General features: G+C 35.6%; 2 protein-coding genes and 1 pseudogene across 3 annotated transcripts; 1 reads left to right on the top strand and 2 right to left on the bottom strand.

Moving 5' to 3' along the window:
• The first annotated feature begins 41,182 nt into the window (after nucleotides 1-41,182).
• Nucleotides 41,183-44,084, top strand: LOC116138288 (HVA22-like protein a). 2 transcript variants are annotated; one of them, XM_031424003.1, is made up of 7 exons: nucleotides 41,183-41,337; nucleotides 41,444-41,470; nucleotides 41,563-41,685; nucleotides 41,970-42,214; nucleotides 42,384-42,454; nucleotides 43,299-43,521; nucleotides 43,605-43,707. In XM_031424003.1, coding segments are annotated over exons 1-7 (822 nt in total). In that variant the 5' UTR covers nucleotides 41,183-41,206; the 3' UTR covers nucleotides 43,607-43,707. The 2 variants fall into 2 exon arrangements, with proteins under 2 accessions (XP_031279863.1, XP_031279862.1); XM_031424002.1 differs by having other exon boundaries at nucleotides 43,299-44,084.
• A 524-nt stretch (nucleotides 44,085-44,608) lies between these two features.
• On the bottom strand, nucleotides 44,609-64,702 carry LOC116138294 (annotated as a pseudogene).
• LOC116138295 lies at nucleotides 46,170-56,893 on the bottom strand. The gene is made up of 2 exons (XM_031424010.1): nucleotides 55,531-56,893; nucleotides 46,170-46,193 (listed from the first exon to the last, which is right to left on the bottom strand). The coding sequence occupies exon 1, from the start codon at nucleotides 56,674-56,676 to the stop codon at nucleotides 55,639-55,641; it is 1,038 nt and encodes a 345-aa protein (XP_031279870.1). The 5' UTR covers nucleotides 56,677-56,893; the 3' UTR covers nucleotides 46,170-46,193; nucleotides 55,531-55,638.
• Nucleotides 64,703-72,089: the final 7,387 nt, after the last annotated feature.

The following is a 72,089-nucleotide window of genomic DNA, read 5'->3' as shown; positions in this document are numbered from 1 at the left end:
TCGGGCAAACGGTTTGACAAGAATGAAGCTCAACTTCAGAAGTATGAAGTTTTGTTGCAAAATCAATCTGCTTCGATAAGAAATCTTGAAACTCAAATGGGGCAAATTCACAATATCTTAGCAGGAAGAGTTCAAGGAACATTGCCGAGTGATACCAAGAAGAATCCAAAGGAGCAACTCAATGCTGTCATGTTGAGAAGTGGCAAAGAGCTAAAAGAATCAAGAAAAGATGTAGAAACTGAGGAAAAAGTAAAGACGCGAAATTGGACAAAACCAACAATGCCTTAGCACAATGCCTAGGCACACAATCCAGAATGAAGAATGCCTTAACACAATACCTAGGTACATGAGAACAAAACCCAAGATGTGAAGAAAGATGAAGCCTCTCTTCCATATCCTCATAGACTACAAAAACAAAGATTGGACAAGCAATTTGGTAAGTTCATGGATATGTTTAGAAGCTTACACATAAATATTCCATTTGTAGATATGTTGGAGCAAATGCCGAAGTATGCCAAGTTCTTAAAGGAGATCCTTACACATAAAAGGAGGTTTGAAGAACATGAGACGGTCATGCTCACTGAGGAATGTAGCGCATTGCTTCAAAAGAAACTACCACTTAAATTAAGAGATCCAGGGAGTTTTAACATTCCTTGCACAATTGGTAGTTTTTATTTTGATAAAGCTTTATGTGATTTAGGAGCTAGCATTAACTTGATGCCATTTTCTATTTTCAAGAAACTTGGTTTAGGAGAGGTGAAGTCGACCACGATTCATATTCAATTGGCGGATAGATTCATAACATATCCTAGGGTAGTGGTGGAGGATGTCCTAATAAAGGTAGAAAAATTTATCTTTCCGGTAGATTTTGTAGTTCTTGATATGGAAGAAGACTGGAACATACCTTTAATATTAGGAAGGCCCTTTCTAGCTACTAGTAGGACTTTAATATAATGTACACCAAGGTAAACTAATCTTAAGGGTGGAAGACGAACAAGTGGAGTTAAATGTTTTTAACACGATGAAATGTCCTTTCGAGTTAGATACTTGCTTTGAGATTAGCGTCCTTGATGACAAAGTAGCGGAAATCTTAGAAGAAAACCACCCTAGCTCACCCCATAGAAAATTATTTAGTTAACTATAAGATTATGGAGGCTGAATTTGAGAGGGTAGATGAACAACAATTATTTAGTTAACTATAAGATAGAAGGGCTCGAATTTTCCTAGATGATCTAGATTGAAAGGGCTCGAATTTTCCTAGATGATCTAGATTGAAGGATTCGAAAAGTCGAGCTTACGACTCTAATAAAGCGCTTCTTGGGAGGCAACCCAAGCTCTTTACTTTAATTTTGATTTTTGTTTTGAATTTATTTTAGATATTCGTTTAATGTGTTAAGTTGTGATAACTTTGGTTTGGTTTGATATGTTAGTTGTTTATGTTTCACCCATAATTTCTTTTATGAACACTAAATTGGCCAAGAAAGGCACATAGTTTGTTTTTTTTTTTTTACTAGATTTCTGATGACTATTGGACACGGCAAACGTTATGCGTGCCTTCACATGATTATCTCCACATTCATCTTGAACACGAAGTATATTGTAGTTCTTTTCTTTGCACATTGAGGACAATGTTCATCTCTAACGTTGGGGGTAAGGAATTTTTTTTTTTTATATGGCCAAGTTTAGTTTCGTTCGATGGACATCTTGAATATCTTTTGTTTTTAATTATCGCTTTAAAAGTTTTTGGGTGGAATTTTTTTAGGTGTGTTGTAGGGTCAAAGAGTCAATATATTTTGTTTTGTTTTGGAACTCATACATAAGTCAATTATAAGACCATGACTGTAAATTTGTGACATTGAGATTTTATAAACTTTCGCGTAGTGTAAAGATGATAGTAGATGACAATTGCATTTAGTTATGACTCTCTTGGGAATGGGTTTGAGTGGTTGAGTAATTCGGAAACTTAGAGACGTTTTATGTGTATTTTTATGGGCAATAAATTTTTTTGTGAAAATTGTGCATAAACTTTAGAACTCATTTGATAATCACTTGAGGCGAAATCCTAGAATCAGCATTGCTTAGGATATGATTTAGGCAATTTTCCTTGGAACGATTGAGCCTTTCAAGCCAACCTATATTACTTTATCCCTAGTTAACCCTTTGAGCCTATGATTATACACTTGGTAAACCTTATTTTTTTTTTTTTTGTAAACTACTATATCTCACCTTGACGATGAAGCCTAGAACACTTTCCGACCCATCTTATTGTGAGAGACTTAATTTGGGGTGACCTTAGAAGAAAATCTCATGAAAAAAAAAAAATGTGTGGTGAAAAAAAATGTATCTTTTGGACCACAACCTAAGTGCGTGCAATGAGATAGGTTGGGGGTTGAGAAAAATAAATAAATAAATAAAATAATTGTAGAAGCAAGGTGGGGTAGACGATTGTGTTTATAAGTTACTATCTTCCTATGAAAAAAAAAGGGCAAAAGAAAAAAAAAGGAAAAAAAATTTGCAGAAACATAGGAAGAAGTAGTTGGTGAGAAGATCTTGAATTGAGGTTTACATTATATGAGGGTTTGTGCTAATGTTGGAAGGAAGACCTCAATCAATGTGAAAGAGTAGAGGGTGAATTAGAAGGGAAGCAAAGAGAAGATTGTTCATGGTCATTTACTGTAAAATATTAAGTCTCTTACATTTTGTTAAAATTCCTTTCTGTTCTTTCATAAACCATTACCCTAGCCTAACGTTACAACCAAGATAAAGACCCAATGATTCGAGGTAGTGATTGGATTCTACATTAGTGGAGAGTGGTTTGAAAAGTGAGCCTATGGAGTTTGATTGTACATTGTTTTTGTTTTTTGTTTTTCTTACCTTGCCTATGAAAGCTATGCATAAAATCATCCGGGTTTTTGGATGAATGGTTTGTGAATGATTATGAGAGAGTCAATAACAAAAGTGTAGTTGAAATTCACTTATTCTTTGCATTTGTGTGTTGTTAATTATTCGATTTGTTCACACTAACACAATTTTTGGGATGATTATTTGTATGGATCCTAAAATGTTTGTTGAGTCTTTAGTTTTGAGTCTAGGTGAGGTTAGGTTTGGATGTTTGTGGTTATCATCGCTAGAAACCCTAATGAGACTACAACTCATCCAACTAGAGCTGCCTAGGGGTTTAAAGGCTTGTTGCATGCGCTAAATGCAACCATGTCAATCTACGGAAGTGATTTAAGATAGTTTAGATATAGGTTTTATTTTGTTTTTAATTTTCAAGCTCAAAGACTTGTTTTGTCACTTAACTTGCTAAGGACTAGCAAGAAGCTGGTTGGGGGTTGTGATAAGAGCTTGAAATTACACATGTACTTAGTGGTTTATGAGAATTACTTATGGGAAATTAGGTTTAATTTATTCAATCCAACTTAATTATTTCATAAATGTCTTTTATGAGATCACTGGTATGTTTTGAGTGTTTTCAGGTTATAAGTTCTTAAAGATGACATTCAAATGAAGATTATATCGACGATGGAATGTGGGACAACAAGAATCAAACGGTTCGTAATTCGGAGCTGAAACGAAGAAGTTATGGTGATTTGGAGTTGAAGTGAAAATCCTGGAAAACTCTCCAGTTTTAAACACGTGTCAGTAATTTAACAATAACGTGAGCTGTAGATTTTGGATCGAGATGATGTTAGACCGTTGGAAAGATGATTCAAAGGGCTACAATTCATATCTTTACCACTTGGCCATATTTGAACTTTATCATGCTCAAAAATCACCATCTTTTCAAGATTGCAAGTTCTGGGGCAGAATCAACTATGCCTAGGCACAATGCTGTGGCACAACTGCGATTCTGGAATTTTCTACATTAAATTTATGACATTTATTTCCTGTTTTAAGAGTTCTAAAGTGATTAGGATAGTGGGACTCATAACCCTAAAATCCTAGGAGTATAAATATAAGTCTTTAGTTGATTTTTAGGGCAATTTTGAAAGGAGAGAAGTTTAGCCGCTCTTTGGAGATTGCAACTTCCTGCAATTTTGGGTCACCAATTAGAGAAGTTTTTCTATTCTTTCTTATACTCATGTTTATGAATACAATGATTGCTTTTATTATTGAAAGTATGAACTAATTTTATTTTTTAGGGCTAAGATGTAGCCCAATTTTATGAATATGCATTGAATTATTTGTTGCTAATTTTTATGAAGTTTTGTTCCAAGTTTTATTATTGTGCTTAAAGCTTTCAATTCTTAAGGGCCCTAGAGTTGAATGATTTTATGGGTTAGATTGAGATCGAGAGATAAAACCTAATTAATCTAAGGTAATAAAACCATAGATTGAGCGAACGCTAGAGATGGGTTATCGCGATCTGTGAGGCTCTGGTAAATTCCATAGAACTTAATGATCTCCAATTGCTTAAATCTGATTAGAGACAATTCATGTTAATAATTAGGAGTTAATTTGTTAATTGTTCGAGAGAAAGTTAGCCAAATATTAGGGAGTTTGGCCTTTAGAATAAGCTTAATTGGGTTAACGATAATGTCAATGCATAGGATTAAATTGGTGTGAAATCTATGCCCCAGGTTTAGTCATATTGATTTCCTACCAAAGTATTAATACAATTCTATTTTTGTTTTGTCTCTAGTTTGTTTTATTTTTCATTGAATCATTCTGAGAATCTGATAAATCAAATAGCAATAAGATAGGTTAGTGTGGTACTTGGTAGTAGTAATTCTCCTGGGATTCGACACTCGTTACTCGAACTTTATTATTTGCATGATTCTGTACACTTGCGGATTTCATAATAGTAGTCCAGTACATCACCATGTTGAGTGACGAGAAAACCATATCTCTCAGGCTCATGACATACTCTTCCATACCTATGTAGCTCCTATGTTACTTGAGATGGTTCACTTTGATCCAAAAACTGTGGAGTAACCTCCTCACGATGTTCAACCACTTCTTGTAGCACATCTTCCCATCCTTCATCTAATGTATTTTATGGCTCTAGAACTTCATCGAGTTTTACTTTTCTCTCACTAGTACTTCTTAGGAAAATTTCCTTTTCTAAGAAGACATTAGTATGAGCGAGAAAAATTTTGCGCTCTTCTGGGTGGTAGAAATAGTATCTTTTGGTCTCTTTAAGATACCCCACAAATATACATTTGTTAGATTTTGGGTCCAGCTTGTTTGAAGTCAATTTATTGACAAAAGCTTCACAACCCCAAATCCTTAGATAAGACAAGTTGGCCTTTCACCCACTCCATAGTTCATATCGAGTCTTATCTACAGACTTTGACAGTACATGGTTCCGTACGTCAGTCGCAGCCTCTAAGGCATAACCGTAGAATGATGCAGGTAGATCACTAAAACTCATCATGGACCTAACTATTTCAAGTAATGTCCCATTTCTCCTTTTAGACACACCATTATGCTGGGGTGTATACAGAGAGGTGAGTTTTGATACTGTCCCACATTCCTTCAGGTATGTTTAACTCAACTTGCCACACTTGGCATAATTGTTATTTTTGAGAATATCCTTATTGTCAATTTTAAGAACATATTATTATGAAACAGTTCCATAAAGAATATTATTTATACTAAAAAGACAAAAATCCATTAGGAAAACAATATTCTCACTTGTCCAAAGTGGACACAGAAATATTATTTCTAGAAACTGAAGGAAAATCATAATAATCCACAAGTTCCAAGTAACATTTATATTTTTTTTTTGTACAAATTAATACCCCATACAAGTTGAATTTTTATAATAGGATTGGATAATTTAAAATTAAATATTGAAGAAATAAATTAAAACAAATGATGTACTGAGCATGCAAGATTGTCTCATTCAATTTGTTTGATAAATTTGTGTGCCTAACATTTTTTTTTTTTTTTTACCAGGGGGTGTTAGTCCAGCTTGCACGCATCTTGACTAATATCTTAGAGCTCTAAAGTTAACAACTGCGAATACCTTTTAATGGTCAACTGATCCCTCGGAACTCTAAAGTTAACAATTAGGGATACCCTCCGATGATCACCCATATTACACAATTGAAGGGAATTCGTAACGCCCCATTTGAGTACGTAGCCATTGTTTATGGTATGGCCTAAAGGGTTACTAAATTACCCTTAAATGAGTTTGTACATTATTCATGTTGTTTGGTTAGCCCTTGGTTGAGTTTATGTTTTGGGTTTCGTTGAGTGTTTATCCTGGAATTGATCAAGACTTAGCGGATTTTGGAGTTGCAGTCTTCGCCGCGGCGATGTTTGCTATGTGTTTGGCGGTGTCGGTTCTGGAATGTTTCGCCGGGGCGACGGGAAGTTCTTCGCCGTGGCGATGAGACAGCAGAAAAGTTTCTTGAGGTTTCTAGAGACTTCTCCATAGGGGTAAAATGGCCTTTCTACCCCTAATTAGCAGGAAAAGTGGGGAGTAAAATATAAGGAAATTTCATGGAGAATAGTGTAAAATGGGGGTGAGTTTGTAAAGAATTAAAGGATAAAGGTGGAAATTTCAAGAAAGAGTAAGGGCAAAATGGGAAAGAGTGTATATTATATGAGCTAATAAGGGTTGAGTTCTCTAAACCCATTCATTTTGCTCATTTCCATCGCCTCTTCATCTCTCATTTTCTCTCAATTCCTCACTCAATCTTCCAAGGGATTTTTTAGAGTTTTGAGTTGGAAGTTGACAAAGGATTGATCCTAAACAAGAAGAGGTAAGAATCCCTACTCTAGATATGAGTTTTATTTATGTAAGGGTTAAGTTCTTACTAAGTTTATGCTTAGGAAATAAGGGACAGCTATGATCCAACAAGAGTAGAGAGTTTTAGTGGAGCCTACTCAAGTATGAGATAAGTAATTCAACTCAAGTTGAGATTTAAGGAATCTAATGAGTATAGATTTCTTTATGCATGTTTATGTTATGCTTGTGTAGAGATTGAGATGATATGAGTAGTTATTTATGTTGATTGTGAATATATTTGAGTTATGAGAAGTGTTGCATAATGATGAGTTGAGTTTGATTGAGATTGAAAGAGGTTGGAGTAGATGTTTGGGAGTGTGTTTTCTTGACAAGGAATGAGATCATGCAAGAGAATTTCCTCCCATTTTGGGATGGCCTAAGAGAGAAATAGAGTTCTCCAATAAAGTAGAGTTTTTGTATGCATATGAGTTGTTTGATGAAATGCCTAAGAGAAGCATGAGAATGAGTTATGAACCTTAATTCTTGCAACATTGCATGTTGGCATTTCTTGAGTGTATTAATGAGCATGAGCCATCCATATGCATTGGTTATGCATTGAGAAATAGCTTGAGAAAGAGTAGAGATCTTTGTGAATAGACTACTCTAAGAGTTAAGCTATATTGAGAAAGAGATGAGTATTAGCTTGAGCAAGAGTATTTTGAGTATAAGTTATACTATGAGTAATAGTTTGAGTAAGAAAGAGTAGAGAATGTTGAGAATAACAACTCTAAGAGTAAAGAAAATGAGAACACTCTAATAGTAAAGAGAAAGAGAGATTGAGCACTAACGAATAAAAGAAAGAAAAGTGTTACAGAAGAGAATAGAGTAGGTTGTGCGATGGGGAACGTGTGAGTGATGAGTAAAGTCACGAGAGTGGGTGCTTTGTGATCCCCAACCATACCTCTGGTCAGATTAGGTCGTGACTGTCACACAGAGTGGAACATGAGGTTCCAGCCGTGCCTTCGGTAAGAAGGGGTCGTGACATTTGAGAGATAGAGAGAAAGCGTGTACACTCACATGGCCAAAGGTTCCGAATCCATGCATGACTAAATCCGATCAGTAGAGAAATGAGCAGAAGTCACGTAGAGTGGTAGCGCCCAGCCGTGCCTCCGGTCAGATGAGGTCGTGGCATTCCAAAGAGTAAGAATGAGAAACAAAGGAATAGAAAGAACAGAAAGAACAGAAAGAGGATAGAGTAGGTTGTGTGATGGGGGAACCCGTGAGTAATGGGTAGAGTATTCCCGCATGTACGCCACAGTGAGAGAGCGGCACGAGTATGAGAAAGAAAAGTGGTGTAGCTCGTGAGAATGCATGCGGATGAGGGCTATACCCGAGAGTACCCGAGAGAGAGATTATACACTCACATGGCCAAGGGTTCCGAATCCATGCATAACCGAGTCAGATTGGCTGAGAATCAATAGAAAGTTAACAGCCGTGCCTTTGGTAAGATGAGGCCGTAACCTACAACAGAAAGTTAACAGAAAAGAATTATGAGAAAGAGAAGCAGAAATGAGAATGACATAGTAGAAAGAATTAAAGAATGAGAAAGCTTGAGAAAGCTTGATAAAGAATGAGATAGAAAGAGAAAGAGAGTATGAGAAAGGATGAGAAAGTTTGAGCTAGTAAGAATAGAGAGTAGAAGAGAGAAACATGCAGTTCGTTTGTATTAATTGCATGTATAGCTCATACAGACATGCACCATGATTTTCCTTCATGGTGAGTATGTGAGAATAAGAGCGAGAACCATGATTTTCCTTCATGGTGAGTATGATGAGAATAAGAAAGAACCATGATTGTCCTTCATGGTGAGTAAGAATAAGAGAAAAAGAATAGAGAATAAGAGCAGAGAGAAAGAAAGAATAAAAAGAGCAGAACAGAGTTAAAGGAGAATAAAAGTATTAGAAAGAAAGAGAAAAAAAGTGAGAAATAGAAATAGAAGTACGATAGAGTAAGGAAGAACCAAAAAAGTGAGTTCGGGGGGACAAGTAGTAGAGGATTTACTTACTGAGCATTGTTGTGCTCACCCCGTTGTTTTTCTCTGTTTTGCAGGAAATAGGAGCAACGGTCAGATGGACGTCGAGGAGCGGAGAGTATTGGCACCACTGTCCACCAGCTATGATATTTTGTATTAATTAGAAAGTTTTTAATACATACTATTTTGTATTTGTAAAGAATTATATTTTATGAGTAAAGAAAAATTTGAGCCCACTATCTTTCATACGCTATGTATATCTATAATTTACACAGTATGTATTATAAGAATAATAGTAAAGAGGAGGTGTTACAGAATTGAACTCAAGATTTCTTTAATAATACATCTAAGAGTCTCTATAACACCTAACATTACTCATGTGAAAATTTTTGGAATTAAATAAAATCTAAAATATATTTTTTAACACAAAGTAACAGGAAATGAAATTTTAAAATATTGTGTTTTTGGCATTTTAATTTATAAAAGGACAAATTTGGGCATTATGTAATAAAAACGTTTTGAATTACCCTTAATTGATGTGACATAGATTTTTAACTGTCAATTTGTGATACATAATCCTGATATTTATTTATGAGATAAATTTGATGAATGGTAACAAAATATTGGATTGCGACAACTAAACATAGTGAACCATAATATATACACCACACTTTTTAGATATAATCTTCAATTGATTCTTAATCTTTTTAAATTTTATTAAATCCAATTTTAGATGTCCAATTGATTTTTCAAATTTTACATAAAAATAAAAAATAAAAAATTTAAAGTGTTTTTCACTTGAAGAGGTTTTAAATACTTTTTCAAACAACAATTTTATGTTTTCTATTATTTAATTAAACATTATAGACCATATAACCAAAAAAAAAAAAAAATTGTTTGTTATACGCAAAAGGGTATTTTAGTCAAAGCACAAATTATTAATACCTAATTTTGGGGAGATTAATAATCATTAATCAGGCAGTTGTTTGCACGGACCAATTTGTTGAACCAGAGGAGCTCAAACGTTACCGTTTCACCCAACAATAATTTCTGAGTTAGTGACTTATTAGTTATCACATCAATCAATTATTTCACTTTTACTTCGACCACTTTAGAGTATCCTTATCGGATTATTACTCAGGGTTAGTTACGTAAATTTAAATTCCCAAAATAATAATTAAAAATGGATTTTTATTTAAAATCGAATTCTAAAAACCACGTGGTATATTTCTTCTCTCAGCATGTCAAAAATGTTCTTTTGGCCAGTATGGTTTAAGATCGTAACTGATGTAATTAGATTGTACTTTTAAGGGTATTTGAGTAATTAACTGTAGACAAATATGCCGGAAATCAAGCCCGGTAATTCTCTCCTATTATTACCGGTTTTTTGTTTTTGTTCTGTCTGGTCACAATGAACTTATGAAACCGCAGTCAGAGTGAGTAATAAGTACGTGAAAGTCATCACGTGATTTCCTATCACATGTTTTGTACTCACGTGCACGCATTAGCAAATGAGTGGACTACACGTGTACGACCAGAATCTTATCAACACCCCATTTGAGATTCTTCATTTGTTCAAAACTTCAATTAACTAATCTTAATTTGTTTATTAATTAAATGTTAAAACAGACAAATCAAAAACTCAATTAATTAATTAATTAGGCCAGCTGTTACCTACCATAATTTTCCCAATTTCAGAAACCAGAAAGTTCCAGACGCTATGCCCACACCCTTTACATCTCCTTATTTTTCTTATTTTATTGTATATCATAACATAACCAATTATTTGACTTGTAAAAATGAAATAATAATTGGAAGAATATTGTTTAATATTATAAGTTTATACTTAGATTTTTTCGTAATTAATTTGAGAAAATGCCTCAATTATTGAAGTTGTTTGGGAAATGGTTTGTAGTGATTTTGGTGGACTGAAAGTTGATTGATGAGGTGGATTGTTTTGTTTGCCACATATTATTTGATTTGACATTGAAATTAAAGGGTGGATAATAATTTAAATAATAGTGGAAAACTTTTTGTGTGCTTGATGACATCTCACTAAAGGGTGTCGCACCAAAACAATAAGACATAAATCATAAATTCATATAAGCTTTCTCAGAATGTGCATGCATTTGAAATTAAAATTAAGTGATATTATATGTAATAATTTTTAATCCAATCTTTATTTAAAGTGAGTTTGTTTGCAAAAAGATTTTTAAAAGAAATAAAAAAAAAAAACGATAAGATATTTGTTTTGATCGTTAATTGTGGAACCATTTGAAAAGAATGAGATGGTGGTGTACATTCGGCATAAAGGGATGAATATTTAGGTTGCAATCGAACATACTCTAGTGGATCTGGTCGTAATGTGAGCACAAATTCGTTCATGCTTTGTTTTTGTTTAACGATTGCAGGAATGCACTAACAAAAAAAGTACTGATAATGCTATCTAATTAGTGCAAGTTACATGTTACAATTTAATTTATAATGTTAAGGATGTTTGGTCAAACCCCAAAAAAATTTTGTGTAGGTTAGGTGTAATAGCTGCTTCATACTAGTATATTCATATAAATACATAAAGTAAAATACATTTTTATTAGCAAACGTAGATGGGCCCAAAAATTTCTTTTAATACATATAATCATTCTTCATACAAAATAAGGTATCATTTGTAAAAGTTATCAAAAACAGTGGACAGTGTAACTATTGATCCTCGCTTGTCGATGCCCATCCGACCGCGTCCTTGCCTAGATCCTACAAACACAAAGAGAAACAACGGGGTGAGCACAAAATAATGCTCAGTAAGTAAATCCTCTTCTCGTCTGTCCCCGTAACTCTTTCTCTTAATTCTTTCCTTACACACTTCTCGTCTCATTTATTTTCTCTTTCTGTTTCTCTTTTTCACACAGCTCATTTTTCTTGACTTTCTATTGTAAGTCACGGCCTCATCTTACCGGAGGCACAGCCGGGTGGAGTTCACAAGGCACCAACCCACTCTTCGTGACTTCTACTCATACTCTCTCTTTATTCTTTTTCACTTGAATGTCACAGCCTCATCTTACCGGAGGCACGGCTGGGAACTCATCCCACTCTTCGTGATTCTACTCATCTTCTCTTTCTGTTCTTTCTCTTTCTCTGTTTTCTCATTCTTGCTCATTTGAATGTCACGACCCCATTTTACCGGAGGCACGGCCGGGAACTCTCCCACTCTATGTGACTTCTACTCATTCTCTACCAATCGAATTCGGTTATGCATGGATTCGAAACCCTTGGCCATGTGAGTGTACAGTCCATTCACAAAGTTCCCTACTCTTTCTCAAGCTATACTCTTAGAGTATTTTTATTCACAAAGTTCTCCATTCTATCTCAAGCTAGTACTCATAATGTAGCTCATACTGAACATTCTCCACTCTTTCTCAAGCTACTTCTCAATGCACAATTAATTCATATGGATGGTTCATGCTCATTAGTACACTTATGAAATGCCAATATACAATGTTGCACCAAGATAGTCATTCTGCATAGGTCACACTCAATAAGGCATAACTTGAGTTATACAAATCAGATTACTACGATTTTCATCTCGTTTTAAAGCTTAGAGACAGGGCTATAATTTGATGTTTTGGTCACAACCCAATTCAGTCTGTACAATGCCCAAAAATCACTCAGAAAGTTACAGCTGTGACAGGGCAGTTTCCAAGTTTTCACTTAGGCATTTTATCAAACAACTAATGTGCATACAAGAACTCTACTTTAACTATAACTTTTCTTCTCTTCTTAACCATCCAAATTAGGAGGAAAACTCCCTGATATAGTCATAATTCCTGCCAAGGGAAACACTCCCAAAAATATTCATACAAAACTCTTCCAACTTCAACTCAATTTCAATCTCTCTTCACACATCAAACACTTCTCATAATTAAAGTATATCCAACAACTGTGACTAAGCACACATCTCATCTCAATTTATCAGTAAGTATAACATATATATACATAATTAAAATAAATCTCTACTCATTTACTTTTCTTGAATCTCAACTTGGTTGGATTTACTTACCTTGTGCTTAAGTAGTCTCTCCTATGCTCTCTACTCTTGTTGGATTCCAATCTTCTCTTAACCCTAATAAAAAACCTCATAAGAACTCAACTTTTACACAAATAAAACATAGATAAAGAGCATGAATTCTTACCTTTTGATGTCTTGAATCAAAACCCTATGAAAATCTACTCAAAAGCCCTCAAATTCCTTGGAGAAGTGAATGAAAATTTGAGAGAAAAAAGGGAGGAGGAATGTGGGGGGTGGAATGAATGAAAATAAGGGTTTCAAACCCTTAACACTTTAATTTATAACCACACTTTCCCATTTTGCCCTTGCTCTTTCTTAGAAATTCCATCTATGTCCCTGAGTCAATTACAATAATGCCCTCATTTTTATTGCATTCTCCACGAAATTCTATCTCTTTTCACTCCCCACAATTACAACTAATTTTGATTGAAAAGACCATTTTACCCCTAATGAAAGTTTAAGGGATTTTCTTCACATTTTTCTCAAAATAACTTTAACAAAACTTCAACTAAGGGCCAACCAACCAATATTAACAATATATCAACCCAAATAAAAGCAAAACAATAAACCTTCGAGCAATACACCATAACTTAGCTACGTACGTCAAGTGAGGCGTTACAATTCTCCTCCCTTAAAAGAATTTCATCCACGAAATTCACACAAACAACTCCGGGTAACAATTCTGCATGTCTTGCTCTACCTCCCATGTGGCCTCTTCTACCTTCTGATTTCTCCAAAGGACTTTTACTAATGGAATGCTCTTATTCCGGAGCTCTTTAATCCTTCGGTCCAAAATCTGTACTGGACGCTCTTCATATTTGTAGGGGGGAACTTTCAGAAACACTTTATCACCCACTTGGAATTCAACGTCTTTTCTCTTCAAGTCGGCATAACTCTTCTGACGATCTTGGGCTTGCTTCATTTTATTTCTGATTACTTTTACATCTTCTATCATTTTCTGAGTCACCTCTGGCCCAAGAGCAGCACTCAATTCATCCTTTTCGCCTATCTCATCCCAATGTAGTGGAGACCTACATCGTCTACCATACAAGGCCTCGTAAGGTGCTATCTTAATTGTAGACTGATAACTATTATTGTAGGCAAACTCCACTAAGGGTAACATCTCATGCCAAGATACTTTATAATCTATACAATATGCCCTCAACATATCCTCAAGCACCTGATTCGTTCTCTCTGTTTGGCCATTCGTTTGAAGATGATAAGCAGTGTTGAATGTCAAACGGGGACCCAAATTCCTCTGTAAACTCATCCAGAAAGCTGAAACAACCCTGGAATCTCTATCCGACACTATTGTTTTGGGCACACCATGTAACTTGACTATCTCCTTAATATAAATCTGAGCCAACTGATCTGTAGTAGTGCTCTTCTTTATTAGAAGGAAATGGGATGACTTGGTTAACCTATCCACAATCACCCATATAGCATTATACCCTCGCTGTACTCTAGGGAGACCTGTAATAAAATCCATCGAAATGCTCTCCTATTTCCACTCTGGAATACTAAGTGGCTGAAGTAACCCTGATGGCCGTTGGTGTTCTGCTTTCACCTGCTGACAAACCAGACACTTAGCTACAAATTCTGCAATATCCTTCTTCATACCTGGCCACCAGTAACCTTTCTTTATATCTTGATACATCTTGGTTGCTCCAGGATGAGCAGTGTACGATGTGTCATGAGCCTCTGTAAGTATTCTCTTCCTCAACTCATCATTTTGAGGGATACACAACCGATTCCTGGAATAGAGGACAGCATCTATTAAGTGGAACTCCGTTACCTTGCCCTCATGTACTTGCTGAACTATTCTTTGACACCACTCATCGGCTACTTGCTTATCTCTGACTTCCTCTAATAAAGTAGACTGAACCTCTAACCTGGCAATCCTTCTCGGAATTACTTCAATATGTTCTCTACACAATTCTTCTATCAACTCTTTCTGCTTAGTGAGCCGGAGCAGATAAGCTTTTCTACTCAAGGCATTGGCTACTACATTGGCTTTCCCTGGTTGATACTTGATCTCACACTCATAATCCTTAACCAGCTCTAACCACCTTCTCTGTCTCATATTCAGCTCCTTCTGAGTAAAGAAATACTTTAAACTCTTATGATCAGTGTAGATATTACTCTTGGCACCATAAAGGTAATGCCTCCAAATCTTTAATGCGAAGACCACGGCTACCAACTCTAAATCATGCGTAGAGTATCTCGTCTCATACTCTTTCAATTGCTGAGAGGCATATGCTATCACCCTACCTAGCTGCATTAATACGGCACCAAGTCCTTGCAGTGAGGCATCTGTATAAATGTCGTAATCTACACCCTCTTGTGGTAACACTAACACGGGAGCTGTCGTTAACCTCTTCTTCAACTCTTGGAAGCTCTCCTCACATGCTTTTGACCATACAAAAGGAGTTCTCTGTTTGGTAAGAGCTATCAACAGTTTAGCAAATTGGGTGAACCTTGCTAAAAATCATCAATAGTAACCTGCTAAGTCCAAGAAACTTCTGACCTCTTTTACTATTTTTGGCCTCTGCCATTCAAGGATTGACTTCACTTTACTCGGATCTATTGAAATCCCTTCTTTCGACACAGTATGGCCCAGAAATATCACTTGATCAAGCCAAAACTCACACTTAGAAAATTTAACATACAACTTCTTTTCTCTCAATCGTTGCAATACTATTCTCAAGTGTTCCTCATGTTCTTCCCTCGAATTAGACTAAATCAGGATATTGTCAATGAAAACCACTATAAACTGATTCAAATAATCGTGGAATATCTGGTTCATCAAGTCCATAAAAACTGCTGGGGCATTAGTCAAGCTAAACGCATCACTACAAACTCATAATGTCTATACCTTGTACGGAAAGCAGTCTTGGCTATATCTTGCTCGGCCACTCTTACCTGATGGTACCCTGACCTCAAATCAATTTTAGAGAACATTGCGGCTCCTTTCAACTGATCAAACAAATCATCAATATGAGGTAGAGGGTACTTATTCTTCACTGCCACTTTATTCAACTCTCTATAATCAATACACATCTGTAGTGACCCATCTTTCTTTTTCACAAACAAAATTGGAGCTCCCTAGGGAGAATGACTCGGTCAGATAAAGCCTTTATCCAAAAGCTCTTGGAGTTGCTTCTTTAATTCCTGAAGCTCTGTTGAGGCCATTCGATAAGGGGCTTTAGATATTGGTGTTGTTCCTAGTGCTAGTTCAATACTAAACTCAACCTCCATTTCTGGAGGCAAACCCGGTAACTCTTCCGGAAATACATCTAGGAATTCTCGAACTACCGGCACCCTCTGAATTTCTGGCTGCGGAACATCACCACTCTGCACTACATGGGCAATATATCCCGAACACCCCTTTCTCAACATCATTCTAGCCTTCACACTACTAATCAACATGCTCAACTGATGGCCTCTCCACAACTAAACTTGTCTCCACTATCGAGATTGAATCTCGCTTTCTTTTTCCAATAATCAATTTCTACTCCATACCTCCCTAGGAAATCCATGCCCAATATCACATCAAAGTCGAGCATATAAAAAACTATTAAATCAACTGCTAACTCTTGACCATGGATCACTACGGACTCTCCTAACAACATCTCCTAAGTCAGCATACTCATCCCATCAGGTAACTCTATCTTAATGGGTTGACTCGCTCTAGTAGGTTTCAAACTTAATCTCTCTATCATTCATGGGAAATAGTGCCGCCGTCTGCTCTGCGGACTTAAACCACTCTTCTGCTTCTAACGGGTCCCTAGTACCCCTAAACTCTGGCGGCTGGTGCTGGTTTGCAAGCCCCTGAATCGGATCAACTCGACTCTATACTATTTGAGGTACCGGCCCTTCTCTCTCTTGTCTTGCAGTCGGTACTCTACTAGGGGTTTTGGTTCTTTCCTGTACAGTTATTCCCTGACTCTCAGCTAACACCTGCTGTACAATAGCTCGAATCCTCGTTTCATCAAGAGTAGAGGGAGTTGGTTCTGGTGGGTTAGAGGATTCTCCCTCGTTCATCACACTCTTACCCTTCTTCCTGTTACTACGCCTCATCTATAAAACAAACACACTTGATCAATTCAAGAGAACACTTAACGTAAGGAAAGAATTAACTTACATAGTTGGCTCTCGGACGTCGGGGCAATGAGAATAGTACACTGTCAAATCCCAAAATCTCTACTCTGATACCAAAAATGTATTAGCTGCTTCATACTAGTATACTCATATAAATACATAAAGTAAAATACATTTTTATTAGCAAACGTAGATGGGCCCAAAATTTTCTTTTAATACATATAATCATTCTTTATACAAAATAAGGTATCATTTGTAAAAGTTATAAAAAACAGTGGACAGTGTAGCTATTGATCCTCGCTTGCCAATGCCCATCCGACCCCGTCCTCACCTAGATCCTGCAAACACAAAGAGAAACAACGGGGTGAGCACAAAGTAATGTTCAGTAAGTAAATCCTCTTCTCGTCTGTCCCCGTAACTCTTTCTCTTAATTCTTTCCTTACACACTTCTCATCTCATTTATTTTCTCTTTCTGTTTCTCTTTTTCACACAGCTCATTTTTCTTGACTTTCTATTGTAAGTCACGGCCTCATCTTACCGGAGGCACGGCCGGGTGGAGTTCACAAGGCACCAACCCATTCTTCGTGACTTCTACTCATGTTCTCTCTTTATTCTTTCTCACTTGAATGTCACGGCCTCATCTTACCGGAAGCACGGCTGGGAACTCATCCCACTCTTTGTGATTCTACTCATCTTCTCTTTCTGTTCTTTCTCTTTCTTCGTTTTCTCATTCTTGCTCATTTGAATGTCATGACCCCATCTTACCAGAGGCACGGCCGGGAACTCTCCCGCTCTACGTGACTTCTACTCATTCTCTACCAATCGGATTCGGTTATGCATGATTCGGAACCCTTGGCCATGTGAGTGTACATTCTTTCTCTCTATCTCTTGAATGTCACGACCCCTTCTTATCGGAGGCACGGCTGGAACCTCATGTTCCACTCTTCATGACGGTCACGGCCCCATCTTATCGGAGGCACGGCTGGGGATCACAAAGCACCCACTCTCGTGTCTATACTCATTACTCACGGGTTCCCCATCGCACAACCTACTTTATTCTCTTCTTTTGTTTTTCTCTTTACTCTTAGAGTAGTTCATTCACAAAGTTCCCTACTCTTTCTAGCTATACTCTTAGAGTATTTTTATTCACAAAGTTCTTCACTCTATCTCAAGCTAGTACTCATAATGTAGCTCATACTCAACATTCTCTACTCTTTCTCAAGCCACTTCTCAATGCACAATTAATTCATATGGATGGTTCATGCTCATTAGTACACTTATGAAATGCCAATATACAATGTTGCACCAAGATAGTCATTCTGCATAGGTCACACTCAATAAGGCATAACTTGAGTTATACTAATCAGATTACTACGATTTGTATCTCGTTTTAAAGCTTAGAGACAGGGCTATAACTTTGATGTTTTGGTCAAAACCCAATTCAGTCTGTACGATGCCCAAAAATTACTCAGAAAGTTATGGCTGTGACAAGGTAGTTTCCAGGTTTTCACTTAGGCATTTTATCAAACAACTAATGTGCATACAAGAACTCTACTTTAACTATAACTTTTCTTCTCTTCTTAACCATCCAAATTGGGAGGAAAACTCCCTCATATAGTCATAATTCCTGCCAAGGGAAACACTACCAAAAATATTCATACAAAACTCCTCCAACTTCAACTCAATTTCAATCGCTCTTCACACATCAAACACTTCTCATAATTAAAGTATATCCAACAACTGTGACTAAGCACACATCTCATCTCAATTTATCAGTAAGTATAACATATATATACATAATTAAAATAAATCTCTACTCATTTACTTTTCTTGAATCTCAACTTGGTTAGATTTACTTACCTTGTGCTTGAGTAGTCTCTCCTATGCTCTCTACTCTTGTTGGATTCCAATCTTCTCTTAACCCTAATCATAAACTTCATAAGAACTCAACTTTTACACAAATAAAACATAGATAAAGAGCATGAATTCTTACCTTTTGATGCCTTGAATCAAAACCTTATGAAAATCTACTCAAAAGCCGTCAAATTCCTTGGAGAAGTGAATGAAAATTTGAGAGAACGGAGGAGGAGGAATGTGGGGGGTGGAATGAATGAAAATAAGGGTTTCAAACCCTTAACACTTTAATTTATAACCACACTTTCCCATTTTGCCCTTGCTCTTTCTTGAAAATTCCATCTATGTCCCTGAGTCAATTACAATAATGCCCTCATTTTTATTGCATTCTCCATGAAATTCTATCTCTTTTCACTCCCCACAATTACAACTAATTTTGAGTGAAAGACCATTTTACCCCTAATGAAAGTTTAAGGGATTTTCTTCACATTTTTCTCAAAATAACTTTAACAAAACTTCAACTAGGGGCCAACCAACCAATATTAACAATATATCAACCCAAATAAAAGCAAAACAATAAACCTTCGAGCAATACACCATAACTTAGCTACCTACCTCAAGTAGGGCGTTACATTAGGTATAAAATGGACAATAGTTACTTAACATACTATGATAAATAGTATTAGAGCCGACTTGTGAACCGATAGTGTTGTGCGACAACCTTATGAGAATGCAATTTCTATAGCTAGGGACTTCGCATCAATAGCAAATGAGAGCTTGGATCATTTTGTAAACTTTGGATTTCCTTAACTAAGTAGACATATTCTAGGAGAATCAAGTTTTGCGTGAATTTGAAAAGTAAATCCAAGTGGCCAAGCTAAAACAAATAATATCTATTTGGTTAGGGATGAAATTGTTACATTAATTGTTCTTAAAGCAGCCTCTTGTCTACTTGGTTAGTAAGTAACCAGGCTTGTGACCTAATAGTGTGGTGAGACAACTTTACAATGATATGAGGTTTATAAGGTGAGGAGTTTAATTATCACATTTTATATTGTTAACAAAAGAGAGCTCAAGTATTTGTAAACATACTCTAGTGGATCTGGCCGTAATGTGAGCACAAATTATTTGATACTCTGTTTTTGTTTAACAATTGTAGGAATGCACTAACAAAAAAGTAGTGATAATGCTATCAAATTGGTGCAAGTAACGTGTTACAATTTAATTTATAATGTTAAGGATGTTCGGTCATACCTGAAAACAAATTTGTGGGGATTAGGTTTAAAGCAAGCAATATCTACTTAACATACTATAATAAATAGTATTAGAGCCGGCTTGTGACCCGATAGTGTTTTATGACAACCATATGAGAATGCAAGGTCCATAGCTAGGGACTTCACATCAATAGCGAATGAAAGCTTGGATCAATTTGTAAACTTTGGATTTCTTTAACTAAGTAAACATATTTTAGGAGAATCAAGTTTGCGTGAATTTGAAAAGTAAATCCGTGCAGCTAAGCTAAAAAAATAATATCTATTTGCTCAGGGATGAAACTGTTACATTAATTGTTATTAAAGCATCCTCATGTCTACTTGGTTAGTAAGTATCTATGCTTGTGACCTAATAGTGCAGTGACACAACTTCAATGATACGAGATCTATAAGATCAAGAGTTTAATTATCTCATTTTATATTGTTAACAAAAGTGAGCTCGAGGGTTTATAAACATACTCTAGTGGATATGGCCGTAATATCAACACAAATTATTTGATGCTCTGTGTTTGTTTAATGCTCTATTTTTATTTAACAATTGTAGGAATGCACTAACAAACAAGTAGTGACAATGCTATCAAATTGGTGCAAGTAACGTGTTACAATTTAATTTATATTGTTAAGGATGTTTAGTCAAACCCGAAAACAAATTTGTGTAGATTAGGTCTAAAGTGGAAAATATCTACTTAACATACTATAATAAATAGTATTAGAGTCGGCTTGTGACCTGATTGTGATATATGACAACCTTATGAGAATGCAAGGTCTATAGCTAGGGACTTCACATCAATAGCGAATGAGAGCTTTGATCAATTTGTAAACTTTGGATTTCCTTAACTAAGTAGACATATTTTAGGAGAATCAATTTTGCGAGAATTTAAAAAGTAAATCGGTGTAGCCATGCCTAAAACAAATAATGTCTATTTGGTTAGGGATGAAATTGTTACATTAATTGTTATTAAAACCTTCTCACGTCTACTTGGTTAGTAAGTAACTAGGCTTGTGACCTAATAGTGCAGCGAGACAACCTTACAATGATATGAGGTCTATAAGGTGAGGAATTTAACTATCACATTTTATATTGTTAACAAAAGAGAGCTCAAGTGTTTATAAACATACTCTAGTGCATATGGCCGTAATGTGAGCACACATTCATTGATGCTTTGTTTTTTTAACAATTGTAGGAATGCACTAACAAAAAAGTAGTGACAATACTATCTAATATGTACAAGTTACATGTTACAATTAATTTATAATGTTAAGGATGTTTGGTCAAACCCAAAAAAAAAAAATTTGTGTAGATTAGGTCTAAAGTGGATAATATCTACTGAACATATTATGAAAAATAGTATTAGACCTGACTTGTGACCAGATAGTGTTGTATGACAACCTTATGAGAATGTAAGGTCTATAGCTAGGGACTTCACAACAGTAGCAAATGAGAACTTGGATCAATTTGTAAACTTTGGATTTCCTTAACTAAGTAGACATATTTTAGGAGAATCAAGTTTGTGTGAATTTGAAAAGTAAATCCGTGCGGCCAGGCCTAAAACAAGTAATATCTATTTGGTTAGGGATGAAATTGTTACATTAAATGTTATTAAAGCGGCCTCGTGTCTACTTGCTTAGTAAATGGCTAGGCTTGTGACCTAATAGTGCGATGACACAACTTTACAATGATACAAGGTCTATAAGGTGAGGAGTTTAATTATCACATTTTATATATTTTAACAAAAGAGAGCTCGAGTGTTTATAAACATACTCTAGTGGATTTGGCTATAATGTCAGCACAAATTCTTTGATGCTTTGTTTTTGTTTAACAATTGTAGGAATACACTAACAAAAAAAGATAATGCTATGAAATTGGTGCAAGTAACGGGTTACAATAATTTATAATGTTAAGGGTGTTTGGTCAAAGCTGAAAACAAATTTGTGTAGATTAGGTCTAAAGTGGACAATATCTGCTTAACATACTATGATAAATAGTATTAGAGCTAGCTTGTGACCCGATAGTGTTGTGTGACAACCTTATGAGAATGCAATTTCTATAGCTAGGGACTATGCATCAATAGCGAATGAGAGCTTGGATCAATTTGTAAACTTTGGATTTCCTTAACCAAGTAGACTTATTTTACGAGAGTCAAGTTTGCGTGAATTTGAAAAGTTAATTTGTGTGGCCAGACCTAAAAAAATAATATCTATTTGGTTAGGGATGAAATTGTTACATTAATTGTTATTAAAGTGGCCTCATGTCTACTTGGTTAGTAAGTAGCTAGGCTTGTGACCTAATTGTGCGATGAGACAACTTTATGATGATACGAGGTTTATAAGGTGAGGAGTTTAGTTATCACGTTTTATATTCTTAAGAAAAGAGAGCTTGAGTGTTTATAAACATACATTAGTGGATCTTGTTGTAATGTGAGCACACATTCTTTGATGCTTTGTTTTTGTTTAACAATTGTAGGAATGCACTAACCAAAAAATTAGTGATAATGCTATCTAATTGATGCAAGTAACATGTTACAATTTAATTTATAATGTTAACGAAGTTGGTCAAACCCAAAAACAAAGTAGTGTAGATTAGGTCTAAAGTGGACAATATCTACTTAACATATAAATAGTATTATAGTCAGCTTGTGACCTGATAGTGTTGTATGACAACCTTATGAGAATGCAAGGCTATAGCTAGGGACTTCACATCAATAGGGAATGAGAGCTTGGATCAATTTGTAAAATTTGGATTTCGTTAACTAAGTAGACATCTTTTAGAAGAATCAGGTTTGCATAGATTTGAATAGTAAATCTGAGCGGTCATGCCTGAAAAAAATAATATCTATTTGGTTAGGGATGAAATTGTTACATTAACTATTATCAAAGCGGCCTCATGTCTACTTGGTTAGTAAGTAGCTAGGCTTGTGACCTAATAGTGTGATGAGACAACTTTACAATAATACGAGGTCTATAAGGTGAAGAGTTTAATTATCACATTTTATATTGTTGACAAAAGAGAGCTCGAGTGTTTATAAACATACTCTAGTGGATCTAGTCGTAATGTCAGCACAAATTCTTTGACGCTCTATTTTTGTTTAACAATTGTAATAATGCACTAACAAAAAAGTGGTGATAATGCTATCAAATTGGTGCAAGGAACGAGTTACAATTTAATTTATAATGTTAAGGGTGTTTGGTCAAACCTGAAAAAAAATTTGTGTAGATTAGGTCTAAAGTGAACAATATCTACTTAGCATTCTATGATAAATAGTATTAGAGCCGGCTGGTGACCTGATAGTGTTGTATGACAACCTTACGAGACTGCAAGGTCTATAGCTAGGGACTTCATATCAATAGCGAATGAGAGCTTAGATCAATTTGTAAAGTTCGGATTTCCTTAACTAAGTAGACATATTTTAGGAGAATCAAGTTTGCGTGAATTTGAAAATTAAATAAGTGCGGCCAAGCCTAAAACAATTAATATCTATTTGGTTAGGGATGAAATTGTTACATTAATTGTTATTAAAGCCGCCTCATGTCTACTTGGTTAGTAAGTGGCTAGGCTTGTGACCTAATAGTGCGGTGAGGCAACCTTACAATGATACGAGGTTTATATGGTGAGGCATTTAGTTATCACATTTTATATTGTTAACAAAAGAGAGCTCTAGTGTTTATAAACATACTCCAGTGGGTCTAGCCTTAATGTGAGCTCAAATATTTGATGCTTTGTTTTTGTTTAACATTTGTAGGAATGCACTAACAAAAAAATAGTGATAATGCTATCTAATCGGTGCAAGTAACATGTTACAATTTAATTTATAATGTTAACGACCTTGGTCAAAACCGAAAACAAATTTGTATAGATTAGGTCTAAAGTGGACAATATCTACTCAACATACTGTGATAAATAGTATTAGAGTTAGCTTGTGACCCGATAGTGTTGTATGACAATCTTATGAGAATGCATGGTCTATAGCTAGGGACTTCACATCAATAGCGAATGAGAGCCTGGATCAATTGGTAAACCTTAGATTTCCTTAACAAAGTAGACATATTTTAGGAGAATCAAGTTTGCAAGAATTTGAAAAGTAAATTTGTGCGGCTAGGCCTAAAACAAGTAATATCTATTTGGTTAGGGATGAAATTTTTACATTAATTGTTATTAAAGCGGCCTCATGTCTACTTGGTTAGTAAGTGGCTAGGCTTGTGACCTAATAGTGCGGTGAGACAACTTTACAATGATATGAGGTCTATAATGTGAGCACAAAATCTATCAAATTCTTTTTTTTTTTCTTTTTTTTTTGTGCTGGTTTTTTTGTGTTTTGTTTTTTTGTATGACAAAAGTAGGAACGCACTTACAAAATGTTGTGATAATGTAATTTAATTGTTGCAAGTTAGTAAGTTACATATTAAAATTGAACTTATTATGCTAAAGATAATTGGTCAAACCCTAAAAAGGCAAACATGTGTAGGTGGACATTACGTCTACTTAGCAGACTATTATAAATAGTATTTGAATTGACTCGTGATATGATGGTGTTGTGTGACAACCTTTCACGACTTGATGAAGTTGTGTGACAACCTTTCACGTTCATAAGGTGGGGAGTTTGCATCTTTAGGGAATGAGAGCCTGGATCATTTTGTAAAGTTTGAATTTCAGTAAATAAGTAAACATATTTTAGGAGAATGACGTTGGCATGAATTTGAAAAGTAAATTCGTGTAGGTTAAGCCTCAAGCTAACAGTGTCTATTTGGTTATGGAATGAATTGTTAAAACTGTTATTAAAGCATACTCATGCTTGCCTGGTTTGGTGTAAATTGTTACAATTATTATTAATGTGGACTAATAATAAACATTTGATCTCTCTAACTAAGTAAACTTGTTTTGAACGAAAATATTTAAATAAAAATCCATTAGAATATTCATATCGATTAAACTCAAAGCTCAAAATATCTATCCAATTGAATCTCTGAGATGCGCTACCCTGAGTTGGAGGTGTATAATAGATTCATACGTGAAGTGATTAATATTTGGAATGCAACGAAACATAACTCTTGTGTATCTGGCCGTAATGTGCGCACAAATTCTTAAGTTAGTTTCGTGTTTCTTTTTTTAACAAACAGTAGGAATGCATGGAGAAAAAAGTTGCGACACTGTCATACAATTGGTGCATGTTATGCGTATATAAAGACATGATAATTGAAACTGTAGTCTAGTTCTTTCAATTAATAATAATAAATGCACCTGCTCTTTAAATACCACTTAATTAAACTAAGTTTGCCACAACCACAATATTTATATATTATTGCTAGCTTAGAAGTTTCTAAATTGCTTTTTTCAATCGACCTTCAATGATCTGACCATGTCACCAGCTGGTTGGCACAATTAGGTAGAGTTGGTTGACCATTAGTCTTTCTCCAATAAAATACTAAAAGAAAACAAACAAACAAACAAAAAATTAAAAAACTTGATGATTTAATTAGACAGATCGTTCAATGTGATGATTCATGGCAACAATTCTAAAAACCCTAAAATATATTAATGGATCAATATGCATCACGCTCATTGAACGATTCTCAAATGCATAAGGTAATCGGTCTCTTAATTAAACCCTTTATACAATGAGTTAATGGCTTTTACCCACCCAAATAATGGTTTGAAGACACTTTCCTACCCATTAACTTTTAAAATACCACTTACTAAAATTTATATTCCGGCGAAAAACATTGAGCAAACTCGGTCCAGGCTATTGGGGCTTTTAAAAAGTGGAGGCCAATAAGTCTTTTGGTGGTAAAAGTTTGGATTTTGGTACTTGGGATTGATTAGAATTTGACTTGGGAGAGGCAGTTGTGCAAACCATAATCACTCGATTATCGGCAATTGGTTGGGTCGGCAAGAGTAGGGTTTGAGGGGTTTTGGTGAATGATGATCATGGAAGAGAATGGTGGTGGTGTGGGGTCGCAATGATACCAGAATAAAAAACGAAATATAATTTTGGATAATACAATGGTATTTTAAAAATCTATAGGTTGAACAGTGTCATTAAGCCATTATTTTGGTGGGAAAAAGGCGTTTACTCTTATAGAATATGGAAAATTAAAGTAAACTCTTCCGTGTAAGCTAGGGGTTTGTAATTTATGACATATATTGTATATTACAAGTTTACAACTTCTATTACATTTGATGAGGCATAGAAACTAACTTTACAATAAGTATATATTATTTTTACTTTTGAGATTTATTTATGAATGATGTCTACAAAATTTCTAATAATATTGTTAGAATAATAAGATTTATTACAACTGCATATGTAGTTTGCATGCTCCAATTGATCCGATAAGAACATGCACGTTCATTCCAATAAAGATCTTTGATTATGTGCCTATTTGGATTAGGGGTATATAAGACAACGGAGGTAATCTTCGTTTATTTTGCAAGATTCTCGTGTTTGGTTTGTAAGTAATAAAATATTACAGTAATCTTTTATTTCAAATAGTGTTTAATGTTGATAATGTTCGCGGGGGGAGGGAAGGAGTAATCTTATTACCTTGTTAGGGTGTGTTATTAAAACATTATCGAGGTAATCTGATTTTTCTACCCATTTGGGTAATCTTATTACCTTGTTAGGGTGTGTTATTAAAACATTACCGAGGTAATATGATTTTTCTACCCATTTCGCCCTTAATTAAAAACCATTTCGAACACAATTGCCTTCAAATGTCTACCAAATAACAATTACCTAGCCCCCCTGCATTTGAGAAATTAGCTAAAACACCCTAGTAACAAAAAAGTTTAAAAGTTAATAAAATATTCCCTGCCACCCAAGATCACCGCTGGCCATGACTCACCACCGTCAGCTGCCAGTGTTAGCCACCGTAATGGTGCATAACCAGCAGGATCTGATCGGTCATGTGCCCGTAAGGCATTTTTCGGCCATGAATCATAGATCCATGGCCGGAAACGGCCAAATCTGGCATTGCTATGGCCGTTTCACGGCCAAAGATGTGGTCGTGAAATGGCACGGCCAGATGTGTGGCCATTTCATGGCCACATCTTTGGCCGTGAAAATGGCCATAGATTTGGCTATTTTCAAGCCATGGATTTGTGATCCATGGCTATTTCCGGCTTTGTCGGCGCACGACCAACTATATACGGCCAATCGTGCGCCATTCCATCGATTGTCGGCGGCGACCGGCGGTGGTGGCTGGCTACCTACAATGGCTTGGGGTAGGTGATTTTGCTACAAATTAAAGTTTTATATGGCTTGGTTGTTTTAGCAAAATTTCAAATGTAGGAGGTTAAAAAAAGATTCAAAAAATAATAATAAAAAATACTATTATATTAATATTTAAAAAGGAGGACAATTTAGTAACCTATATAACATACCCACTCATTTATCCTCCCAACCAAACATATTATTCATCAATTTATTCGAACCAACCAAACACATTTTCTAAACATTCCTAGTAATCTTCAAGGTGATCTTTTTTTCCGTTAATATAATGTATCCTATAATAAAACATTATATGATCCAAACGCCCCTTATATGATATCTTATGTTAATAATATAAAAAAATGGTGCGTTTGGTTCAGAGAATGTTGTATTACTGGGAATGTTATATTAATGGAAAGATAGATTATCTTGAATATTACTGGGAATGTTTAGGAAAATATGTTTGGTTAGGTTAGAATAAATTGGTGGGTATATTATATTGATATGTTTGGTTGGAATGATAAATTGGTGGGTATGTTATATAGAATACTAAATTACCCCTATTTTTAAATATTAATATAATATTATTTTTATTATTATTTTTTTGAATCAATTCTTTTAACCCGCTACATTTGAAATTTTGTCAAAATACCCCAGTCATATAAAACTTTAATTTGTAATAAAATCACCCCCACCCACCCCACCCCAAGCCATTGCCAGCCACCATCATTAGTCTCCATTCTAGCGCACGATCGGTCGGATCTGGCCGTTTCACAGCTAGATCTTTGGCTGTCAAATGACCATAAACCTATCCGTTAAACAGTCAAATCTTGCCATTTTCAGCCATAGATCTGATCCATGAATGAAAACAACCTTATCGATGCACAACCGGCCAAATCCGACCGTTCATGAGTCATTCTAACGCCAGCCGGCGGCTAGTGGTGGTGGCGATCTGGCTACCACCCTTGGGTAATTTTTTTAAAATCCAAAGGTATTTATGCCCTAAAAAGTTTTTATATAAGGATAAAATAGTCCATGAACATATTTGTAAATTGTTTTCAAAATAAGGGTATTATTGTCCAAAAATTTTAATAGTTAAGGATAAGATTGTAACAAAAATAAGACTACCAAGTAATCTTAAAATACCTAAGAAAATAGAGGTAATCAGATTACTTTCTATATTATCAACAGTAATTACTATTGGCGTTAGAAGATTATTAGAATCTTATATTACTTGACAACCAAATGTTGTACTTAAGTAATATAAGATGGTATTACCTTAGTAACGAGGGATTACTTCCAACCAAATACACCATAAATTTATGATATGAATTAATTTGCAGACCTTATGTTTTATAATTTGGGGGTGGCATTTTGTGACATTTATAATTATATTTTGTAATTAGGATGGTTAAACAACGTGGTATTATGTATATTAAAGTCCTTAATTGGGCAGTCAAAAAAGGAGCACTATTTCTTAAGTTGATTTCATAGTGGAACATAGAAATTAGGCAGATTAGAAGATGCATTGAAGTTCACTTAGATAATTTTTATGGAAGAAAACTATAATATTATTGTAATAATTGGTCAATAAACCGTTTTCCTTAAACACAAGCTTATCATACTTAAAACAATTGTTAGATCGATTTAGATTTAATTGCGTTAAACTATATTATAATCTAATTTAACGGTTGATTTGTTAAATTGGATGATAGTAATGAAGCCATAAAGATTAAAAGCCTTAGAAACCGACATGGGTAAGCAATCACCACTGGGTGGTTGAGTGATCAATTAAAATTTTTGAGTTCGATTTATCTCAATTCTTAATAAAAGTCTTAGAAACCGATATGAGTAGGCAACCACTACTAGATGGTTGAGTGACCAATTAAGATTTTTGGATATTTTAAAAAAAAAATCTTAAATTTGATTCATTTTAACCTCTAATGAGTTCGATTTATCTCAACTCTTAATAAAGGTCTTAGAAACCGATATGAATAAGTAACCATTACTAGATGGTTGAATGATCAATTAAAATTTTTGAATATTTTTTTAAAAAAATCTTAAATTTGATTCATTTTAACTTCTAATAAAATGGTTCCTGAATATTTATTCGATTGTTAACTGTAAAGTAACAAGATTTTAGTTTAGCTTGATCGCAAACTTGCCCTAGGACGCCGCCCTAATTAAGAAAAAACATGGGTTGGCGAAAAATCAATTTCCAACTTTATTGTTGGCACCCAAATTAATAGGGAAGTGTCTATCAATCAACCATAATACTGTAGAGGTCAAACATGCATACGCGAATGCTAATTCAAAGTGTGTGCCACTAAATGACGGTATCGGCATTTTGGCGTTTAGGAGACCCAAAACCGTGCAATCATCCCATGAAAATGAGAGACATATATACCTGCACTACAAGTTTGACCTTATTCGTGAAAAGACATTTTGTTTAACAAATATTTGTTATTAATTACTGAAAATATGATTCCCTTTTGAAGGTTTTTAATATTTTTTATTTCTTCATAAAAGAGTCACTTGATTGGATTTTTTAAAATAGTTTTTGGGGATTTTTTAAATTTTTATTAAATAATTTTAAAGACTAATTTTTTTATTAAATTATCCAAAAAAAAAAATTTCACATGGCTAGTAAAATTTCAATATATCGAACATCGTTAAAAATATTTGAAAAAAAGAAAAAAAGCTAAGTTAAATTTTTTTACAAGGAAAAAAAAAATTACTTTAACGGAAAGTTAGCGGAGTTAGTTTTTGGGTGGTAAACGATTTTTTTTCCCCAATTTGATACGAGGCAAATGGGCTTTGAGATGGTTTAGAAAATCCATTGGGTCTTTTGGGTTTTGGTCTGATCATTACAGTTAATGGGAATTTCGCCCATTAAAACTTTTAAATCACCCTTATTTTTTTAAGATAAAATTTTATTCCAAAAATATTAGGAAAATGATTTTCAGTTCTGGATCTTCTATTTTAAACGAGGATATAATTATACTAAAATTTTTATTCTCATTCCTTTATATTTTTAGTTCAAAACTTTATATTTGCAGTTATGAAAAAATTAAAAGAAATTTAGGACAATCAAAATTTATAATTTCGTTAGTAAATTAAATAATAAGAAGAGAAAAAGATAAGGCTAAATCTAGAATATGATTTTTTGTATAATTTTATTTCATAAATCTTATTTAATATAAAACCTAGAAAGATTTTTGATGAAATTTAAATAATAATGTTAATAAGGACTTTAATTTTTTGGATTGTGGCAAGACCGAACCGGGTTTAGAAGAAGTAAAAAGTATTATGAATTTTATTTATTTATTTATTTTCTAACTATTCTCATTATTTTGATTTCTTGGAATTTTTTTTTGGTGAGGAAAAACACAAAGCAAGTTTGTCGTCAATCTTTTAATTTATATATTGAAATAACTTATAACTTTTTTTTTTTTTTTTGAAAATTCTGTTTTGAAATATGTTTATCAAACATTTTTTTTTTTGTTATTTAAATTAAATTATCTTTTAAGCTACAACAAAATCAAATTATACCTTAATTTGTGATACAGTAAAACTTCTCTATAGTTATAATAATGACACTAACTAATTTTATTATTATAAGGAAGTTATAACTTAATGGAGGTGTAGTTATAAAAATTATAGTTTTGATTTCTTATTTTTTAATTCATGTTTTAGTAGTACAAAATTAGGATTTCAATTCATATTTTAGTAGTATTTGTTAGGGCAAAAAATTGTCTTGGGCTTGACGAGACCCAATGACGAAATAAACATGTCACAGCCCAAGGTCTTAACCCAATCCCGATTGGGCCTACGCTTAAAATCACCTTGCGACCTACCCATTCTATGAGTTGGGCTATCCTATAAGTTAAGCTAAACTGGGTTTCAGCCCATTAGCCTGTAACAGTCTATAAATAGGAAATGAGAATCCCATTCTATTTCCTCTTCTACTAAGATTTCAAATCTTACTCAAACTATTAAACTTGATCTGATGAGGTCAAGAAATCATATCTCTTTCATGATAGGGATTATTTCCCAAAATAGGACTTAGTGTCCTATTAAGATTCCAAATCTTATTTAAACTATTATACTTAATCTGATAATATTCCAAATCTTATTTAAACTATTAAACTTAATCTGATAAGGTCAATAAATCATATCTCTTTCATGATAGGGATTATCTCCCAAAATAGGACTTAGTGTCCTATTAAGATTCCAAATCTTATTTAAACTATTAAACTTAATCTGATAAGGTCAATAAATCATATCTCTTTCATGATAGGGATTATCTCCCAAAAAAGAGGACTCAATGTCCTACTAGGATTCTAACCCCTTAGCTTCACTATAAAAACAGAGGATTGCCCTCTCATTAAGGGGGTAATCTCCCATAGTCAATCTACACTACTCAAAACCATCTATTTGCTCCTAAAGTTCTTGCTCCCAAGAACCCAACGCCTTCGCTGTAGTCCTAACTTCCGACAAGACTCCTGATAATTCTTCATCTCCTTAATTCTTATCAAATAATATCTTTCAGCCTTGCTGACTTGAGCGTCGAAGTGCCTACGGCAAACACCACCCCAGTGTTTTCCAGAAGCTTCACGCTTGCCCTTTCATGTGTGCAGGTCTAGCGGATTGTCAATAGCCTCAACCTTACAGGATCAGACCCTATTTTTATGACAGTAAATTTTTTGCATCTACAGTATTAGGATTTCAATTCAGCGCTTCAATTGCCTACTTTTGAAATGAATAGAAGACCGTGTCTTGGAACCAATAAAGATAAGTATCATTGATGAAACTATAAATGCAGTTGATTCATGATCAATTGATGTGAAGCCACAAACAATTGCCAATGGTTTTAAGCATTGCAAAATTAGGACCCCCGATTTCTATGAATTGCAAGTTACAAATGAAGTGGACAAGAAAAATAAGAGTCATTGCAAAATTGAGTGATCCGATTCGACAATTTCACTACACTAATTGAATGGATATTAATGTCTTTCTCGATCATCCAAATGAGCAACAAATCGTGTATGCTTTAACCAAAAAAAAAATTATTGCTACAATTAGACAAGAAGATAAATGAAATAATCTTAAGGATGATAGTACGAAAATATAAAAAGTTTCGTGCCATGAAGCTCTAAACATATTTAAGAAGTTAAAAATATTTTAGCTTCAACAAGAAGGTGTCTATGCTAGTAAGTTATTACATACTAACAAGGTAAAATATGCGGTAACAACTCTAAAATATAAATCATTGTCCCAAATAACTTTAGATAAATATTTTATTTCATCTTAAACCTTTAATGTAATATAACATATATTTTTTTGGTAATATACAGATAATTATTACTATGTAAATACAACTTTCCTTAAGACGGGAATTAGAAAAATTATAACTTATTACAATGTGAATTTTATTCTTATTTAAAACTATCCCAAATTGGGACTAGAATTTTTTATGACTATGTAGAGTTTATTCCTATATAGAGTATCACCATAGAGAGGTTTTACTGTATCTAACAAATTTTGCCTTGGAACATCTAACCATTTTAATTAAAAGCAATATAAGTCCTACAAATCACACAAAATCTATTGTGATGTATAAATAGATTAAAGAACTCATAATTTTTTTTTATCCATATATTTTCTATTATCTCTCAAAATAAAAACTTTCATTTCAAATCAAGATTTTTAATACAAAATTACAAATTGAAATGAACCATTGACATATTTGAGACAATTATTCAAGATGAACAAAAATAAGTGATAATTTTAAAGGGTTTTATGGTAATAAATTTTGTATTTATTTATCTGTATTTTCATATAAACATGGTGAATAAGTTTTCATTTTTGATTTTGCTATGAACAAGTACATCTTTAGATAAATGTGTTAAAAGGAGTTTTCATTTTTCTCATTTTCCAATCATTTTCAATATTAAAAAAAAAAAAAGATATATAAAATTCATAAAAATAACAAACATAGTATTCATTCATGGTAATTTATTAAACATGTTTTCTTTTAATTACATATTATGTCAAGTTATTTTAATACCATTTCTTGGATTTTCACTTTTAATTGTTATTATATGCAAGTTAGAAATATTTATTTGTTGGATTTTCTGGGTTTAAGAATTAAGAATGAACCAATTGGGTTATGAAAAGCCATTAAATACCACATTTAGGATTTCATATATAAATGTCATATTTAATATCAACTGATGAAGCCATTTATTTCTTCATAAAACTCCTACTTGACCGTTGGAATAACATGGAGAGTCACTCAACAAGTTGAAAGACTATTATCGTTCACAAGGGATATCCACTCAAACCTCAAATCATCAACATCTTTAGATCATGGCATTTTCATTTGGTAGCCACGCCCTGACTATTTTCAACTTCATTTTTCATTCTTAAGCACCACCACTCTCTCATATCAACTTCAATAACTAACCTCCCGGCCACCATCAAACTCTATCATGTGGAAGACGGCCTGCCCCCAATGAAATATAATCCAACAGGAAACCCACTTCACGCCGTGGAGCTGTTCCTGAAGGCCGCGCTTCCGGAAGGTTCGGCAAATCAGTTGATTGCTCACAGATGCATTCGTGACATTTTCCGGAGAAATAGCTGAGGCCTTACAGGTTCCATGGTTTTTCTTTTTTGTTGCCATGCCGTGTAACGTATTCTCTCATATTTATACTGATGTTATCCACCGATTTTGCGTCGACAATAAAAGTAAAATTTTAGGAATTGCAGATCAAACTCTGGACATTATTCTAGGATTATCCATGATTCGAATTTCGGATTTATCTGATGAAATACTGTTGAGTGAATTGGGAGAGTCAGTGTTTTCTTCTGTTCTCAGTAAACTCGGAAGTGTCTTGCCAAAAGTTTCTGTTGTTGTCATGAACTTCTACCAAGAACTTTATCCAGCTCTGCTTATGGATGATCTCAACTCCTGTTAACTTTCGTATGAAACAAAGAGTGATATTTGGGAGAAACTGAATCAATGTTTATTGATTGTACTATACTTTCTTATATAAAAATACAATAAAGTTAACTATCTTGAGTTAACTAACTAATCTACTAACTACAGTTAACACTAATAACTGATTATTAACAAACTAACAATATTTAACTGACTACTTAACAAACTAACAATATTTAACTTCCAATACCCCCCCTCAAGTTGCAGGGTGGTAGAGATCAAGCACATCCAACTTGCTTAAAAGATGATGATGAAGTTGGTTCCCAAGAGCCTTAGTCAAAATGTTAGCTGGCTGCTCAGAGGAAAAGATGTAGGCAGTGCTAATAAGGCCCTTTTGAAGTTGTTCCCGTACAATATGACAGTCTATATCTATATGTTTGGTCTGCTCATGAAACATGGGATTCGAAGCAATATAGTGAGCAGGCTGATTATCACAATGCAAAGGAACATGAGACAAATTGGAGAAACCAAGTTCTTGAAGAAGCTGGACTATCCACATTACTTCACAAACAGTTGAGGCCATGGCCCTATACTTAGCTTCTGAAGAAGATTTTGAGATAGTAGCTTGCCTCTTAGATTTCCAGGAAATAAGTGAGGAACCAAGAAAAATACAATATCCGGTAACTGATTTTCTAGTCATCAAACAGGAGACCCAATCAGAGTCACTATATGCAGATAAACTCAAAGAATTTGCTGCAGGAAAGAAGAGACCCAAACCTGGAGCAGATTTCACATATCTGACAACTTTAAGGGTTGCTGCCATGTGTGAGTGTTTACGCTGATGCATGAACTGACTTAATAAATTCACAGAGTAACTCAAATCAGCTCTGGTCATACACAAATATAGGAGCTTACCAATCAATCTCTGATAGACTGATGGATCAGGAAGTAAAAAATCACTGTCATTTGGAAACTGATCATCATAGGCTGTTGATGTAAGTTTCAAATGGGACTCCATAGGAACACTAGATGGCGTAGAAGCTGATAATCCAGACTCAGAAATAAGCTCTAAGGCATACTTTCTCTGACATAAGCTAATGCCCTTACTTGATCTAGCTACATCAAACCGCAAAAAAGACCTCAACATGCCCAAATCTTTCAACTTAAAATTGGAATGCAATAGCTCCTTAGTTTGATGAATCATATTCTGATCATTCCCAGTTATCACAATGTCATCCACATAAACCAAAATAATGACAATTTGAGAATTCAGTGTTTTAATGAACAAAGAATAGTCTGACTTGGATTGCCGAAAACCACCATGCAACAAAGCTGAAGTCAGTTTATAATTCCAGGCCTTGGAGGCCTGTTTCAAACCATATATAGATTTATGCAGCCTGCAAACAAGATTATTTTGCCCCTTTTTCTGTGGAAAACCCTGAGGAAGTGTCATGTATAGTTCTTCTTGCAAATCCCCTTGCAAGAAGGCATTGTCAACATCAAGTTGGAATAAAGGCCAATGAAGCATAGAAGCTAAGGCTAAAATGGTCCGAACAGTAACCATTTTGACAACAGGGGAAAAAGTTTCAGAATAGTCAATACCAGTCTGCTGTGTGTACACCTTAGCAACCCAATGGGCTTTATATCTGTCCAAGGTTCCATCAGCTTTGTACTTGAGCTTGTAAACCCATTTACATCCAATGGGAACTTTTCCAAAAGGTAAGGGTATTAAAGACCAAGTATGGTTCAGTTCTAAGGCATGAATTTCTTTATTTATAGTATCCACCCAATTATGGTCTTTTGATGCTTGATGAAAACTGGAAGGTTCAACCAAGGACATATTGGATAAAAAAGCTTTATATGTGGGTGAAATAGTGTTATAAGAAACAAAATTAGAGATATGATAGTGTATGTGATTGGCTGAGGAAGAATGAGGGATAGTAGGACAAACAAAGTCTTGAGTCCAAATAGGAGGATGGACACTCCTGTTGGATCTCCGGAGGGCAGGAGAAGGAATGAGATTGTCAACAGGACTTGGTGTATTTAGGGAAGAAAAGTCATTTGATAATGTGTTGGTAGGGGAAACAATCGGTTCTGTGATCTGGACAGAAGGAGAATCATGATTAGGAGGAGAATGAGACTGATCTGGTTCTGTTTTAGTAAAAGAAAAATTAAGTGGAAAGGTAACCTGTGAGGGGTGAGAAAAAGCAAAAGGGAAAATGTGTTCATAGAACACAACATCTCTAGTAACTATTATGGAATGAGTAGACAAATTATAAAGGATATACCCTTTTTGAGTTAAGGAATAACCCAAGAATACTAATGGTATGGCTTTAGGAGACAATTTGTCTTTAGAAGGTAAAATGGTAGCATATGCCAAAGACCCAAAAACCCTTAAATGATCCAATGCAGGAGGTTTAGTAATTTTTTTTTCAAAAGGTGATAATCCTTTAAGAACCAAAGTAGGCAGCCTATTGATTATATAAACTGCTGCCTGGACACAATATCCCCAAAATTTAGTAGGAACATGAGACTGAATATGTAAGGCTCTAGCTACTTCTAAAATGTGCCGATGCTTCCTTTCAACGATGCCATTTTGTTGAGGAGTATAGGCACAAGAACTTTGATGAATTATGCCTTTACTACTTAACAAATCATGGCAAGAAGTATTAAAAAACTCTGACCCATTATCACTGCGAATACATTTAGGATGCATATGATATTGTGTGTGAACCATTTGGAGGAATTGTTTGAGTGTAGAAAAGGTGTCTGACTTGAATTGCATAAGAAACAACCAAGTCACCCTAGAATGATCATCTACTATGGTAAAAAAGTATCTAGCATTACCATTGGTAGGAATTCTAAATAGTCCCCAAACATCTAGGTGTAAAAGATCAAAATTATGTTGTGATTGTGATGTACTATTGGGAAAAGGAAACCTGGTTTGTTTGGCTAAGGGACACACATAACAGTGTGTAGGAGGAAGATGTGATGTGTTTATTTTGGGCAAATTGCAATCCATAGTAGATAAAGTAGAATAGGAAACATGGCCTAATCTTTGGTGCCATAATGTGATAGTTTTGGACATATCACACACACGAATTAGAAAAAAAACTGGCATTTTATTGAATTGTAAATTGCAATGTACAGCTTGTGAAGAAAGTAAAGGCTTACATTCAGTTTTATTAGACTTTTCAAAAACTGATACAAAAGGAGAAATATGCAAATTTGGATCAAAGTAATAGAGTCCTTGACTATGCTTACCAATACCCTTCAATTTGCCATTGCAAAGATCCTGAATTAAGCAAAAATCAGGATAGAAGGTAATGAAACAGTTGTTAGATTTGGTAAGTTTTGAAACAGAAAGTAAATTATGATGAAATTCAGGAATGTGTAGGACATTAGATAAACAAAGATTACTGTCTAGATCAACAGTTCCAATATGTTTCACATAAGTTTTGGCTCCATTTGGTAAACCTATAAGAAATCTAGAGGATTGTTCTACAATAACAGGTGATTTTAAAAGGGAATAGTTAAAGGTCATGTGATCAGTTGCTCTAGTATCTATTATCCACTTGCTATTATCAAAACAAGAAAATAGGGCAACAGGTATACCTACAAGATTAGCAGTTGGTGGACAGGCAGTTTCCTTTCCCAACAATTGAAGAAGTTGATTATATTACTTGCTTGTCAAGACTGGACCTACCACAATAGTAGAATTTCCAGCTTCAACAGAATCAGGAGTTGAGTTTTGATCGTGGACTTGATTGGCAGAAGCTTTTGTTTTGAAGGAGGATTTGTTCTTTGTGAACTGATAATTTGCTGGGTAGTCAATGAGTTTATAAAAAGATTCCTTCTTGTGTCCAGGTATGTGGCAAAAATCACACTCAATATATGGTTTCTTCCCTTTATACTTTTGGCCTTGATTATGAACTTTTCCATTATTGTGAGCATATAGAGCAGTAGTTACATTAGAATTCTGATTCATTCCAGCTAAGACTTTTTGACTTTCATCTTGGTAAACCACAGAGTAAGCTTGCTTAACATTTGGCAAGGGATTCATAAGGAGAATTTGACTACGAACCATAGAATAAGAATCATTCAACCCAATTAAAAACTGTAATAGTTTCTGTTGATTCAAGTGTTCCAAATAGGCTTTTGATGAAGTACTATCAGAGGCAGGAAGACTAACCAAGGAATCAAGTTCATCCCAAAGCGATTTAAGCTTATTGTAATAAATGGCTACTGAGCTTGTACCTTGTGTTAGATTAATGATTTCTCGATGAAGAGCAAACACTCTGGTTCCATTTACTTTGATGTATTGCTCCTTTAAATCTTGCCAAACCTGTGCCACACTTGTAGAGTAAACTATGCCATTAAAAATCTCTTTTGATACAGAGTTGAAAATCCAGGCAAGAACCAATGAGTTACACCTCTCCTATTGTGGAACAAGGATCGAATGAACTATCAATTTGGTGCATGTTCCATCCACAAACCCTAACTTATTTTTTGCACAAAGGGAAACTGTCATGGCACGATTCCAAATCCCGTAGTTTTCAGTTCCTATAAGTTGTTCAGATACCAAAACAGAGCCCGGAGTGTCAGATGGATGAACATAGAAAGGTGAATTACCGTCAATTGAAGGTGCTATTAAATCTTCAGTTGAACTTGCCATAGGTATTGAGCTTAAGATAACAAGATTGGAACTAAAACGAGCTAAAAAACGAAGATGAATGAGAGTTATTCGAACTGAATCAGAACGAAAATGAAGACTAATCGAAGTTCTCTAGCAAAATCAAGCTTCGATTGAAGATAGGAAAATTTGGTGCAAAAAAGCTCTAACCGAAGGTTAGCTCTAATTGAAGGTTCTTGACTCTTTTGAGTTTGATCGGAAGCAGAAAAGAACTTGATTGATCTAATTCTTTGATCGAAAAACAGATTCTTGATGCTCTGATACCATGTTAACTTTCGTATGAAACAGAGAGTGATATTTGGGAGAAACTGAATCAATGTTTATTGATTGTACTGTACTTTCTTATATAAAAATACAATAAAGTTAACTATCTTGAGTTAACTAACTAATCTACTAACTACAATTAACACTAATAACTGATTATTAACAAACTAACAATATTTAACTTCCAATAACTCCAAGCTTCCAAGTTTACTTAATGTCGGTTTTCTCACCCAGCTAGTGCCGCCCCCGCCACTACTGCCATCAGATTGGGATGAAACAGGCTGCTTGACAAACAAAAAGCTAAATTCATGGCTTACATTGCTTTCGGTACGGTGGCTACACCTCCTAAGGATGAAATAATAGCTCTGGGGGAGGCCCTAGATGAGCTTAATATTCCTTTCATTTGGTCCCTGAACGATGAGAAGAAGAAGCAGATGCCGGAGAAGTTTATGAGGAGAAGTATCGAGGTTGGAAAGATAGTTCTGAGGACACCTCAGACTCAAGTTTTGGGGCAAATTCGGTGTGTGAGAGCATTGCAAATGGAGTGCCGATGAGGGGGAGGCCATTGTTCAAAGATCATGGAATGAATGGACGGATGGTGGAGGAAGTTTGGGGTATTGGAATGAAAGTTAAAAGCCTGGTATTCACCAAGAATGAAGTTGCGAAGAGCTTGAAAGTCATTTTTGGTGACGAAAAACGAAAGAAAATGAGAGAGAATGCCGAAGAGATTGTAATGAAAGCTGCAAGAAGTTGATGGGAGTGCTACTCAAGATTTTAACACTTTGGTTGGGAAACTAAATAATTAAAACAAAATATAATTTTATAGGGTTTTCAGTTGATTATGAAATCTTCAGCATTCTTATTGCACTTGCAATCAGGGACAGACTTACATGGAGCGCATGTAGATTACTATATGTTTGTTTAATTTTGCTAATTTTTTTTTAATTTATTAATATTGAGAGTATCAAATAATAATATAATATACTATTTATTGTGCATTAAAAATCTTAAAATCAAAGATCAATGTGAAAACAATCAATGTTAAGTTGATTAAACCATTAATATTAAAGGAATTTATCCAAACATCCAAGGTCAACTGGTCAAAGGTCCTAATTACTTATTATAAATTATCAAGTCAAAAGGAGTAATTTTGTAAAATAAGTTTTTATTTTATGATACACTAATTTGTATTTATAATTTTAATAAATGATAAATTCTTAATTTCAATTTCGAAACACGTCAAGCTGAAAAGAAAATATACTTATATTGCATGTCGCCTTTCTCTTCATTCTTCTGTCCGTACGAATCAACCTCACCATCATCTCTCACCTTTTTAATTTTCTAAACTCCCCATGCTTTTCCTTTACAAAATAACATAAGTTGATGTGTCAGTATAATAAAGTGCGTTATAATCACTCTCATGCATCTGCGAGTATAGGAATGCTAGAGAATACCAAAGACGACGATAAATCACGGGACAGTTTTGTCATTTGTGGAAAAACTCAAAGGCCGCTTATATTTTTTTCATAACAAATACCTCCTTCGGGTTTAACAAAATTCCAGCACACCCTAATGTTTCATAAAGTAATAAAAACACCTAATTTCTACATTAAGGGGAAGTAGTATTCTAAGGGTAAAATGATAAATCACATTAAAATTACCGGATTTGTTGCAAAGTATATTTGGAAAACTTCTATCTCTAAGTTGGCACGTGTCCCTAATTGTAAAAGACTTGATGTAAAACAGTATTACACTACAAATAAGATAGTTGAGTTTTTTTATTTATAGAAATTATTATATATTTTGTTCATTTTTTTTACTTTCAATTATTGCTCATTTTTATCATTAAAAAATCATTATTTAATAATGTGTACTTGTTGAATTGAAAAATATGCTATAATTGAGGGTATAAAGGTATTTGCACAAAAAACCTTGGGAGAGTTAGGTTACTTTATGAAATGTTTGGAGGTTTGGTGACTTTGTTAAACTTGAAGGAGGTATTTGAAATTCACTCATTTTTGTCCTTTAAAGTTGGCTTTCACAGTGTAATTGAACACACAGATCAGAGTGTTTCTTTAAAGTTTAGTACCTTAGCATGAAAGTGAAGCTCCACTTAAGCAAGAAAAGAATAAAAACTAAGAAACTTACAGAAAGAGAGATAGAATTGGGGATGGATTTTGTTAGTATTGCCAAGTTTGTAGTGAAATGGCTTGATCTTCTTGCATGGTATGTATTAAAAGATTTAATTTGATGTTAAAATGATTTGCATTCTTTAGTTTAATGTTTCGGTTCAGGGCATTAAATTAATATTTTTCCTTTTCCTTGTGTGCAGGCCTCTGCTTTCTGTGGTTTATCCTCTGTAAGTATATATCTTTGGTCATGGGTTCTTTATTGGTTGCCTTAATTTGATGAATGATCATAAGGATGACGAGTCTTGTTCTTAATCTACAGGTGTGCTTCTATACGGACGATTGAGAGTGATTCAAACTCGGATCCTAAGAAGTTGGTTGCTTATTGGATTCTCTTTTCATTAATTTTCCTTTTTGAACATGCTTTTGTGAGGCTGCTCCAATGGTAAGTAATTAGCATTTAGCTCTATTTGGGATCCAATTAAATATGCAAAGTGAATTTCAACTACTAAAGTGGGAAATCAGTTTATGCTCATCATAAAATAGTGTATAACTGTCTTAAACTATAAAGATTCAGTTCCATATTTTCCTATATGTATTTTGTCTGTTCAATTTGACTGCTAGAGTTGTTAAAAATGCTGGCAATTGGATGAAAATACAGTGATCTACTTCAGTGAATTCAATATATTGATTATTTTTCTCATTTGCTATTTTATGATTACATGACAGGGTACCATTTTGGCCTTACATCAAGATGATAATCTCCTTCTTGTTGGTGATACCAAACTTCGATGGTGCTTTTTATGTCTACCAACATTTTCTTCGCCCATGCCTCCTCGTGGACACAAATTTTCTCCTCAATAACCAGTTCAAGCAGAGTCAGGAGTTCGTCACCGAGGGAAATAATTTGGCTACTGAGTTCAAGAGATATGTGAAAGAGAATGGACCTCAACCTTTGGAGGTTGCTAGTGAAGGTATGTGATGCTATTTTAGTCGTTGATTCTCTGGTGTTGATGTCTACATTATTACAAAGTATGAACATCTCATCTTTGCAAAATGTAATTAAATGTTGTTAGTGTTGAAAAAATTTACTGTTTTACTAAATAAAATTTATAAGGAGCTAATCCTTCCACCTTGATGCAGTGAAAGTGCAGAGTGCCAACAATTTTGTGGAGAAAGTAACTGAGAAAAAGGATGTGGATGCTGCAAAGCAAGTAAAATTTCTACTGCCATCTATTTGAAAGTTTACTTTACTGCTCAACGTTTTCTGAGAAAAAAAACCAGTCTTGGAAAGTAGACTATCTAACTAAAATTGGTATGCATAAAGCCTATGACTCTTGATAACAGTTTATTATAGAACATTGGATTAAAATTATTTCATCTTTTATCTAAAACCCTTCAACCGTAAATGAAAGTATTTAAACATCTTTTATACAATACATTCTAATGCACTTGAATGGTGAATTTGCTTTGAAGCATGCTTGATTTGTATGGAAAGTCAAGGTATGCTGACAATGACCATAGACAACTTATAAATGCATGCAACACTACTTTGGAATTTCATCCTTACTTATGTAAATACTTAGAGGGAATTTGATACAAGGTTTATAATTATGGTGCTTCTTTAACTTAAAAAAGATCTTAGTTACTGAAGCATTGCAATAACCATTTCCAATCAAGCTGTACTTGGTTGATATTAATTGACCAATGACTATTTGTACATATCATTAATTTGTTGCTTATCTAATCAGAGGTTGAGTTAAATTAGAGATTTATCTTTCGTTGGGATCTCCTACTTAGGATGTTATATTACTATCAAGGTTATGGGACTCTATAGTAGCCCTTAGTCAGAAGTCAGAACTCTATGAACTAGTAAAATAACTCAGGGGTTACTTTGGCAACTGCTTAATCCCTTCTCTTCCCCTTTTTCCTTTAATTTTCTTTTAATTTCATAACGCACACCAACACTGTTCTCTTTCTGACTACTATGTTTACATGCTTTTACTACATTTGTAATGAACTGATCAAGCAATGATATTCTGCATTCACTATTAACAGGTTACTCGAACAGAGCCTGGCCTCTCTCAGACCGAGAACAAGAAACTTGTGGCTGGGGAAATTAAAGAAATCTCAGATACAGTGGAAGCAGTTAGAGATTTTTGTGAAATACCAGTTACTATGAGAGTCCAGAGGGAGTGGACTTGTCCTATATGTCAAGTGACAACCCAAAGTGAGACAACACTCAACTCACATCTTCGGGGAAGACGACACAGAGAAACATGTAAGGAGCTGAAAGAAAAGAACCAGCCATCCAAAACAAAAAATTCTGCTTCAGAGCATAAGAAATCTGATAAAACTGTGCAGGAGCTGGAGAATGGTGCATCAACATCCAGTCGAAGACAGAGCCGGAGACAGAGAAAGTTGCAACAGCAGCAAGAGAACATCAAGTATAAGTGTGTTGATGAGCATAAGCAGTCACTATTTTGGTGCAGAATATGCAATAGAAGCTGCAATAGTAAGCATGATATGCAATGTCACCTTAAGGGAAGGAAGCACTTGGCCCAGGTTGCACAACTTAAGGGTGGAACCTGAATCGGTAAGAATGAATTTTTCGATATCGTGCAATGCTACATTAGTAATGAACAACGTTAGTTATGTTTTTTACCATATTACCGAGTTTTTGTACACTATTAACTTAGTGTTAAAAAAATTGTTCCTCGGAAAATATTATCAAGATTTTAGTCCTGGTATTGTCACAATTCCCCACAATTGTTTTGTTGATGCAACATGGTAGAGTACTATGATGGTCATTTGTAGTTATAGAGGAGTCTCAGTAAATGTAGCGTTGACAACTGACAAGTATTCAATTTTTATTTTTTATTTTTTATTTTTTATTTTTTTTATTTTATATATATATATATATATATATGATGGATTATCCAGACATTGATTCAAGTTTAGCATACCATCCAAGAAGGGTTGAAGAAAAATAGCTTCAACCTATAACACCTAAGACGTAAAGAAAGAATCATCAAGACATTATTTCAGTTTCAAAGTGAAAAAAGGTATATATTTTATTTTCTAGCAATAGCGTTTAAGTACTCGAGATTACTAAATAGGGCATTGCAAAGAATAAAAATCTGGGCATCCCTATTAAGCATGCTTATATACCAAAACATCAGCCTTTTAAGTCTTGCTATTTAATAAAACTCATCACTGTCACAAAGTTCCAAGAGCAGAATTGCTTAACATGTTTGAAGCAAAACATTTTGAATTCCATTTTTATTATTGGTTGAATTTATCTGCTCCCGTTTAAGTTGCAATTCCACCAAAGAAAACAGAAAACTAAAGAGAGCGAAAGGCGCATATATACAAGAGTGAGAGAGAGATTTGGTATTAATTTATTGAAGGGTTCACACAAATTGCAGAATGCCATAGAATTACACTCATTGCAACCATATTTACTTCTGAGAAGTTGGCATTGCAAGTGAAACTCCACTGCCACCAGGTAAATCCTTCCATTGTTGAGTTATTGTTTTGATTTGGGTGTAGAAGTTAACTCCAGCCTTGCCTGCAGTATAAAAACTCGCGAGTTCATAAGATTCACCCTATTTCGCCATCTTTAAGCAAGTAGTATATCTAGTAGAGACGGGGCAGACAGGGGCAAAAATATTCCTAGGAAAATCTTACCATAAAAATTAAGATCGCCTGCAAAAGATGCCTTGGATCCCGTAAATGAGAAAAAGGGCAAGGGAACTGGTATTGGCACATTGATGCCAACCTGTATCAGAGCAAACTTGTTAGGAATTTCATATAAAACTCCAAGCAGAATGAACTCACTTTAGTTGAACCTACTATTATGAGAATTTGAATATAACCAATGCACGCTCGCTATTCAACCGAAAATTAATATCTAATTTGGCAGTGAAACAAGTGCTTTCTTTTATCTTGCAATCTAGTTTCAATCAAAGAAAAAAGGGGGAGGGGACTAATATATGCTGGAAAAGTGATACCTACAACTTGCAGCTTTTAACTATAATTGTCCAATTTAAATGTAATTTCTGATAGGGTTGACTTTTACCTGCCCGGCCTCAATCTCAGTATGGAATTTCCTTGCAGCTATGCCAGATGATGTAAAAATAGAAGCTCCATTACCATATCTGTAAGAGAAATACAACTTGAATGCAATTTCAAAAGGGATAGTGTATTGTAATTGTTTCTTCTAAAAAAAAGGGTAATAATAAAGGAGTTACTTGTTTTTGTTAACAATGTTTATGGCCTCTTCCAAGCTGTCAGCCTAAATGTTAAGAGGGATACAAAAACATATGTCAAGAACTACCATAACAAGTAAAGAGAAGCATAATAGGCAGAGAAAGAGAAAAGGAGCAATCAACAAACCCGCATGCAAAGAAGAACTGGGCCGAAGATTTCCTCCTGCAAAGCAGGATGTAAAGTATTGTTAAGTTTATGCCAATTTGAAACTCGCAATCCCTTCATCTACTAGGAATAATAAATTTTCCACATCTTAAGAGTACATAGCAAAGTATCATAGAAAGAAAACAAACATACCTTGTAACACTCCATGTCAGCTGTGACATCAGTTAAGATAGTGGGACCAATAAAATTCCCATGCTCGTATCCTGGAACCTGTTTGTCACCATAAAAAGCAAGCTGGTTTCATTCTAAAACTTAATGCTGTTGAGTAATGCAAATTACCCAATCAATGACAAAATAGACCACTTGGAGAGAAATTGAAAGACAAGTTTGCTATTAGCTTTCAGTTCCAGTGTGTTTGTTTCATTGATCAAAGCAGGCCAGGGAGGGTGGTGGCTTATATTTATTTTCTTTCATTTCTTTTAATTCAGTTATTCTTCCATATGTCAAAATGACGAATTTTTGATGAAGACAGAGTGATCAGCAAAAGTTATCACCTTTGGAGCTTGATACGTTCACCTGCAATCAAACCCAATCCACAACCAATCCGCAACAATAATAATGCAAGGAACCCACAAACAACCAATCCACAACAATAAGAATGCAAGAAACACAATCTGTATAACCTCAGCTATATTTATATTAATCAGATGGCAGAAAACAAATGGAATCAGAAGATAATGGAATGGAATGAATCGGTAGCCATAAATCCTAGCATTTCGAGAAGCCAGGAACCTCCACTATTTTACCACCAAAATTAGGCTAATCTGCTACTAAGACTCATCCTGTTTATATACTAACCCTTTCCACAATTGCCCTTACTCACACAATTCTTATTCTCATAACAGACTCCTACCCACCCTACACCTGTGATTTGTGGACCCTACACCGTAACAACCTCCTTAATGTCTATAACGCTTGTTAAGGGTGTACACCTTATGCACCGTAGGTTTATCAATAAACCCCCCCCTGAAAAGTCACCTTGTCCTCAAGGTGAAACTGAGGAAACTGCGTTTTAATCACTTCATATGGTTCCCAAGTGGCTTCAAACTTAGGTAAATTCTGCCATTTGATGAGGACCTCCTTAGAGCCATCTAATAGAGTATGCATAGAGAGAACTGTGGCTGGTTGGACCAGTAATTCCAGGTCTTCCGAAAGTGATTCCGGTAGGGGTTGGATGGGCACCGATTGATGTAAGCTCCTCTTGAGCTGAGAAATATGGAAGACAGGATGAATATGGGCCGTGGGAGGCAGGTCCAGTTTATAAGCCACTGGTCCAATTCGTTCCAAAAAAGTGTAAGGACCATAGAAGCGGGTACTGAGTTTTTCATTCATCTTCCGGGCAAGAGATTTAAACCTGTAGGGCTGTAGCTTCAGAAAAATTGAGTCACCAGGCTGGAAGCACTCGTCTCGCCGATGAAGGTCAGCATTTTTCTTCATGTGAGCTTGAGCTAAAGCTAAATTATCCTTAAGCTCCTTTAACATAGAATTCCTCTCATTCATTTGTTCATTTACATCTTCCACGGCTGAGGGGTAGTCTGTAAATTTTAAAAGGGTGGGGGGATCTCTTCATAGAGGGTTTTAAAGGTGGTCATTCGGATGGAGCTGTGATAAGTTGTGTTGTACCAGAATTCTGCCCAAGTAAACCACATAGGCCACTATCGTGGCTAAGAACTGTAGAAACAGCAGAGATAAGCCTCGAGGCACCTATTGACCACCTCCGTTTGTCCATCTGTTTGTGGATGGTAAGCCGAACTAAATTTCAGGACAGTGCCAGCAGCTTTGAACAATTCCTGCCAAAATTGACTCATAAAAAGTGTCTCTGTCAGAAACAATGGAATTCGGGAAGACGTGGAGCTTGACCACTTCTTTAACAAATATGGCAGCCACATCCTTTGTCGTGTAGGGGTGACCAAGACAAAAAAAATGGTTGTATTTGGTAAGGCAGTCAACAACCACAAAAATGGTATCCACTCCTTTCGAACGTGGTAGTCCGCCGATAAAGTCCATGGAGAGATCCTCAAAAACCTGATTTGGAATGGGCAGGGGCTGTAGGAGTCTGGTTGGTTTTAACGATGACTGTTTGTTTAGTTGACAGGTGATGAGCAACCAAGGGGAAAGGTTTACCGTAGGAAGAAGTGGGGTAAGAAGCAGGGGAATAATTGACATTTAGGAGGTTAGAAGAATTTGTTATGAAGGGACAGGTGGCCTGAGGAGATTGGAGAGAGGAGAAATTCTGTTAGGAGTAAACTTAGGTGCCAGGAGGGAATAAAAGGGGAAGAAGGGAAAAGGGAGGGCATCGAAAAAGTTGATTAAGAATGGGAAGGGGAGGTGACTGACCCTCGAAGTCAGTATTATCATTTTGTTTTCTCTTTTACTTAGCTTATTTGCTGGATTCTCAGTTGTGGAATATTAACAGGGTCTGTGTATATTATTCGGATGTACTGTTTGCTGCTATTAATATAGAGATTCCTTGTTTTGATTGTGATTTGGATTGGAACTGTAGCTAGATTGTAGTGTATTTGATAAGTTGCAGGTCAGGATCTTATCAAGTGGTATCAGAGCACTAAGTTCTGGGGTATGGTCTTGACAAGAATGGAGTCCAGAATTGATAACGTGGAAAAAGAAGTTACGAAGTTAGGAGTTGAGATGGGCACCATTCGAGAATGTTTGGTTGAGATACAGTCATGGGTGTGAAGAAAGGATGAGGAAGAAGAAGGGAGAACTGAGATGCGTTCATCGGAAAATCTTCGGTCTCAGCTGGAAGAAAATACAAATGGAGCAAGCGGGTCTGGCAACAGTAACCAAAACCGTAATGAAGTGACAAGAAGAAAGTTGGAAATGCCGATATTTTCTGGTGAAGATCCTTACGGATGGGTCTTTAGAGTAGAGCGCTACTTCCGCCTCAATGGAATAACTGAGGAAGGAAAAATGACAGCAGCAGTTGTCTGTATGGAGGGTGAAGCTATTAATTGGTTCTAGTGGATGGAATCCAGAACTCCGGCAAGTTCATGGGCTATGTTTAAACTGGCACTACTTCAAAGATTTAGTGGGTCTCAAGAGCTCAACCCGTATGAGTCATTAATGGCCATGAAGCAGACTGGTTCAGTTATGGAGTTTCAACGTCAATTTGAAGCTGTCGCGGCATTGCTAGTAGGGGAGAGGGAAGAGATACTGCAAGCAGCATTTATCAATGGGTTAAAAATTGAAGGGCTGAAGTTCGTTTAGCCCAGCCCACAACATTAATGCAAATAATAGACCTGGCCCAACGAATTGAAGAGAGGAATCAAGCAATAGAGGAGGCCCAAATGGGAACAATTAAACCCACACGCATTATGGGGCCTGGACCTTCAAATGGACCCAGACCCATGACTCGATTGGATAGCCCTAACTTGACCCGATTTGAAAGTAGCTCAAACCCAAAATTCCCTAACACGAACAGATTCGAAAATCACCTAAACCCAAAATTCCCTAACACGTCTGAATCCCTAAAATCACACCAATCTTCCAACTTCATTCGAAGATCGCCGGAAACCTCAGTACAAGACTCATCGACGCACTACAACCCATCGTCTTTTCGCCCCTATGAACGACCTAACTTCCAGAGAAGAGACTTCCCATTACGAAAAATGACAGACGTAGAGATCCAATGGAAAAAAGAGAAAGGTCTTTGCTTCAGATGTGATGGTAAGTTTTCGTTTGGGCACAAATGTGGTGAGAAGCAATTTCAAATCATTTTAGTGGATGAAGAGGAGGCTGATTCAGACCCGATTGGTGGTGGGGAGTCTGTAGAATCTGAAATGGAGCAACGGCAGGAACAAGTTGAGCTTTCTCTGAGCTCGATGGTAGGGATTCATGGCGCAAAAACAATGAAACTCAAGGGAAGAATCCAAGGTAAGGAATTGATTGTGTTGATTGATAATGGGGCTTCCCACAATTTTATTAGTTCAAAGGTGGTTACAGGCTTGGGAATTTTTGTGATGGGAACTCAGTCTTTTGGGGTCAGAGTAGGTGATGGATATAGCGTGAGATGTGAGGGAGAATGTAGAAATGTTTGTATGGAGCTATAAGGGATAACGATTATTCAGAATTTTTTTCCATTTGATATGAGCAGTGCGGATGTTGTTCTAGGAATTGCATGGTTGGAAACGTTAGGGGAGACCACCACAGATTGGAGGAAGCAGATCATGAGATTTAAGCTGGACGATCAGATTGTATGTCTGCGTGGGGACCCATCTCTGAATAAGACCATGGTTTCGCTCAAAGCTATGATCAAGGCATTGTGGAGTGAGGGACAAAGGTGTTTGATAGAGTTTGGTCAGATTAAAAAACAGTGTGATGACAGTGGGGAGGTGGATGATCGGGTGCTGGAGGTGTTACAGATATTTAGTCGAGTGTTCGAGCCACTTTCGGGGTTACCACCTGCCAGGTCCAGAGACCATGCCATTCAGTTAGTTCTAGGGGTTCAACCACCAAACCTGTGGCCGTATCGGTACCCTTACTATCAGAAGAACGAAATCGAACGTCTCGTCAAGGAAATGTTGGCGTTGGGAATTATTAAACCCAGTATCAGCCCCTTCTCGAGCCTGATTTTGTTGGTTAGAAAAAGATGGTGGGTGGAGATTCTGTGTGGATTATAGGGCAGTTAACCAGGTGACCATTCCGGACAAGTTCCCCATTCCAGCCATTGATGAATTGGCAAGCGCGGCAGTGTTTTCGAAACTTGATTTGAAGTCCGGTTATCACCAAATCTGAGTGAAACCAGAGGATACACACAAAACTGCCTCAGGACACGTGAGGGGCACTATGAGTTTGTGGTAATGCCATTCGGCCTCACCAATGCACCGACTACTTTCCAAGCAGTGATGAATGACGTGTTCAAACCGTATTTACGAAAATTTCTGCTGGTTTTCTTTGATAATATACTAATATATAGTAAGGAGATGGGCGACCATGTGAAACACCTTAGCCTTACTCTGCAGATCCTCTTAGACAATCAACTGGTGGTCAATAAAAAAAAATGTAAGTTTGGGCAGTCACAGTTGGAATACTTGGGGCATGTGGTCTCAGCTCAGGGTGTATCGGTTGATCCTTCTATGATTGACAGTATCATCAACTAGCCAGAACCGCGAGACGTCAGGGCACTCAGAGGGTTTTTGGGATTGACGGGGTATTATCATCGATTCGTTCGAGATTACGAAAAAATTGCCCTGCCACTCACTGCCCTATTAAAGAAAGATTCGTTTGTGTGGAATACAGCAACTCAAGGGGCTTTTAAGGAATTAAAACGACTCATGACCAGTGTTCCTGTTCTTCGGATGCCTAACTTTACGCAAGAATTTGTCCTGGAGACCGACGCTTCCGAAAGTGGATTAGGGGTTGTGCTAATGCAAGGACATCCAATTGCTTTCCTCAGCAAAGGTTTGTCTTTAAACTCTAAGTTGAAGTCAGTTTATGAAAGGGAATTAATGGCGATTGTACTAGCTGTGCAAAAGTGGCGGCATTACTTGTTAGGTAGACGTTTTGTGATTCGGACAGACCAGCATAGTCTTCACTTCCTCACTGAGTAGAAATTATTGAGTGAAAATCAGCAAAAATGGGTTATCAAATTGTTTGGGTTAGACTTCATCATTCAATATAAACCAGGCGCTCAGAACAAGGCAGCAGATGCCCTTTCGCGGATGCCAGAGACGGTAGAACTAGATGCTGTTTTTGTGAGTTACTTTTCAGGACTGGAGGGTTTGGAAGATGCCATTCAAGGTGATGATAAGTTACGGGGCATAATACAGTAGCTCCTGATCGACCCTAATAGTCATCATCCTTTCAGGTTACTGGGCCGCCATCTGCTGTACCATAACAGATTGGTACTGCCGAAATCTGGACCTCACATCCAGAAAATTTTACAAGAATTTCATGCATAGCCCATCGGGGGCCATTCGGGATTCTTCCAAACATATAAGCGGCTATCAAGTGTGGTGTTTTGGGAAGGAATGAAGCATGATATCAAAGAATTTGTGACTGCTTGCCCGGTTTGCCAACAAAATAAGTATGATGGCATGAGTCCAGCGAGTTTGTTTCAGCCGCTGCCGATTCCTAACCAAGTGTGGGAAGACGTATCTATGGATTTCATTATGGGGCTTCCAAAAGCTAACGGGGTTGATACAATTTTGGTCTTAGTGGATCGTTTGACTAAATATAGTCACTTTTTAACCCTCAAACATCCCTACACAGCCAAGATAGTCGCTGATTTGTTTATCAAAGAGGTGGTTCGCCTACATGGGTTTCCTCATACCATTGTCTCCGATCGAGATAGAGTCTTCATGAGTAACTTTTGGAGTGAACTGTTTAAACAATCAAGGACCCAATTACACATGAGTTCGGCATACCACCCACAGACAGATGGTCAGACAGAGGTAGTAAACCGTTGCTTGGGAACGTATCTCGGATGCTTTGTCAATGGTCAACCTCGATCATGGCCAAAATGGGTTCCATGGGTAGAATTTTGGTTCAACACTACGTATAACCGCTCCACCGGCATGTGTCCTTTTAAGGCTCTCTATGGCCGAGAAGCCCCAACAGTGTTGCGTTATTCAGACCACACTTCCGTTTTCAACGAAGTTGACCAGCAACTCCAACAGTGCAATCAGGTTCTTGACAAGTTAAAAGACCATCTCCTTAAGGCCCAACATCGCATGAAGACTTCGCGGACATTCATCGCTGAGAAGTTACATTTGAGGTAGGGGAATCTGTGTATTTAAAGTTACAGCCATACAGATTACGGTCCCTAGCCCGTCGATATAATGAGAAGCTCAGTCCACGGTTTTATGGTCCATTTGTCATCACGAAAAAATTTGGGGCAGTCGCATATAGGCTGGCACTGCCATCCTCAGCACATATTCATGATGTCTTTCTGTTTCGTAACTGAAAAAAGCTACGTTCCCTATAACCAATAGTCAGCCTTTACCAGCAGGCCTCAATGAAGACCTCATTCTACAACTTGAACCTGAAGCTGTTCTCTAGAAAAGCAAACTCCTAAATGGACAGTGGGAGGTACTGATTCAATGGAAAGGTTTACCTTCCTTTGAAAACACTTGGGAAGATTTTGAAACTATTCTTAGCCAGTTTCCTTCCTTCCACCTTGAGGACAAGGTGGTTCTACTTGGGGAGGGTAATGATGAGCAACCAAGGGGAAAAGTTTACCGTAGGAAGAAGTGGGGTAAGAAGCAGGGGAATAATTGACATTTAGGAGGTTAGAAGAATTTGTTATGAAGGGACAGGTGGCCTGAGGAGATTGGAGAGAGGAGAAATTCTGTTAGAAGTAAACTTAGGTGCTAGGAGGGAATAAAAGGCGAAGAAGGGAAAAGGGAGGGCATTGAAAAAGTTGATTAAGAATGGGAAGGGGAGGTGACTGACCCTCGAAGTCAGTATTATCATTTTGTTTTCTCTTTTACTTAGCTTATTTGCTGGATTCTCAATTGTGGAATATTGTAACAGGGTCTGGGTATATTATTCAGATGTACTGTTTGCTGCTATTAATATAAAGATTCCTTGTTTTGATTGTGATTTGGATTGGACTGTAGCTAGATTGTAGTGTATTTGATAAGTTGCAGGTTAGGATCTCATCAACAGGTAGTGCAGACCTTGATATAGCATTGTATATCTCCCCGAATACCCTCCCAATAAACCACCGAGGAGACTCTCTTATATGTTCTGAAGAAACCCGAGTGTCCTCCACTAGGACTTTGGTGGAACTCAGCAAGTAATGTTGAAACAAACCTGGACCCTTTTGGAATTACCAGCTTGTTATTATAGAATAGGCAGCCCCTGCGGAGTTGATAGTTGGGTCGACTAGAAGAATCAGGAAGAAGGTCTTGTATGATTACCCGTAGTTTCGGATCTGTTTGTGCCTCCGACGCCATGTCCTCATACTCAAAAAATAGATAAGGCTGTCCGGTTGGCCAATTCAGTCCCGTCTTCTCTTCTTGAAATAGCGTCTGCCACTCTGTTTGAAGCCCCTAGATAGTACTGAATTTCAAAGGTAAAACCTATGAGCTTGGAAATCCACTTGTGTTGTTCCGGGGTTTTTGATCTCTGGTCCGTTAAAAATTGGAGGCTACGCTGATCAGTCTTTATTATGAATTTCCAACCGACCAAATAGTGACTCCACTTCTTCACCGCAAAGACAATGGCCATCAATTCTCGCTCGTAAACCGATTTAAGCTTGGCTGTAGGGGAAAAGGCCTTGCTGAGGAAGGCTATGGGGCGAGACTGCTGCACCGAAACAGCCCTAGGTCCTCGTCTGTCTGAATCTCAAACGGAAGTGTGAAATATGGAGCTGCCAAAACTGGTACAGTAGTCATGGCTTTCTTAAGTCTATCAAAAGCCAATTGAGCTGAGTCATTCCAAGTGAAGGAGTCTTTTTTCATAGTTGAGTGAAGGGCTGTGCGATGGAACCATACGCTTTTACAAATCTCCTGTAATAACTTGTCAGCCCAAGAAATCCTCTCAAACCCTTCACATTTAATGGTCGTGGCCAAGACACCATGGCCTCAATCTTTTTCAGATCTGCCTCCACTCCCCTTTCTGAGACCAGGTGACCCAAATACTCCAGCTTAGATTGGCTAAACGAACATTTTTTCTTGTTAACAACCAACTCGTGTTCTTGCAAAATCTGAAATGTTAGCTGTAAATGTTGGATGTGGGTGGAGACGCTAAGGCTATATTTAAGGATATCATCAAAGAAAACCAGGATGAATTTGTGTAGGACAGGACTAAACACTGAGTTCATTAAAGCTTGGAATGTTGAGGGGGCATTAGTGAGACCGAAGGGCATAACAAGGAACTCGTAATGCCCCTCATGAGTGCGGAAGGCTGTCTTTGGAACATCAACCTCGCGCACCCTGATTTGGTGGTATCCTGACTTTAAATCCAGTTTTGTGAAAATCGTAGCCCCGGCCAACTCATCAAGTAACTCTTCAATGGTCGGAATTGGGAATTTGTCGGGTATCGTAATGTCGTTTAATGCCCGGTAATCCACACAAAATCACCAACTCCCATCTTTCTTTTTGACTAATAGAACAGGGCTGACATACGGGCTAACACTAGGTTGAATAATTCCGGCAGTCAACATTTCCCCAACCAGCTTTTTGATTTCATTCTTCTGAAAATACGGATATTTGTATGGCCTGATATTTGGGGGTTTAGAACCTGGTTGGAGTTCTATGGCATGGTCGTGGACCCTATGGGGAGGTAGTTTAGGATTCTGGTCAAACAAATGGGGATAATTTTCTATCACCTCTAATATTTTAGGATCAGTTTCCTCCTGCATTGAATCTTCCTTCAACCCCTATGGCTCCAAACTCCACTATGTAGCCAGTTCCCATTGAATGCAAGGACCTGACCATAGTCTTCAGTGAAACTTCAGTCTTCACCAGTAAAGGATCCCCTCGCAACTTTACCCTTTTTCCTTCCCAATCAAACTCCGTCATTAAACTCTTCCAATTGGCACTCACATCTCCCAAACTACTCAATCATGGAATTCCCAACACAACGTTTGCACCTCCTAATTCAAACGGAAAAAACTCCTGCTGGATCTCAAGCCCCTGGAGTTTCAGCCTAACTGCCCTACAAATTCCTTCTCCCCGAATGGTACATCCATGCCCAACCATTACTCCAAAGGGTTTCCCCTTATCCACCTTTAACCCTAGCTTCTGTGCAATCTGATGGGAAACGAAATTGTGGGAAGCCCTACTATCCATAACACCACCACTCTCATCCCCAATCTGCCCTTTTAACTTCAGAGTTTTTCCCGAAGAGATACCCACAATGGAGTTCATCGAAAGAGCTAAAGATTTACCTTTACAGTTAGGTTCATCGTCAGTTTCTGTCTCAATTTTTGGTGGGTTTGCATCTTCGTCATCCAAGAGGAGTAGCACTTGCAGAGATTTGTTCTTACACCTGTGGTTTAGCCCAAATTTTTCGTCACAGCGATAGCACAGCCCCGCTCTCTTTTGAACTGTATTTCGGCCTCGGAGAGTAGTCGGAAGTTCCGGTTGCTGGACCCCACAGACTCAGTCGACTTCTCCCTTCGCTCAGGCCCCTTGTTGGAGTTTGACGAAAACGAAAGGGGATCTGGGGGCTTTGCGCTGGTGTTCCACCAGTTAGAACATGAGGCATCCAGGTTTGGGCTGACCCGTGAATAAGGCTCCCCTCTACCCATTTGATTTTTAAATGATTTGGGCCTATACTTTTCTAACACCCAATTCCTTTCTTCAACCCTGTGGGGCTGGTCCATCAGCCCAAATAATGAAGTTGGCTGAGTTAATTGTATTTCAACTTTAATTTCCTCCTTCAACCCATTTGCAAAAATCCCCTTTAACAGATCTTCACCCAGATCCTTCAATGGTGCATCGTTGGCTTCAAACTGTTCTCGGTACTCCGTGACTGTCCCATCTTGCTTCAATGCTACTAAGGCCTCATAGGCAGATCCCGTAAATGATGGCTGAAATCGATCAATCAGTGTTGTTTTGAATGCATCCCACGACTGAAATGGTGCTCTGGATTCAACCCATTGATACCAGCTCAGAGCTCTCCCCTCCATGCAAACTGCTGCTGCTTCTACCACCTTTGTCTCCTGATAACGATTGATGGTGAAGTAACGATCTGCTCTGAAGAACCATCCATATGGATCTTCGCCATTAAAGATTGGCAACTCCAGCTTGCATGTGTTCTTTTTCTCCTCTTTCCCAACTTCCTCACTGTCTCCTCGATCTGGTTCCTTTTCTCCACCGCTGTTCTGGTTCTCTACTGATGAAGAGGATTTCTCTCTTTCTCGGTCTCTTCTTCCATCTCTTTCTTCTCTCATGCGCATTAATTCCCTCATTTCTGTCAAATATTCCTTAACACTACCCATGTCAATCTTCAAGGTACTTATGTCTTCCTTTATTGTATTCATCTCCTTCTCCACGTTATCCATCCTATTCTCCATTTTGGATTTTACCATTCCCCACTCTGGCTCTGATACCAATTGATATGTTCACCTGCAATCAAACCCAATCCATAACCAATCCGCAACAATAATAATGCAAGAAACACAATCTGTATAACCTCAGCTATATTTATATTAATCAGATAGCAGAAAACAAATGGAATCAGAAGATAATGGAATGGAATGAATCGGTAGCCATAAATCCTAGCATTTCGAGAAGCCAGGAAACTTCACTATTTTACCACCAAAATTAGGCTAATCTGCTACTAAGACTCATCCTATTTATATACTAACCCTTTCCACAATTGCCCTTACTCACACAATTCTTATTCTCATAACAGACTCCTACCCACCCTACACCTGTGATTTGTGGACCCTACACCGTAACAACCTCCTTAATGTCTATTACGCCCCTTAAGGGTGTACACCTTATGCACCGCAGGTTTATCAGAGCTTAAGCTCCCATTTAAGAGTAGGTGTATTGTAAAAGCCATGGATGGGATTTCAGTCATCATGAAGTTGTCAAACTAATACTTTTTAATAAGATAAGATATTAATTTGTTGAAATAATACTTCGATAAGATGTTATTCTAATATTCTCATAAATGATTTATATTACCACTTCAGCAAAAAGCTTCAGCTTAAACTTATAAATAACGTTGCAACAAAAGCGTCTAAGCTCTAAGACACCCCTTCAAGCTCAAGGCATATACATCGAACACAATCTCATCCAAATTACAACAAGAAACACTAGATAAACTTATTATAACTTTAACCGATGCAATGTGGGGTTGAACACAAGACCAGTTGGACAACTTTACTTTTATACCATTTGATCTTTCTAGCTTTATATATTTATTACTAAATCAGAATTGACTTTCTTGTAATTTCTAATCATTTAATATTTCTCAGTACATGTCGCATGCTTCTTGCATAACATTTGATTGACAACTTTGAACATAAATGGATATGAGAAAACCATTGATAGTACATAACCATGATCTGTCATAAAGAAGCAAAAAATAATCAATAAGAAGTTTAAAATACCACTATATTCCTCCCATCAAGCAGTAGTCTGGCACCACTTTCAACACCACTTTGAATTAATCGGCATATTCGTTCCTTCGCCTGTCAGTAAGAGAAGCATTCCCAAGAAAAACTTAGCAATTAAACTTCTCAAGATCACTTCGGAAAGTAAATCTTTGACTATCAAAAGATTGTTATTTGGACAACATAAAACAGCAAGATCAGCAGTTTTTGTTATAATGCATAGTGAAGTCTTGGAAGTGAGACTGCGAAAACTGATAGAGCTAGTACTGAAGAGATGGAAATTCCTGAATTTTACATTACACTAACCTGTTTGCTAATAACTGGACCAAGGTCTGCATCAGGTTCTGCTCCAGCATTTACTTTAAGAGCTTTTGCACGCTCCACTAGTTTGTCCTCCCTGGCAATTTCCAAGAAAATCTTGTGTTAAATGAACAATTCAAAACATTGAGTATCCAATACCAGGGATAATCTTCATAGCATGCAAATGCTGAGAAACAAGTCAGCAAAAGGATATAAAACACCATTGTACTTCACAAAACCCTTGAAATTAGATGAAGTTCGAACATGCAATACCATGATTTTGAGTCTCCAACAAAAACTACAGTGCTGAGTGCCATGCATCTTTGTCCAGCAGCACCAAAGCCAGCAGCAACCAAAGCATTTAAAGTAGCATCTATGCTTGCATCAGGAAGGACAATTCCATGATTTTTGGCTCCCATGTTGGACTAGCACGATAGTTAATCAAGTAGTCAATTAATGTCAACCCCAAATTACATGATTAAAAAAATCATATTGTGCCCATAAAAGAACGATCACTGTTACCAAAATAAAGAAAATGCAGTTACCTGAACACGTTTCCCTGTGGCTGATCCTCTTGCATATATGTGCATTCCAGCCTTCACAGATAATGACAAGACATCAAGAAAAAAAAATAAAAAACTACAATTATTACATATATGAGAAAACAAAAGAACAAGTAGAAAACAAAGACAAACTAATTGACGATACTTAAATCAAATGATGATAAAAAAAGGACAAAAGAAGACTGTAGCACACAGTATTATGACTACATAAACACTGCTTTCTTACCCTGATATAACTAAATACCACACATACAATTCCGTCTAAACTGCTAAAAGATTTTGAAGCAAAAGAGCTACTCAAATAATTGTTGCCTCTACCACCCATTCAACCAAATCATATCCTTAAAACCCCTTCTCCTTCTGATCCTAAATAGACCATGAAGTGCAGTCACACGTCTGTAATACCACAATTGGGTGGACCCAAGTCACTGCCAAAGTCAACAATCAAAAACTCCCAAGAAGAAATTGGCATCAGCCAGAAAGACTCAAATTTAGAGTCTAAGAAACTTAATAATGGACAAAAGAGAGAGTTGAGAAGAAAATAACAACACATAATAGGCTGATAAATAATCAACTTAACATCAAGCCCTAGACAAAGAAAGAAGCCTCAGCAATTGCATACAGATATACTTAAAACTATATTTATATGTTCATACACGGAGATGAGCATAACCAATTTCAGTTAATGTTATTGTCTTTTGCTTGTCAGAGTCAAGTACAGAAGCATCATATTGGATTTCAAGAAGCTGAGTTTCCTAAATTAGCTTACAGTATTTGAACCGACAAAAGATAAAGCTCTGATATCCTCATCATCGCAAATTGCATTAACAATATCCTGAGACAAAGAAATAAATTAAGAAAACCAATTAAATTAGAGATACAACATTAGCAACATCTATTCATAGGAGATCATAACTTCAGGTCTTCATACAATTGTGAAATATAAAATCATTTTTCACTGGACATATGATATTGACTTGTAGTATTAAATAGATTTCTTCAACAAAAATTTCATTGAAACCTTCAACAGTTAAAAGTGAAGATAACAAAATACATAATAGCATATTGTTTTCAATATGAACATACATTGGTTCCAGACCAAATCAAAAACACCATTCGGCAAACCAGCCTCCATTGCTAACTCTGCAAGCATTATAGAAGCCCCTGCAAGAACACCCAAGAAAACTCTAACGTAAATGCACAAAATTTGAAGTGAAGTAAGGAAAACTGGACATAGATCAATCTGTAACAGAAACTTTGCAATATAGAAAATTGGAGAAAACGAATGGCATGAATCATAAAATAACAGCTATTAAAAATTAATTAATTCATATGATATGAACAGGAAAATTTGATCTTGTGACACCACACATATTAATAGTTGAGATAAAGCTCACTTTACAAAGTTAAAGCTACTCGAGTTTCCAAAGAATTTAAAATGGGTATTTGATAGGAACCCACTCCAATAACTCAACAATTTGGACTGGGCCATGAGTCTTTCATGGGCTTGGATAGAACTCTCCTTGGAAAACCGGCTTGTCAAGGGAGGGTGCTCAAGCCTTTATAACCCACATGCCCACCCTTTTCCCTTTCAATGTGGGATCCTAACATTCCACCACGCTTTCGCAACCGACGTCCACGTCGGCCTCTTTACCCTCTCAGCCTCTTTACCCCTTAGGTGACTACGCGGATCCCCTTTTCCCTCGGGCCTCCATGCCCTTTTCTCGGGATAGCAGCCCGGGCCCAAGGTCAGCCTCCCACGCGTGCGCTGCCACATAAGCGCAGGATCATGCTCTGATATCAATTGATAGGAACCCACTCCAATAACTCAACAATTTTGGACTGGGCCATGGGTCTTTCATGAGCTTAGTTAGAACTCTCCTTGGAAAACCAGCTTGCCTAGGGAGGGTGCCCAAGCCTTTATAACCCACATGCCCACCCAGATGTTAGGATCCCACATTGAGAGGGAAAAGGGTGTGCATGTGGGTTATAAAGGCTTGGGCACCCTCCCTAGGCAAGCCGGTTTTCTAAGGAGAGTTCTACCTAAGCCCATGAAAGACTCATGGCCCAATCCAAAATTGTTGAGTTATTGGAGTGGGTTCCTATCAATTGGTATCACAGCATGATCCTGCGCCTATGTAGCAGCACACGCGTGGCAGGCTGACCCGTGCAGGCTGACCTTGGGCCCAGGCTGCTACCCCAAGAAAGGGCATGGAGGCCTGAGGGAAAAGGAGATCTGCGTAGTCACCTAAGGAGTAAAGAGGCCGACGGGGGTAAAGAGGCCGACGTGGACGTCAGTTACGGAAGCGTGGTGGAATGTTAGGATCCCACATTGAAAGGGAAAAGGGTGGGCATGTGGGTTATAAAGGCTTAGGCACCCTCCCTTGGCAAGCCGGTTTTTCAAGGAGAGTTCTACCCAAGCCCATGAAAGACTCATGGCCCAACCCACCCAAATTGTTGAGTTATTGGAGTGGGTTCCTATCAATTGGTATCAGAGCATGATCCTGCGCCTATGTGGCAGCGCACACGTGGCAGGCTGACCCGTGGCAGGCTGACCTTGGGCTCGAGCTGCTACCCCGAGAAAGGGCATGGAGGCCCAAGGGAAAAGGGGATTCGCGTAGTCACCCAAGGGGTAAAGAGGCCAACGAGGGTAAAGAGGCCGACGTGGACGTCGGTTGCGGAAGCGTGGTGGAATGTTAGGATCCCACATTGAAAGGGAAAAGGGTGGGCATGTGGGTTATAAAGGCTGGGGCACCCTCCCTTGGCAAGCCGGTTTTCTAAAGAAGTTCTACCCAACTCATGAAAGACCCATGGCCCAACCTAATTGTTGAGTTATTGGAGTGGTCCTATCGTATTATTATAGAGTCAACTAGATCATATTAAACTGACCTTCATGTGAAAGCAAAGATAATCTGCCAAGCAGAATTTTTGCATAGAAGGTTTATCAAACTATATGGCCAGAAAGCATACTGAAATTTCCATAACTACTAGTACCAGAGTGATTTGTTGTCCATTCTCCTAGAAAATGGAAACCATAGATTTTGTCTGAGTAATGCTCGTGCATGCATAGTTTGTGCTTTGCAAGCCTATAATCATACATATGAGTGCCTATGTACTGAAGTTATCAGTGCCAAAAATGAAAATGGTTTAGATACGCTGAGGTTGGCCTAGACATAGATTTTAGCAACCAATATGGGCAAGTCAGCCCGTACTTTTCTCATGCTAAAGCTGGACTGTCAATCATGAATTATTTCCAAAACGATTTGATCTCGTTATTGACAGTCCTAGGGTCTAAACAGAAAATGACCTCTCAAGATTACCCTTCAACACTCAGGATTTGTGCTGAGAGTGAGACAGAAGAAACAAAGGCATATTAGACAGTAGACAAAAATTAAACAACAATATTGTAACCACCGCACCCAAGACTTAAGATGATAGATAGGTTCTAACAACAATATTTAAGCTCTAAAATACCCATTCACATGTAAGGCACTTATGAAACACAGCAAACCACAGCCATAAACAAAATAAACAGAAACACAACTTCTTGTAAATTTAACTAATATAAACGTGATTCTAACATGTGCCCACTTGGTCGCTTGGATCTGAACTCTATATTAATTAAGCACTTTACCCAAAGCTTAATCTGATAGGTAAGGTCCAAAACTATGTTTACACCCTATACTAGAACCAGGGATATTAATTGAAATGCAACAGTTCTGTTGGTGCTTTGTAAGATCCAAAATAATATATTATGATCTCTGCTTCAGCAAAAAAACATAAACATAAACATAATAATAATAATAATAATAATAAATAATAATAATAGCAAAACAGAATAACAACAATTTGTTTGTCTAATTACTAATTGCCCTTTTTAAAACCCAAAGAACAAAAACCCTGGAACTACATTATTTGCTTTCCTACAAAATACAAATTGGTGATTGACAACATTTACAAAGTACATCTGACTTTGCACAATTCTGGATCGATGAAGAGTTTACCAGAATAATATGATAACGCCAAAAATTAGTTTTTCAAGCACTTCTTTGGTAAATGAAGCAATTGACAAAACTATGGCCAATCCCTTCGATTCCTAATCATTGATGCTTTGCACATTCACACATATTGTATCCATTAGACGCCAGCAACATCATTCACGGCTAAAGTCCAAACAAGGATTTTGCTATGATCTTGGTTATATAATATTCAGCACTACTGTAAAGCAGATAAGCTAAAGGAACTTTATACACCACAATACTAAAAACAGATTTACCTGGATCTTTTTCCGATGGCTTTAAGACAAAGTATTACCACATGTAACAGCCACTGGAACACTCTGGAGCAAAGTAATAAATCAAACTTCTGTAAAAGATTCTTCTTTTCGAGAAATGAATAATTGAAACTACAAAAACCCATACTGCCTTAAACTTGTGAAAAGGAAGCGATCATAAGAAAAACCTAAAAGCCAATCTAGCTAACTCTTTCTACTCATCCTAATAATGAGTTTTAAAAGTAATTCTTTCAACCCTTTGTCTGATAACTGTAAATACATACAAAAGCATTCTAATATCTGGTCAGGTCTGCCTGTACAGCAAAAAATTGTTGAATGAGAGAGAAGAGCAAACAAATAAGGAAACTATGGAATGGGCTTACCCACATGGGAATCATTGCTGGGAAGTTGAAGGACAATACCACACAACACCTCCAGAGGCTCTCTAATGCTACATATATCATTCCATTGATACATTGGGGACATACTCCCCATCTGCAGATTGCCATTCCACATGCATGTTCCACCACCTCTAATTGAAAAATAAAAATAACAATAAGAGACCTACATATAAATAATGAGCTTGATCATCGTCATACATGAAATCTAGTAAGAGAACAAATATAGACAATAGAAACTCACCGAGGCCACGAAAAACGTCTCCTGGCATCCTTCAATGTCTTTCCCTGTTCAGTGTAATATTTATGGCCAGCTTATCCTAAAATAGATGGCAGAATATTCCATTACTCACGGTTCTTTTAAAAGAATAAAAAATGTATACAAATAGGAAACTCAAACTTATGCACAGCATACAATGTCTCTCCGAATAAGCTCTTGGAGCTTAAACATGATACGCTGACGGTTGTATTGTTGTGTTACGCCACGATGGAAAGTTTGCTTTGCTGCAGAAACTGCAGCTTTAAACTCTTCATTTGTAGTTAAAGGACTTGCGAAACAACTTCTGGTTTTGCTAAGGCAATCATAAATCCATTAGAACCTATAAAACACAATCTTCTTGCTACACAAGCTTAGAAATGAAATTGAAAAAAAAAAAAAAAAAAAAAAAAATGTAGCATTCATATACTTACAGGGTTTATAACGTCTATGGACGTAGATGATCGCGAATCAACAAAAGCACCACCATTAGATTTGGAACCCTCTGATACAAAATAACACAACAATGAGATGATCAAAAATGTAGAAGCACCAATCATAGGCTCTTTTTGAAGCATGAAATTAGACTTGTTTTGAAGTTTTGTTTTGGTAAGACTCCAAATCTTAAACACTATGAATCACATTCATTCCACTGATATATAAAGCAATTAGATTGATGGAGTTAAATTCAAATATAGCATTTCAAAATATTGATTTTCAATCATCTTACTCTTTCACACACTTTTTCAAAAGAAAACGCAAGATAAACCACCTCAACACAATTCACAATGAACCAAACAGAAATCATTGAAAGTCCATTTAATTAGATAACATCATAAATACATACAAGCAACCAAGAATTCATACTAATTTCTGGAGAAAAATCGTAAATTCCCGGTAAAATATTATCCGGAGTTACCAGAGGGCTAGGCTGCTTTGAAGACGGCTCAGCTGCTGTAGAAAACTTAGCAAAAATCTGAGGCCTCACAGCCTTCAAATTCCTCGCTTCAAAATGAGAAAGACTAAACAAAATCAAAATAAGAAGAATAAAAGAACATAAATGGAGAAAAGAAGATTAAATCAAAAGATACCTCGTTGAATAGAAGAGAATCGCATCAACATCTTGGGGGGTTTTGTTGTAATTTGTGAAAAATGAAGTGATTTTGGTGTTGATTCTGAGAGTCTATCAACTGCTATGTCGCTGAGTGTTTAGTATTAATTAGTGATTAAGTACGTGATTAAGTTGATTAGTATTAATTAGGCCGAACGAAGCGGACAAGTTGATACCAAAAGATTTTGAAACCAAAAATAGGTAGTGATTTTCCTTTAATAACCTAGGTTTACTAATTTGACTAAATTAGATGACATTCTCGCGCGTTACGCGGGTTTATTTATTATATTATTTTATTTTATTATAGAATTTTAATATTTTAAACAATTGTAAATTACTATTGTTTCACAAAAAAAATGTCAAATATTGATTATAATAAAACATTTTGTGATTGTTCTTTTTTTTTTTTAATTGGGTTTTTATGTTTAAAGGTTGCTGAGAATCGTTATATGATTGTCGTTAATTGGTCTCCGTGTTTACTGCTTATTGGTGTTGATAAAATAAGGATGATTTTTTAAGTACATTATATCGAATATTGTTGGTCTGTTCATATTGATCTTTAACAATTTATAACAGAAAAAAAAATTAGGAATAATAAATATTAATACAGAATTCTCAGAAAAATAAATATAACAGTAGTATTATGTGCTTCTCTTTCTCTTCAATTTTTAAATATTCAATTTTTTGTATGTCCCAAATACTACGTTCGTAATATCTTCATCACCATTATCCATCATCAGGTTTTATACCTGGGAAAAAAATTCAAAAAGGATTATAGCAATACAACAGTAAACAATTCCGAGCCAACCAAAGAAATATAGACGAACTAATTCAATAACTTTGACACCACGTAATTTTAAGCAACGTGAACAAATATTATGATCCAGGAGAAATTATTTAACTATATAAATTCAACATAAACACCTCTATTTGTTGCGATAAACCGCACAAAAAATCAGTACATAATAGACATATACATAGTTTTAATTTAATGAATCCTGCTTTTAATACAAAGTACCTGTTCGAATTCATAAATGGTAATAATTATGTCACTTCACATTCATATATATCAAGTAAATATTAATATTAGCATTGAAATTAAAATTAAAATACTTGGTACAATTCAGATAAATCATGTAACAAACTGTTAATATATCAACATATATATATATGATTCAAAGTAATGAGTTATTTAACTAATACAACGTATCTTTTCACATTCATGAAATTCAAAATAATACCTTATCAATCCATTAATATTCACATTCATTCATGAATATTAATTAATATTAATATTTCTGTACCTTTTTACATTCAATTAATTATTATTAATATTAATATATCTTTACCTCTTCACATTCAATTAAACAAAATTAATGAGTGAAACTAAATTCATCAAACAAAACATATAATCATGCATATTAATTATTATTATTAATTAATTTTAATATTAATATATCTATACCCCTTCACATTCAGTTAATTATTACTAATATTAATATATCTTTACCCCTAACCTTCACATTCAATTAAACAAAAACAATGAATTAAACTAAATTCATCGAACAAAGCGTATAATCATAAAACTAAATTTTAATTATAAAATATATAATTATAGAACATTTAATGTGAATGTGAAGTGTATTTATCTAATTAAACACATCCAACAAATATTGAATGTATCTTGTTATATAGATATTTGTTTTTAATAATACCAAATAATTTAAACCAATAAAATGCAGACACTTGTAGCAATTATAGGGCTTCTGAGATCCTATGTGGCAATCAAATATCAAGTGCTTTAGAATTATATAGATGTAAACAATGAATCAGACTAAATTCATCAAACCAAACATGTAATCATGCACATTAATTATTATTATTAATTAATTTTAATATTAATATATCTATACCCCTTCACATTCAGTTAATTATTACTAATATTAGTATATCTTTACCCCTTCTTCCTTGCTTTCTTGTCCACCCAACTAATTTACTTTGGAAAATCAATCTAAAATTGCCTCATTTTCCCAAGTTGACCCTCAGTGAATTGTAGATTCATTTGTATTGCTCTCATGTTTGAATTAAAAAACAGAAAAATTTATGACCGTTAAATTGTGAGCACAAAAATATGCATTTAATAGTTTGTTATGTCATGATTTAATCAATACAATTAAATTATTATTTTGAATGGTTACTCATGGTAACTGAAAGGTTGAAGTTGAAAGGATTATAATATAAACAGTTCAAAGTGTTTATGGGGTGCAGTTTGTTAGGTTATTTTTGTTTGAAATTAATTCCATTATTGCTATAATTAGTCAATATAGTTGTCCATTTTATAGTACAATTTCTGGTTATTATATTGTTTAGTATATACATTTAATATTGTATGATAGTATCAAAGTGTTTATGGGGATAGAGTTTGTTATACTATTGTTATTTACAAGCTTTCGATTATTTACTTGTTTTGTACGCATCGTATAATATCTCTGTTCACTGGGTTTCTTAGACTTTTTAGTTTCTGAAAGTTGATGTTGACAGCATAATGATACTAATAGTTCAAAGTGTTATGGAGTGGAGTCTGTTACGTCATTTTTTATTTATAGGTTTCTAATTATTTACTTGTCTTCTAATTACAATATAATATTTCTGTTGATAGGGTTTCTTAGGGTCCTTAGAAATAAAGCAACGATGGCTAGATTCACCCAATGTGATTGCACGATTAGAAAGAAATCAGAGGATTCTAGAACTTGAGAAGAAAAAGTGTACTGGGGACATAATGTTGTTACAAAAAAGAATCAAAGAAACTGTAAATGAATTAAAAGACAAACAAGAGATTGTAAAAGCCGTTGAAAAATCTTGTGCAAGAGTCGAGGAACAGCTTGATGTCCTTAAGAAATAGGAAAAAGAATTACTAGATGAAAACGCAAACTTACAACCTGCTCTTGCAAAAACAGAAAGACTGAGAGATCAAGCTACTGACATTGTGATAACGTGTTTATCAAAACCCAAAAAGCTAGTGTCTACGTGTTATTGGTTTAGGCTTTAATTGTTGTAAGTGTTTGCATGTTATTGGTTTATACTATTTTGTATTTTTACAAACAGATATATTCAATGTTTTGTAGATGTTAACTGTTTTATTATTATTAAATTAGATCAAGAGAAACTCTTCACATTCATGATAAATGTTTAATGATTATACGTTATCTTTCATTGTTTCTGTCTAGTTGAATGTGGAGGGGTACAGAACGTGAAAGGGTAGATATATATAGATAATATTTGTTATAATTAATATGCATGAATAAATGTAAGCATCATATTGATAAGGTGTATTGTTGAATTTCGTGAATTTGATGAGATGCGTTGTATCACTTAAAGGATTCGTTGCTTTGAATCCTATATATATGTGGATATATTAACAATTTGTTACATGATTTATCTGAAAAAAAAAGAGGTAGTCAACTTTTAATTGTGCTGAAGCATTTAAATCGAGTTTCCTAGAAGCCTGTGCATATTTTTTAGAAGAAGCCATGCTGGAAGACAGTATCTCTGCTGATGTCAATAATCTTTGTAACATTAACTTATATAAAGTTCGAAGGAAAAACTTGTTAATTGCTTTGTATTTTTGAAACTGTTTGTAAATATTTATGTTGCACTAACAATTGAAATTTTGTAATCTGCCAAAAAACATGTTGCTAAAAATAGATACGAATATCTACTTTGTGTTAGTTAGTAAAAAATATTACATGATAATATTTAAAAACACAAGAAAAGGAAGAAAAGAACAACAATTTTCTCAAAATCTCAATTTTTTCCTTCTAGAGCTTTGATATCTCTTACCAACAGCTGAAGGTTTACCAATAATATTTTCTGCCTGTTCACTGTATTCTAGCTCTTGGTGTTTTATTCCTTCACCCTTTTCTTTACTTATGTTTGAGGTAACTGAATTAGAAGATTGCATTGTACTGCATTGTTCTTGTGCTTGTGATTTTCGTATAAACTATTAATAGCATGTTAATGTCAAGTAACTATTGCTATCATTTGAATTTTTAAAAATGTGTTACTTAAAATAAAAAATAAAAGATACTGACCTCTGCCAATAGCTGTAGCTTGTAATCATTTTCTAGTTCATCATTGACTAGAAAAATTTTTAATATAGTATAAGTCTCATATCCTTGTTTCAAATCAGTTTCTGACAACTTAATTTTGAAAACAAAAGTCTTTCCACAAAAAGCATTTACAACATCTGGAATTCTTTCATGATTGTTTTCTTGGGTTTTCAATAACTGGGAACATGACAATCCAACCAATTTCTGGCATACTGAATCAAACATTATAAAAGCCACTTCAACAGTGCCATCTGTGACTACAATATCAACTTTATGCCTATTATAACAAACATTATTCATTAACAAATATCAAATGTTAACGTTATAATGCATTGTCTTACAACAATTATTTAATTTTCAATAAAAAATTGATTCACCTCATTTATGGAAATTTTATCTCCTTGTTGCATTCAACACAGTAGAAATTGCTATTGTTCATATCAGGAATTTTTTTCTTACAAACACTGCAAGATAAGTAACACCAACCAAATCTACCATTGACTCCAATTATTTTTGCCTTTATTGTATATTCTGTAATCCGATCCCAGTTATACCACATAAGACTGGTAAGATATTTCATAGATACTCTATTTTGAAACATCTCCTCCTCAGCCGATATCTCATTTAGCTTTCTCTTTTGCAATTTAACAACTGGAATACTTTCATTACTGCAAATCATACAGCAAATGAGACATAAATTGTATAATTATTTCTTAAAATATTTGCAAAAAAGGCTGCTAAAGCGCGTACTTTCTCTACAAAAGATGGACCTCGTCAATTTCCAGATTGATATAGATTCTTGATCCCGAAGTACTATTAAGATATATCTTACCTGTACATTTAAAATCACGAATTATCAAACCATAAATTTCTATCCAATATCAAAAGCCTAAAATACCTTAAAACTCTTTAACATTTGTTGATGTGATAATTATGACAACTGATTTGTCATCTCCTATTAGCAAGCTCTCATCAATTTTTTTCGAAATTTCTTCCCATAATGAAACTCTAAATGTCTCCCTGAAAATCACATCGATGTAAGATAATCAAATTGTACCATATTATTACGATATTCAGAAAAGAACTTATTGTTCAATCTGCAAAATGATATCTCCTTTATAACTGTTTGTTGATATGATTTTTTCGATCTCACCTACTCCATTCAAAATACCTATAACAACTATAAACTATTTACTATATTTAGAATTACAATAGATAATATAGATGTATAACATGAATAGTAATGAAAGGTTTACCTAATACTAAAGATGTGTCATTTTTTCTATTTTGCAGATCATTGATATCAACAAATTGAAATTTAAACTCTGGAATAGCAACTGTTACTTCCTTGATCTCCTCGATGGAAGTATTCTTGAGAAATTGTAAACAATAAGCACCTTCAACATGCTTGTAAGTAGCAACACATGGTATGACCTTCACATTTTTAATTAGATATATATGGCCTTCACGAATTTGGTTCTTAAATTTTACAACTCTATTTTTTGGTATAGCCCCCTGCATCACATCATGCTGTAAAATAATTACAAATAATAAAGGTTAACGAACTTACACAATTTCAATGTTGGTAAAATTATATAATTTAACAAAAATATATAATACCTCTTCATCAATAAGAATCATATCAAGACAAATCAGCTCGTTGTCCCTTCTGAAATTAAAACATTCCCACAATCTAGAAACCTTGACAATCAATATCCAATCATCTCGCAATTGATTAATATCTTTAAAACAAAATATTTGAAACTGTCATAACTATCTTACAAAGATATTAATCCAAAGACGTGTGATATTTCAAATTGTATTTTGTTATGTTTATATAGGAATACCAAAATGTGAAAAGACAGAATAGCAAGAGACTGTTTCTCGTAAATAGTTACATTTGTTGAACATATTTAGTGCATAGTTTCCACTTAATTGATGTGATAACTGAAGGGTTGATGAATATTATCATGTTCATATTAAATGCATGTAAATATGTAGAATATCAATAGTTAAGAGCAATAGCGGATCCAGGAATTTCTTTTAAGGTGGGCTAAAATAAAAATTTATTATACATTACTATTTTTATCCATTAATATTTTTTTTAGGGTGGGCTAAAATATATAAATTTACATATTAATATTAAAAAAAAAAATTTGAGGGTGGGCCAAAAAGTGGCTGGATCAGCCACTGGTTAAGAGATTGTGATAAATAGTTAGATTTAGTGAATATATTTAAAATATTAGGAACAACAAAATGCGAAAAGGCAAAATAGCAAGAGACTGTTTCTCGTAAATAGTTACATTTATTGAACATATTTAGTGCATAGTTTCCACTAAATTGTTGTGATAACTGAAGGGTTGATGAATATTATCATGTTCAGATTAAATGTACATATGTAGAATATCAATAGTTAAGAGATTGTGATAAATAGTTACATTTAGTGAATATCTTTAAAATATTATTTTGAAAAATTATTAATGGTAATTGAAACCATGACTATTATAGCAAGCCCAATAAACAACAAACACGTGGACCAATTAACAATATCCTACATGACGATCATATATCAATCCTACGTGGCATCAGAAGAAGCAGTCTGCTTCAACATTATATTAATATATAGATACCCCAATATATAAAATTTTTATAAAATAACAATAACACCTCCGCCACCTACAGTTCTAGATTCCGGCCACCACCGCCAGGATTTGGCCAAAAAATTATGTTATGATACAGACCCGTCAGATTTGTGTCGTAACGCATAGATCTGACATTTTCCGGTAAGATCCATGGTTGATCTGACTAGAAAAGGCCAGATCTGGTCGTCGAGGTCAGAATCTGGCCGGATAATTTCATTACGACACAGACCGATCTGGCAATTTTTGATGAGATCCGTGGAGGATCTGGCTTAAAAAGGTCAGATCTATGGCCAGATCTGGCCGTCGAGGCCGGAAAAGACCAGATGCGTTACGACACATATCCGATGGGTCTGTGTCGTAACGCAATTTTCCAGCGGTGGTGCCAGAATCTGGCATTGCAGGTGGTGGGGGTGTTTTTGTTATTTTACAAAAATTTTATATATTGGGGTATTTAGTCAATTTAGCAAATTTAGGGGGTTTTTTTAGAAATTTTTAAATTTATAAAAAGCTAAAATATCAAACTTTCAAGGGTATTCTAGTCTTTTCACTATTATCAAATGAAAATCACTAATAGAACATGACGAAAGGTACTTATTTTTTATTTCAAAACCTTTTAGATACTAACTTGTTTTTTTTGACAAACTTTAGGTATGTGTAAGTGCTCGGCCGTATTAATTATTACCCAAACAAAATTTAGGATTTGGCTGATTTTTACGCCATGAGTTA

This window comes from Pistacia vera, unplaced genomic scaffold, assembly GCF_008641045.1.
Source record: "Pistacia vera cultivar Batoury unplaced genomic scaffold, PisVer_v2 Contig34, whole genome shotgun sequence".
NCBI classification, from domain to species: Eukaryota; Viridiplantae; Streptophyta; class Magnoliopsida; order Sapindales; family Anacardiaceae; genus Pistacia; species Pistacia vera.
This window is presented reverse-complemented; position numbering and strand designations above follow the sequence as displayed.

Excerpts from the sequence above, each read along its gene's own strand:
- LOC116138288 (XM_031424002.1), top strand. The coding sequence starts at position 41,207 with ATGAAAGTGAAGCTCCACTTAAGCAAGAAAAGAATAAAAACTAAGAAA. Across the intron at positions 41,471-41,562 it reads CTTTCTGTGGTTTATCCTCT|GTGTGCTTCTATACGGACGA; the intron begins GTAAGTATATAT and ends CTTAATCTACAG. Across the intron at positions 41,686-41,969 it reads TTTGTGAGGCTGCTCCAATG|GGTACCATTTTGGCCTTACA; the intron begins GTAAGTAATTAG and ends ATTACATGACAG.
- LOC116138295 (XM_031424010.1), bottom strand. The coding sequence starts at position 56,676 with ATGGTAAAATCCAAAATGGAGAATAGGATGGATAACGTGGAGAAGGAG.